This window comes from Microtus pennsylvanicus, chromosome 13 (genome assembly GCF_037038515.1).
Source record: "Microtus pennsylvanicus isolate mMicPen1 chromosome 13, mMicPen1.hap1, whole genome shotgun sequence".
Taxonomy (NCBI): Eukaryota; Metazoa; Chordata; class Mammalia; order Rodentia; family Cricetidae; genus Microtus; species Microtus pennsylvanicus.
Window position 1 is genome coordinate 7,717,212 of NC_134591.1, and position 72,089 is coordinate 7,789,300.

Below are 72,089 nucleotides of genomic sequence, written 5' to 3' on the forward strand. Positions count from 1 at the left end.
AGGTAAAGCCAAGCTTTCATAATTAATAAGAATTCTCTGTGTTTTATCTGAGTGATGGTGGTCCAAGCAAAACTTTGGCATTGATCATTGGGGATGTTTATCCAAATACAGGGATTAAGAAAATTTAGAAAAGTTGTGTACCCAGAATTGGACATGACTTCTTAGTAACCCCTGTCTTTCAAGCAGGCCTGGTGCTTGCTGGGTACAGAGGCACGACTCTTTTAAGAAGCCCTCTGTGCAGTTGAGCACTTAAATAGCTGGCATATTACTCAGTAGTAGGTAGAAATGCCTGCTGCAGCACAGGTCCACCAGCTTCCCAGAAATGAGGTAGATGGGCATGGCTCCTTGCTGATGGCCACAGACATGAGGCGAGGCTATCATAGAGAGGCAAACCACAGCTGCAGCTGTGATTCAGTGAGATAGCCCGCTGGACTGACCAGAGTGGGATAAAGCCAGCCAAAATAACATATGCTGAGTAGAGCAGTGTGATTTGTGGTCTGGCCATTTCCAGCTTAGCTCACAAGGCCAGAAAGCCAGGCAGAAAGCCAGGTCCAGACGGGGAAAACCTCTGAACAGGTTCAGTATACCTGAGACTATGCTTAGGTGTAGAAGAAAGAAATGGAAGTGGGTAGAGACAGTCATAGAAAAATATAGTTTAAAAATAACAAAGTAGTCTCTGAAGAGAAAGTAATATAAAAACAAAAAGCAACATAAGGATGAGAAAAGTTGTTTGGAACCTATGTAGTGCTTTACTAATTTTAAATGCTAATGATCAAAAAAATAACAACTTTGGAGAAACATTGCAAGATAACAGAAAAATTGCTAAATTAAACCAACCTATATATTTTAAGTATATATAACTTCACATTGGACGTCAGGAAATGTGCTGTGTTGGAGGAAAGGTTAAGTCTTTGCTTTTACAGAAAACAAAAATCTATGGATTTCTTCGAAATTAAGAATGACCATATTTGACTGTGGGGACATCCTGAAAATCTTGGCTGCAAATATGAAGAAAAATGTAAAAAAAAAAAGAAACTTCAAGAAAAATGACATAAAAACTGATCTCTCTACTTGGGAACAGCTCTGAGAGTGGTTGAGACATAGGAAATCATATTGACTATAAATACTTCATGACTTATTATTACATACCATTTTTTCATATGGTGTGGATTGAGATTTTTATTAGTTTGGTTATACAATCCATATGGCCTTACAAGTTTGACAGCTGTCTTTTACCTGATCAACCATAGAGCTCAGCATCTTCTTTAGCTGATTTGTATACACCACAAATCACATACTTGTGTTAATGCAGTTATTTTTACCTTTAAAAATTTGTGCATTTTCAGGACAAAAGGGCAAGACACCAATGAAATAGACAAGTAGCTCTCAGAATAAGTCTGTTTCTGATTCCTCAAAAATCTACATCCATAAGTACTTTGAAGCAACTAGCTGTGATTCTTCAGCCTCACGGATTACACTAGCCGGGACTTCAAACATGCTCTGTATTTTCTCACCGTACAAAGACTGAACAGTAAGTGGTAAAACTACCTCTCCTAAGTCTTGACCATTATCCCAATTATTTTAGGGTTCCCTAAGGATGTGACCCATAGATAGCAGAAAATAAATTAAAGAAAATTATGCCTACAATTCCAAGAGGTGGGGTTGGTTGTTTTTAATTGTTAGGTGGGTTATGGATGTTTGTAATTGTTTTGGTCACAGTCAGAGAGTAAGCTAAACAAAGGAGGTTTGATTAGGAAGTTTCTTTTTTTCTTTTTCCTCTATCCTTCTTTTTCTCCTATCTGGTGAAGAAAGGGGGTATATAGTAATGATAGGACGAAAAGGTAACTAATAGTCTCAAATATTTTATGTTGGTATGGATTTTTGTGTATTTTACAAATTTTTAATGTATTTTTGTTATGACATACTGTATATATGTTTGTAATCTTATTTAAAGTATTCTACCTATGCAGCTTATTCAAAGATGTAATGTAAAGTTTTAGTTATTGAACACTATTATTAAAAACTGTTTAAGATAATTAAAAATGAAGATTAATAGCTAGTAATCTATAACAATCAAATTTGTAGTCATGTTAAGTATCTTTTCAAGGTTAAACAGAGGTATATCTTAGATAGGTGGCCTTGAAACACTTCAGAGATATACAGGACATATAACTTTAAATGTTTTAATAATGTAAGGTTTTTCATGGCAGTGAAATATGTCCGCTTTGGGCAGCACTAATTTAATTCAGAGAAGATGATGGGCAACAAATAAACTCCATATGGAGTTTGCTTTCAATGTGACAAAGCTTGCTGCTGGGTAATAAAATTCCCTTGCCTTGACTACTAACAATATGCTGCCATATTGCACAAGCAGGACACACAGGATGTCTCATGTTGAACTTTGTCAAGACAAGATAGTCACTCCTCCAAAATTCTGCTTCACAAAAAATTCTGACAGATATTCTTGGCCTGTAGGCCAAAGATGGTTATCCCAATGTTGCAGAAGAACCTCAAATAATGACTCAGCCAGCCAGGTGTCTCTTTTATTTCTATAGTTTTGGAAGTTGCTTGTTCTGTACCTCCTGTTAATTCTGGTAGTATTTTATCCTTTTCAGTTCTCTCATGGGGTGAATTCTGATATCTGCTGGTTGCAATGGTTTTACTAGAAGCCACTGAGAATGTACAATGGATGGCAGCTAATATTATATAAGTCAAACTACTAGACAAAATCTCACTGCTGGGGAATCCCACTTGGGAAATACTATGAGATCACTGAAAGTAAAAAAAAACAAAAACAAAACTGGTTGTCTATATCCAAAATTTTTTTTAAGTACATAATTTCCTTCCCAAAGAACAGCTATGGGTATTTTGCCAATGTTTATGTGTTTATCTCATGAAATTATTGCACCTACTGGGCACACATAATTCTGTGGATGGTCATAAAGATGATTTCTCCTTAATATGAATAAATCTGATAAATAGAAATAATACTTAAATATTTTTCATTTCTCTGGCTGACATAGGAAAGTAATAGTATTCTCAGTCACAAAAACAGCTAATGTTAGACTTCATGACAAATTCAAACCAAACTGTTTGCCCTTGGAGATGAATACACAAGGACAAATTCTCAATTGTTTATTGCCAATTCAAAGTTAGGCATGAAGCAACTTTGGTAGATACAACCCCCTTCAGTTACAGACTTTCTGCACATACCCTTAACCTCAAGGTTCAGTCAACTAGATGTTTATTGCTTAAGTACTGAATGTCAATGTCACTTTCTGTCTGGGAATTCTGACCACTCAGAGCTATGTGCTTACTTTATTCAGGAAGACTGAACTTCCTAGCCTGAGAGAAACTGCAATCTCTATGGCTCTTTTTCTAATTGTTTACTCAAGAAGTGCTCTGTGACCCTGAAAATGTGTTTTATATTTCCCCAGAGGCTTTGCTGTAGAAGATGAGATATGTGAGATGAGTGTGTGTGTGTGTGTGTGCTGAAAGAGGTATGTAGCTGAGTGTGCAATCGAGAAGGATGAGAGATGGAGAGAGAAGTGTTGTGCAGCTGTATGTAAAGAGATGTAGCTGTGTATAGATGGAGAGATTTTCAGAAGGAAATGCTTTTAAGATGAAGTACAAGAAAAGGTTACCATCAGGAAAGTGTATGCTTGTTCCTTTTTGTGTTACTTTCAGAAAGTATGTGTTCTAGTGCCATTTTCACTTGTACTTTAATAAAGATTTCCTGAAGATCTGAGAGTAAAATAGTCCCGCTGATCAGCCTTACAGACCAGCTTATGGTAATGCACACCTTTAATCCCAGTAACCACAATGACACACACCTTTAATCGCAGTATCCACACTAGTTGCCAAAGAAATCAAGTGGTACATACCTTTAATCCCAATCATGCATGCCATTAATCCCAGCCCTAGAGAGGAATATAAAACATAGAGAGACAGCTCTCAGACACAATCTCATTCGGAGATTCCTGGAGACAAGATCCCCATTTTCGGACCGTGGTCGAATTAAGAGCCAGTGACTGGCTGTTTTGCTTTTTGGAACTTCAGGTTGTACCCCAGTTTCTGACCCTGAGCTTTTATTAATTATGCTTCAGTGTCTGTTTCCTTATTTACCCTCAGAGAGAAAACGCTAGCAATCAGATAAAGAACTGTTGTTGTTTTTTTTTTTTTTTTTAACGCTCAGCTACAGTCAAGTCTCTTGCCAGTCCTAAAATGGCTCCCTTAATGTAGATATCTTCTTCCCTGCTCCTATAGCTGCCCTTCCTCCATCTTCACCCTCCCACTCCCCCAAGCTCTCCCTAGTCTTTCCCTTCCCCCTTTTCTCTGCCCCTCTCCCCTTCCCCCAACTCCACCCCCACCCCTATGCTCCCAACTTTTGCCCTGCAATCTTGTTTCCTTCCAATTTCCAGGAGGATCTATATATGTTTTTCTTTGGGTTCATCTTGTTATTTGGCTTCTCTGGGCTTGTGAACTATAGGCTTGATGTCCGTTGTTTATGGCTAGAGTCCACTTATGAGTGAGTACATACCATATTCATCTTTTGGAGTCTGGGTTATCTCACTCAGGATAGTGTTTTCTATTTCCATACATTTGTATGCAAAATTCAAAATGTCTTTGTTTGTTACCTCTGAGTAGTACTCTAATGTGTATATATTCCACACTTTCTTTATTCGTTCTTCCATTGAGGAACATCTAGGTTGTCTCCAGGTTCTGACTATTAAAAATAATGCTGCTATGAACATAGTTGAACAAATGCTTTTGTAGTGTAATTTGGTCTGATAATAAAAGTGATTTAAGTACAAAACTTTGAACTCACAGAGTTAGAATATTTGATAGACTACTTTCTCCAAAGTTGACAAGTGCAAATGGACTGAATATTGTAAATGTAATTTTTACAGGATAATTGTTCTTATTTCGTATAGCTATACTTTTTAGAGATAAATCCTTTCCTTTTGATTTAGAAAAATTGAAAGAAATGTTGTGGGATAATCTTTTTGTACATTGTGAAGATGTGTCTTTGCCAAAGCACCTCCTGATTGGTTTAATAAAGAGATAAATAGATAAAGAGCCAATAGCTATTCAGAAGAGGATAGGTGGAACTTCCATGGAGACACAGGAACTTAGGAAAAGAATCTGAGAGATAGGAGATCCACCAGCCACACACAGAGGGAGTAGGGTATACTGTACTGAGGAGAAGTAATGAGCCATGTAGCAGCACATAGGCTAATATAATTTAAGTTATAAGAGCTAATTGGGAACAAGCCTAAAGTAAGGCCAAGCATTCATAATTAAGAAGTCTCCATGTCATTATTTGGAAGCTGGCAGTCAAAAGAAAGCATAACCAAACACATCAATCTTAGTATTTCACTTTACCTTGAATTTCCAGATTACATACATTATATTAATTGATCTGCATTAATATCTATTTCAGAAACCTATGGGTCATAGATATAATCAACATCTCCAGATCACACATGATTAAGAAGAGACAGAAATAAGAGTTTTCCTTGACCTCAGAAGTGCTAAACTTGAATCTAGTACCATCATAAGGAAGAATTTTCCTATTTATAAGTAACCCGGGAATGTGTCCATAAAGTGTGTTACTAATTTTTCTCTACCTACTGTGGAGAAGGAGGCACTTTTAGTGAAAAATTTCTATACCCCAACGTTAACTCTTTCTGTTGATATAATAAATTAGATCAGACCAAATTAAAATTCAATGCTTTATGAGCAAAGCAACTCCCTGGTAGTCTTGGACGAGGGAAGGAGAAACCACATGGCAAGTCTAGTGATTAGTTAGGCGTGGTTTTGAGCATCTCTAGGACAGGGGCCACCATTTAGGAGGATTTCTGAGACTGAGTAGGATTTGGAGTTGAGGAAACAAGGCTGAGTTCCACAAGAACACCCCAGACTCCTTGAGTATATGGGCAGTTCTTCAAGTCTGGCTAATATCTGTGGGCAAGGGACTATAAGTGTTTAGGGTGTTTGGTGAGTTCATGCTCAGGGGGAGCTATAGTTGATGAAGCATTCAGTTAGCTGCCATCCTGGAGGCCTCAGGTATCTGTTCCTTGAGGGAACAAAGGTGGAAAGTTGTTCAGAAAAAAAACAGATTATTAACACTGGCCCTATGAACAGGGATAGCTGCAGAAAGAGTGTAGACTGTCAGAAAAATGTAATGGATATGTGACCTGAAGAATGCAACATGTAATGGATATGTGCCCTAATGAATGAGCCAAATGAAAGAGCAGATATGTCCTTGGATCTAGAAAGGTAGTACCAGCACTGATGTCGTAGAAGCTTGGAGGGAATGGCATGACAAATTGGGGTATGATGTGATGTGTTTTTCAGAAATATCCGAGCTACCATATCTGCTGTTTTTCTTTAGGGTGAAATGCCTCTATCAAGCCAAGCAACTTGCCTTCTCTGATCCTTCAAGGAATAATGCCTGAGGTCTCCATGATAGCAGCTAACTGAATGCTTCTTTACCCCTAACTCAGTGATCCCCACCCTCATGTTGTCCCATGTCCACAAGAAGCAGCCAGACTTGAGCTGGCACCCATATACCCAAGAAGTCTAGGATGTTCAAGTGGAGCTCTGCCTTAGGGACCCCCAAATCCAAACCCTGCCCAGTCTCAGCATGCCTGAAAAATTGTGTCTCCTTCCCAAGAGATGCTCAAGAAAATACCTACAAAGTATTTAAGACCTGCCTCATAGTTTCTTCTTCTACCCGGACTACCTAGGAATTATTTTGCTCATTAAACCAGGACTTTTAATTCAGCCTGATCTGATTTATTGCATTGGCGGAAAGAATTAATAACAGGTATAAAAACCTTTCATTTAGTAGTTCTTCAAGTTTCTTCAGGGTTTCCAACAGTACATAGTTCACAATAAACTCTTCCATGACTGACTTATAAATGAAATATTGTTCAATATGGTTACATATTTTGGGATATTTAAGAATTTCAGGTCAATACACATCACAATTTCCAATTGTGTGGATCATTTCCACACAATTATTCTACAAGATATGGGCAAAATCAGTGACATTTTCAAAGGCAAAGGATTAACATATTAGATATTTTATCTCATGCACACAAGCAGATATGTACCAGAACTCTGATTTAAACAAGTCTATTGGCATAAGATCCTATTCTATTTCTTTACCTGCAAAATTGATAAATGGTATCTCAACTGATCTTAACTGGAGTATATATCATAAAATACTAGGGAGAAAATAATTAGTGTTATAACAGTTTATAGTTGAATGTTCTAATCTCTCTGTCTTTCTGTGTATATGTGTGTTCTTTTGACTCCAGCTTTTCATAGGCAAAATATAAATAACATCAATAACTATTCTTTCTTGAAAACAGCACAAACAGCTGATGAATGTTTTCAGAGGCTCCTGTTTTTTGACCTTAATACGCCCTAGCCAATGACAGAATCTCTTTAAGCTGAAATTAATTTATGCTCAACAGTGATTAAAAGAGAAAGTGAGAAGCGGATGGAAATTAACAAATCCATCTTTATTGCTGAGATCCCATTATGATTATAAGGAGATGTAAAAATCAACGTGGCTGGTGCCAGCTGCAATCTGGTAAGGGGTTTGAACAGCCTGCCCCATTTGGGAAATGTCCTTGAGTGAACAGATTTATCTGTCTCTGAAGTTTCCAGAAATGGGGGCTTATTTTTCAGGAGCTTGGATGTTGAGGTCTCCATATTGCTTTTGAAATAAGAGGCTGGTGACATTGAAAGAGAATGTTGCCAGAAAGAAAGTCAAGGAGACATCACATGATATAAAGTCTCTTGCAAATTGTTCTCTAGTTCTTCCAGGAACAGAGGTGAATGAATTTCTATACCCTGTGCATCTGATTTCTTTTTCATTGGCACATGCCTTGAATGGCAGATATATTTGTCATTGTAGTTCATCATGGGTTGCCTAAGACACTGGGCCCAACATCTTATTTAAGACCTCATTGGACTCACCATAGTCTTTGGACAGAACATTTTATACCTAGTAGGAAAAACCATCACAGAAGAATGCATGAAAGAGGGTTACAACTTTCCCACTTGTTCTTAAAGGTATCATGTACTCGGTACTTCTCATTCACTGCAATTAACAAAAAAAAAATGAGGATTATGATCTTAATCATACTACTTCTCCCTAAGTAGCTAGAGAGAATAAAACTCATTTTCTCTTAAAAATGTAAGTAAACGTTTTCAAAACACTGACAATCCTAGGCTAATTCCATTTCAAGAGAACGAATGTATGCTGAGAACTTCCAATGTGCCAACTTTTATATGCAATGTCTCATTAAATATAAGAAGTATCCTTTTGGAGGTATAACAGATAAGTGAATAGAACCTCAGAAGATGAAATTATTTTTCTCTAGGACGCAGGGGTGTCCAGCTGGGGACAGAAAAGCTGAACCCAGATCTATTATTTACAAAGTTGGTTCCTGTCCACTGTCCTTATCACATCAGACATGAGGTTTAGAAGAGGCTTTATTGTAGTTTTTGGTTCAACCTCTTTTTGGCTTTGTAATCTTGGGAAAATCATTATATTTCCAAATGATTGATTTTCTCATTGCAGTAAAAGGGATAAGATTACCCACTGTTCTGCCTGTTTCATCAGTGAACCTGAAAGTCTGAGGTCTAATATATGAAGCAGACTTTGCAAACATAAGCTATTGTCATTAAATAGTCCAGATTCTATCAATGTGTAAACCTTCTCCATAGTGAGGATTTATATTTCTCAGAATATAAATATGTGTGTGTGTGTGCTTAAAGAAATGAATATACTATTACCTTTCACAAAATTGTAACTCAGAGGTAAATGAGAATCCTCAAATTCTCTTTAGTTATTATTGAACATATGCCAAAAGGAAAAAATGCCTTAGTTGAATGCATGAAAACATATCATGAGGGAATACCTCAAACTATTAATAATAAATATGGCAATAAAATAATTTTCCATTTGATTTCTATTACAATCTCAGGGAACTCAGTATAGATCAAATTAGGAATTTTATTTTTGGTGTGAGTTCTTGGTGAGGGGAAGTATATCATTATGATCATATAATGCATTTTATGATCATATAATGCATGTTAGTTGTTGTATAGAAAGGAAAATATAAAAGACCAAGGTTGAGATTATGGATCAGCTATCTTAAAGACTTTGAGGAAGTTATTTGAGTAATTTGGCCTTTAAATGCCCCTTTGTAATAAAAAGGTCATAATCTAGATTGTAATTTTATTAAAATTTTTAAAATTTATTTCACTTTACATGTATAAGTGTATCACCCATGCATATGCATCTGTGCATGCCTGATACCTCCAGAGATAGATAATATCATATCCCAAAGAATAAGAATTATAGATGGTTTTGAACGACCCTGTGGGTTCTGGCAACTGAACCAAGTTCCTGTGCCAGAGTGACAAGTGTTCATAACCATTGAGCCAGCTCTTTTATCCCCCTGTTTTCCTTAAAGTTGCTTTGGTAGGAATGTACTTTTCTATATATTAAGCATACATTAAATGCTACTTAAAGGCTAAAAATTTACCTACCACTTTTAGGTCCCTCCAAAGTGGATATCTCAGGCATAATTTAAAAATAGCAATATGTTCAATTTAGCAGCATCCATCTTTAACCTTAAAACTCTGAAACTAGAGGCAGGGAAAATTCTCTGAGTTTAAGGCCATCCTGGACAACATATCGAGTTTCAAGCCAGTCAGGACTATATAGTGAGACTTTGTGTCTGACAAAACAAGTGAAAACTAGTGATGTTTTCTAGGTACTGGGAAAACCAAACCATTTACACATGAATAGAATCCTGCTGTACATAAAAAATAATAAAGGAAGGCAACCATTTTAAAAAACAGCAGGTTTTAAACTTATTATCCAAGGTAAAATGATGCTTGGATATGTGGCATAAAACTGAAGTCTGAGAAATATTCTATACTTCTCATGATAGCTTACATACAAGTAGAGAAAAAGACATGATCAAGAAAAGCAGGCTAAGGAGAAGAAGAAGGCAAATAGATAAAGAGGAGGCTTAGAAAAAAGAAGAGGGGAGGAGATGAGAGAGGAAGAGAAGGAAGTAGAGGAGCGTAGAGATCATTTGACATAGAGGACAAGATCCATGTACATATTTGTAAAGAAAGCAAAAACAGCATGGGAAAAGATTGATATGACAAAAGGTTTGATGATTGAATCTACTCAGGAAAGAAATAAGGGAGGATATAGTTATGATAAGAGAAAAAGGTAGATTATTGAATCTACTTTTTAAAAAGCAACTATTAGTTTTATATGATTTAATTGGATTGGATTTTTGTATATTGTATACAAATCCAGTGTATTAATACAAATTTGAGATTGATTTTGCTAGAATATACTATACATACATTTCCATTACATTTCCATCCCTTTCAAGGTATTGTACTTTTATAACTCATTAACAATATAATACAAATTTCTAGTCTTTGAAAATTATTACCAACTCTTTAGGATAATAAGAAAATGCAAGTTAGTAGTTATTCACTTATTATAATTGAACTTGTAGTCACATTAGGTATTTTTTAAGGTCATACAGAGATATGTTTTAAATAGACAAGTCATCTTCAAACACTTCAGAGATCTGTGGAATATGGCATTTAAGATGTCTTAATAGCATAGATTTTTTATTACATTTTTTATGACAATGAGACATATCTTCCCCTGACAACAACAAGCTACTTCAGGGAAGATGGTGGTCATTGAGGAAACTTCACATGGAGTTTGCTTACTTTGTGGCAAAAGGAAGCCACTGGGTAAAAAAAAAAAAAAAAAAAAAAAAAAAAAAAAAAAAAAAAAAGCCTTTCCTTTTACTGCTGACACTATGTTGTCATAATGGAACAAGCAGGGTACAAAAGATAGCGACTGTCAAACCTTGCCTAGACAAGGTTAGACAATCTTTCAAAATTCCTTCTTAATAGAAAAGTGTGTCAGATATTGTAGGTCTTCAGGCTAAGATGGATGCCCCAATGTCACAGAGGCGCTTTGGATGACTGTTCAGGCAGACAACTGTTTCTGTCATTTCTCACATTTTTTTTTTTTTTGGAAGTCGCTTACTTGCATTTCCTGCATACTCAGTTAATTTTCCTTTTGGGACTCTGAGGGAAATGAAGGCTAGCTAGTTATACTTACAGCTTTCCTCATCTACGAGACTCAGAAAAGAAATTCACTAAAGAAATGTAAAGTATATAAAGTTGAGAGATAGGAAAAGATAGTTTTGCATGGTAATGCAAGTTGTGATAGAAAGTATATAAGGTGAAAAACTTTGGCAGGCAAAAAGGGGATAGATAATGCATTGTTTTCTCTTAATTTGTCAAATGCAAATGAACATGACTTGATTATGTACTTACTGCCTATATATAGTATATGTGGTTATTGTACTTATTGTATATATTTTCTCTTATATTAGTTATAGCCTTCTTTTTCACTTTAGACAAAAGAGGGACATATAGTGATATTTTATTTATATTTTAATAAATAAAGCTTGTCTGAGAATCAGAGGACCAAACTAAGCCACAGAGACTAGGAAGTGAATGCACATACCTTTAATCCCAGGATGTGGGAGACAGAGGCCAATGGATCTCTGAGAGTTCAAAGATACACTTGGCTATAAAAGATCAATGAAGAAACAGATCCAGGTGGCGATGACTCACACATTTAATCTTAGAACTAGGGAGCCACATGTCTTTAATCCAGCACCAATGCAAATATAAACAAAGGAGACAGAAGCTCAGGGCTCAGTTGCCCAGCCTTTGTAGAAGTTAGACTTTTCTAGTGGCTTGGTTATTTTGCTTTTCTGATCGTCAGATTGAATCCCAGTATCTGTTTCTGGCTTTTTATTATTCATGCTACAAGAGACAGCTCACACGATTCTTGATTCCACAGTAAAAAATGTGCTTGAAAACCAAGCCAAAAGATTTGCTAGTATTCTTTATTCCATTATTTTTCAGAATCCTTAAAATGTCTGTTTGTATTGAGTCTTTAGTAGATGAAATGGTAGTATAACATGTATAGTATTCAGGTGTGTTTTATTAAAGCAAAGGGCATTTAATAATACCAATAAATATTGAAGCAAATATATATGGGAAAAATACACTTAAATGATAAAAATCCCAAAGATAAAACTCCTAAGAACACAGATATGTCTAGCTGTGCCTCTCAAATAAAATCTCTTTCTGCTTGATTCTTCCATGGAGCTGATTGTTCATCTGTGAAGACAGATATTTAAGCTCTAGTACCAATGGATTCCATTATCTCAAGTACATTCCCTTCTATCTACATGATATGGCAAGAAAGGCTGGGAATGAATGCAAAACAATAAAAATAACTCCACGAGGAGCTTAGAAAACGTTCTTGCATACTTTACTGGCCGGAGCTCAGTCACATTGTACTGGAAACAAAAGCAACTAGGAAATACAATTTTACTTCTTGTCTAGGAACAAAATTAAACTTTTTCCTCTATCTCTCATCCATAAAGACACTGTGAATCTTTCCACACTCTGTCCTAAAAATCCCTGACATGCTCAATCTGAAGAGTTTATGTTCCATCAAGCTCATTATAAATTTTACATCATTCTTTTCTGCTTTCTTTCTTGTTTGTTGTCTACCTCCCAATGTCTCAGACAAAACTTCTTCCATACTAAAATACTGTTTGAAAATGTGTCTCCTATTATGATGTTTTCTCTGCTCTCTTTGTTATATCTTTTCTATTAAGAAGTCTCTCCTTAGTGTAGTCAGCCCTTACTTATTCATCTATTACAAGATAGTCACTAGTTAGAATTTATTGAAGATTAAACTCCTGAAATATAGAAGTTTTGATGTCTGTGACTTTTGGCATGATGAACAATAGAGTTAGGAGAGGAAGGTGGATCTGAGTTTAAAACCTTACTTTCTCTCTTGATAAGTATGTTTCTTTGAATAGAATACGACCATCCTGAAGCACTTCTTCGATTAAAAATTGGGAAATTTAAAATATTCCTTGTAAAACAAGTATGGGAAATTTCAAATATTAAATACACAAAGGCTTTAGCAATATCTGTCTTCCACGTAGGAAGTCATCTGTGACTGTTTATTGTTACTACTGCTTTTATTGTTAGTGCTTGGATCCGGAAAGAGATGGCTTTTAGTCACTATTCTGCCTTTTTTTAGCACTCTGAGTTGGAGGAAAATTAGCCTTTCCTTCTAAGCCTAAGTCTCTTCATATTTAAAAATGTGTATAATTCTCTCTTTAATAAATAACAAATAAAACCCTACCTTAGTCAGTCATAGTGTCTGACACATGACATAAACACAGATACCACCCCTAGACTCTCTTATGAGGTTCAAGAAGGTCTAGTCACTTACTGATGCTATTTAGAAAGGGAAAAGGAGCAGTTTACTTCATACAGCTTTCTGTTGTGCCTGAGGACATAAGGCTCAGCCGTTATTCATTAATTCCCCTCTAAGTCTTCAAAGCTGTAATCTAAGCTGTGTTCTTTTATGATGTGAACTTAGTCACCTTCCATCTAGTGCTGCCCTCTTAGATACTTGAAGACTGTTAAGTTAGGCCCTCATCTTTCTTGTCTCCAGGCTGAAGTACTTTCATTCCTCATCTCAAGTTCCCTTCTCTGTGTTTCTAATTATTTCCTATTGCACTGCCCTTCCAATTCTGAACAGTACAGAGGCATAGAAAGACACTGAAAGCCCTGCAATAATTAGGAAAAATTGCTCAAACATGCATTAACAAACAGTCAGTAAGGGCCAGTATTCATGTATACAGACAGAAATAGACAATTCTGAGCAAATACATTCTCTACTATCAAGCTAATGTGCATTGTCATCTGCAGGGATGACATAAAGTGGCAGATTCAAGGTATTTCTTCATCTATGCATAACAAAAGTAATCGGTTATGTCCAGATATGTTATATATCAAGTCAAAATTAAGTACTTACAATATACTAACAGATAGACGATATTCCAAAAAAAAATCTCCTCTTCCTGTACAAAAAAAAAAATACCCAGAAAATGAGTCATGCACAATCATAAATGGAAACAGTAGGGTTATTAAAGAATACCATCATGCATGGGCAAAAACAAATAACCTTGGGTCTCATATAAGACCACATAACTCCACATTTCACTTGCAGCTGTAGATGTTACACGAATGATATTTTCTTTATTCTCTGTTTATATACAAACAACCCTTTAGGGGTTTCTGAGAAACTGCATAAACAAATATACATACAGAAAATCATCTAGTTTAGTCTGATACTTAGGGGGAAAACACATTGGTGTGTATCCTTTGCTTCCTATGAACTAAGAACACATATCAAGACATAGTCACAGAAATTATTTTTAAACACTATACTTAACTTTGATTTTGTTAATAAACTGTCATTTGTAGTATTTTTTATATTAGGAAATGAATTTGTGTTAGTTTGAGCAAAGCAGACAAGTCCACATACTTCAACCAGTCAAAATACCTTTGTTTTCCAATCTCTTCTGTCCTTGTTTCATGTAAACTTGTTCTTTCCTTTGTTCTCTGTGACCTATCTGACTCCCATATTTTTCCCTGTCCCCTCATATTTCCCTATTTTCTTCCTTGTCCTTGAAATCAGTTCTTATCGTTTCATCTCCAATTTAAAAGGAAAAAAAATGGACTTAGAAAGTCAATGAAAGCAGAGTATTCTGGTGAAGGACATGGTATTGTTTTAAATTTTAAATTATTTTTTAATTTCATTTTACATTATATCAACAGTTCTCCCGCCATTACCCTTCCTCCTGCCTGCCCTGCCTCCTTCTCAGTCCACACTCATCCATTCATTTCAGTGGGAAGTCAACAAAGTCTGTCACATTAATTAGTGCGTGGTCAAGCCACTCCCCACCCCTGCATAAGGTTGAGCATGACATCCCACCACAGGGAATGGGCTACAATAAACTAGCTCATGAACTACGGATAACTCCTACTTCTACTCAGGTGCCTCAGGTCCAAGCTTCACCACTGTCTCCCACATATGGAGGCTCCACAGCTGTCAGTCGAGAGCTCATGAGTTTCCACAAGCTTGGTTCAGCTGTTTCTGTACATTTTTCCATCCTGATCTTGACCTCCCTTGTTCATATATTCCCTCTTCCCTCTCTACAATTGAATTCCCAAAGCTCAGCCTGATGCTTGGTTGTGGACATCTGGTTCAGTCAGTTGTTAGATGAAAGCTCTATGATGATAGTTTGGGTATTTACCAGTCTGATTACAGGGGAAGGCCAGTTTGGGCCTCCACTATTGCTAGAAGTCTTATCTGAGGTCTTTTTAGTGGGTTCTTGGAGATTTCCCTAGCACCAGGTTTCTCCCCAACCCCATAGTGGCTTTCTTTATTAAGATGTCCCTTTCATTGCTTTCCCACTCCTTCCTTCTGCCCCTCCACCATCCTATTCTCTCATGTTTTCATCTCTCATCTAGTGCATTTGATTGTTAACTGAAAGGTTGGTGGTCGAGTCAACCCAGGGAAAAGAGCCCTTAGGGCATAATTTTCAAACTCAGTTCAGTTACTGGTCATGATCCCATTTGTGAATATTTTAATAATTATTAGCTTTAATAATTATTAATATTATTAATAATAAATATGTGTTAGTAGTTTTGATCAAGATAAAAATTTTAAGACTCTGTTTTAAGCTCTGGTGTCCTGATATAAAAGTGTCTATTTGGGACATCAAAAGGATCCCAAAAAAGGGACCACAAAATGAACACAATAATCTATCCTTCCTCTAAGGAATTTTAGTTAACACTTAATAAAATGATGCATGTAGATAATTTTACTGGCAATGTACTCTAAATGAACACTTTCTATTGTTGCTTAACTTATATATTTATTTAGACCAGAGAAATAGAATCTGTTGTTTCAAACATTGTGTCAAACCTGACAAGAAATGGTAATATCATGAAGGCATCTCTCTACTACACAAGGAGCTAATAAAAAGCCCACTAGTGAAGCCAACAGGCTGAGACATAAATACAATATAGAAAACCATGAAACAAGAATTTTTACATAGTAGTAGAGGAAAGATCACAGATGAGGTTTTGTTTCAAAACTACCTCTAATATTAATCTTGGCTGCCTAGATAGGCATATTAAGAAGAATTCCAAAGCAAGGAACAGAATGAGAAAGAAAAGAAAAGAAAAGAAAAAAATGTCATAACCTTAACAATGCCTGTCAAGTACTAAAAAAAGAGATTGTCCATTTTGAGTGCAGAGAAAAAATTACTTTAGGGAATGTGTTTCAAGAAAAAGTAGAATGTTTGTTAGAGTATTCCTTTGTGAGCACTATATATTTCTAGTCTTCCTTTCAAGACAGGTTAGGTATTGCTCTACCATTGCAACAGAATCTGACAGTTAGAAAGGTTAAGTATTCTTTCTGGGTCACACAAGCTAGAAAAGTAGCTTACGACAAATACAAAAGTAAGATTGATTTAAGCACTCATATTCACCATAGCTCTGGACTCTGCTGGAAAGAGGATGAAGTAATTCTGAGAAGAGTGATGTAGCAAAGATTGTATGGGTCTCAGTCTTTTTCATTTATTTTGTTTAGTGGTTATTTTATATTCAAAAATGTAGGATTTCCACTAGAAAGATCTTTGTCCAAATAATAGTTCCTGAGATACGTTAAGTGCTTAATGCTGATTCAAATGAGTTTTATATCTAGATAGAAACAACTTACTCACTCAACTGGTGATCTTACTAATTCCTTTCATATTTGCGAGTCCACAGAATGGCTATGTTTCCAGTTGTTATTGTAGCTATTTGGGGTCACATATATTGTTATAACTAACGGTTGATTTATCATATGTTACTCAGTTTTATATGATTTATACACACAATTTTATTAACTATGAATATGAATGTGATATAAGTTCCCATGACCTTCCCCGTGAATCTCATAAGATTCTTGGCTTGTGCATTATTTTGTCTTAGAGTAGACTCACTGAAAAGAAAATTTAGCCTAACCTTATCAGTCAAAACAGATAGATCCATGCTCTACCACTGAGATTTTTCTCCTGTTTTGAGCAAGCAGTCATGCTTCGCAGTGGTAGAGGCTCTGGAAGGTATTCAGTGCAGGGAGCTATCTGCAAAACATAGGGAGAAGACTTGCAGCTATGTCTTCTAAACACAGAACCCTCACAGAAAAGCCCATGTTCTGTAAAATATTGTGGAAAATTGGAATATTGGTTTCTAAATGGAGACAGTGGTTGAGTTCAGACTTCTAACTTCCCATTATTTTATTAAGTAGCCATTTATTACTGTTTAATATTATGCATAATGCATAACGGCATTATTACAAATCATTTGTATAAATCTTTGTGTCCAGGCATTTGGACAAGGCTAATTTGGTTTACTCTTTGTGAATTAGCAAAGTTTACTGTTTGTATTTAGGGACTGGTAGAGACAGAGTCTCAGCTGCAGGTCTTGATTGTCTACATGTGTTTTCTCAACACAAATCACTTAGTGCCCCAACAATATCCAATGTACCTACAGAAAGAAGAGGGAAAGGGTATTTTTATAGACATCTCCTGTTTCAAGTGCCCTATGTTAATGCTTTCTCATAGTGATTATATAGGTAGAGGTGTGTATTTAATTTCTTTCACATATAACTGAAGAAACAAGATTGACCACAGCACCAGCCTCCAAAACCAGTGTTCTTTTTGTCATCTGATACTTGCTATCAAGGGAGTAGCTTATATGTCACCATTTCAGAGTGCCATATCATGACAGAAGGGTGTGACTATCAACCTTAGTCCTTCTCCACTGACATACAGAAACTGTGTAAGAACTTCTAACATAAGAGTTCCCATTCAGTTAATGAGAACTCAGAGGGAGGCCCTGCTTCTGATTTTCCCACTGCAGCATTATGAAGAATTGTTAATAAAAAAATGGCAACCTCACAAACCTCCCTAAAAATAAAGATGCAAAGTGATAAGAAGATGAAAAATGAGGACACTGGTACTGCTTCACATGGTGCTTAAGAGTCAGTGATGAAAAACACTCTAAAAAAAGGCAGTTATCTCTACAGATTCAAGTCCCATATTTTCCTCTCCTGTTTCATCCTCTGTCTATGAAATTCTTGATTAAAGATTTCTTTTTTACAGTTTATTATATTTTATCTTATTATCTTTACTTTTGAGAAGCACTTCATTGTACCACTGGGGAAAACTTACCCTTTTGTTTCATCCAAAGAAAGAATGTGATGCAGACTTGCTTCAAGAAGATGATCAAAATTCAGTGGGGATCTGGTAATGAAGAAGCCCTACTTTGTTTTCAAGCAGGGATATGAAATTATGCCATAAATTGTACAAGGCAGGGGGTTGGTGAGAAATGAGAAATGAATAAAAGTCAAAAATATTGGTCCCCTGGTTGGTGTTTTAGCTACAACTAAGAGATTCATAGATGATTTTAGAGTAGAAGAAACTTTATAAAATCTCTAATCCAACTTTTTCTCTGCCAAGATGCCATGGCATCTTGCTATTATACCTTTAAACAATCCCAGAGATCTGAAGATGACCGACTCTTTCTTCTACTGTGATTCTCAGTTTGTTCTTCATAACTGCACAGATCCACATTCCTTCTATTTTTTTTAAGAAATTGAAGAATTCATGTTGTTTTAATATGTTAACACCCACAAACTTCTTTAATAGTTCCTCAAGTGAATTTTTTTTAAATCAAATTAATCCCATCTCCTGGGAGCATAGAAAAGCCCTGGAAAAGTAATTAGAAAAATTAGGGAGAAATATAGGTGGAGAGAAGTTTGCTTTTCTGACCAGAGCTGATCAACAACTCAGTAGGAAGGGAGTGCAAGGAGGCGGGAGTAGTTTCTAAGCAGCAGGCCAGACTTAGCCATGACACAGGAGGGAATGAAGAGGAGGGCAAGGAAGGGATGATGTAGGAAGGGCCTGAGATTGTTAGCAGATCCTGTAGGCTGAAGGTCGCTGTGCCAGCTACAGAAGGGGTGATTAAGACTGCTTTATAGAAGGCATAAGGAGGTGATTGCCTTAATTATGTGGGTGGAGACAGATTAGTGGAATAATGGAGAGGGAGGGAACAGGTTAGAACTGTAGCTTTTAAAGAAGTACAGGTAAAAGAGGGAGGGAGAGGAACCAGGACAAGGTTAAGGGAGAGCCTGGGAGAGGTAAGGGCAGATAGAGCTTTACATGAAACTTGAAAATTAAATTCATTATTCAAGAGGCATATGTGTACCTGTATTCTCTGAGAGTTTCCAGGGAAATCTTCCTCCCTTCCACAGTCTGCACATTCTTTATTGAGTGCAATTTAGCTAGGTTTATGTAGGCTATTTTTTTCTCTCTCTCTCATATACACATATAAAGAACAATTCTTGCTTCTTTTTGCAGCTACCTAATTTAGTGACTAGATCTCAAGTCTAGTGTGAAGTACTTTGGGGAAGAGACCTTTCAAGGGACTTAATGGCAAATGCTTAGCATCTCACTCTTTTGTCAGTCAGAGAAAAAGAGAAAAACACTGGCTCAAATTCTGGCCAGTGTCTGTGGCACAAATACTCAGGCAATGGTTGATCAAAATTGGTCAATAAAACACTGTGTCACATCCTGGTGTGTGGTTAAGTAGCACACAAACCACAAGAGAAAAACTAGAAATAAGCAATGTTAAGAACAGAGATGATGGCAAATGTATAAATAATAATTAATGAATGATGAGTATAAACATTTATTAAATTTGATACAATATCATTCTATTTTGTTTTAAGTTTACATAATTTAATTTTTAAGATGAGTCTATTTTAAGGAATATTTAAACTTCCTTAAAATTTGAGGATGTGCTATGACAGCTTCCAGCTATTCTCCATTTTTAGCAGTGGTGAGTATTTGTGTTTACTTATGAAGTTGAGGTAAAAGTGTGTGTCTTACTCAAGATTAGTATTGCAGTAGTTAGTCACCACAACCAAGAACTATTGGGAAAGATGTAGTTTATTTCCCTTACATTTCCACATCACCATTCATCATGTAAGAAAGTCAGTGCAGGCACCCAGATGGCAGGAATCTTGGGGCAGGAGATAATACTGAAGTCATGGGGAGTGCTGCTTACTCACTTTCCCCCCATGAACTGAACAGCCTGCTTTATTATTATTATTATTATTATTATTATTATTATTATTATTATTATTATTATTACAATGGCACATCAGGCCAGAGGTGGAACAACCAACAATGCATTGCCCCATTACACAAACAAATCCTTAATTATGAAAATTTCCTACAGACCTACTACCTGTTGTCTAATACTATAGAGGCAATTTTTCAATAGAAGTTTCCTCCTTCAGGGTGATGCTAACTTGAAGAAAGTGGGCGCGCGCACACACACACACACACACACCCCACACTACAGAGTCCTATGAATTTCTTGGGGTCAGAAAGTTTGAAACTACCTGATTTTTGTTTGTTTGTTTGTTTCAGATTTGAGAATATTTTCAATATGCATAATGAGATATCTTGGATATGGAACCTCATTTAAAACATGGAATTTATGTTTTACGTATATGTTATAAAAATATTTAATTCAATATTTTTATCATATTTTTGTGTTGTGTTTATAAGCTATCATACAATGCCAATTACAGAATTTTCTTCCTTTTTTTTCCCTTTTTCTTTCTTTCAAGAGGAATTATCTAGCTTTATTTGTTAGTTTGCATGTATGTCTATTGGTCTTCTACCTACATATATATCAGCACCATGTGCATTCAGTGACTATAGAGGGCAGAAAACATACTCAGAGCTCCTATAAATAGAATTATATACTGTTGGGAACTGCCTTGGGAGTGTTGAGAATCAAACCCCAGTTCAAAGCAACTAGTGCTCTGGAATACTGAGTGTGTATTTTTTTCCTGAAGTGTGGATTTTTTTTTTACTTGGTCATGGTAGCACTAAGAAATTTCAAATTATGGAGCACTTTGGTACTTTCAATTTGTACATGTATATTTAATATTTAATATTCATTGAAGTATATAAATTAGTAACAATAAACAAATTGCCAACATTTCATCATGTTTAAAATCTCTAGTATATTTCATTCTTTATATTGGTCTCTGTGCACATAGCTGTGTGCATTCATTTCAAATATAACTGTAGTCTATGCTTATGTAATTGAACATATGTTTAACTAACTAGGCTCATACAAACAGCAACATATACAAGTTCAACATTCCCTGCACAAAAGAAATTTGTTTTTAGAAAACAAATTTCCCATAGACTAGACAATACCCCAGAAAATTTAGGAAAATGAAGTAACTTTTAATCATACGCTTAATTCCTAAAAGTGTGGTGAAAACTGGACAATTTTATCTAGGAGAAACTTGCTTTTTTTGAGAAACTATGACTTAGGCAAGAAAATAAATCTAATGAGCAAAAGAAAATAATCAGTTATCATGTGATAAGGTCTAATAATGATTTCCATAAGAAGTTTCTCCATAAAAAGCTTTATTTTTATTTTGTAATGAAGTCACCAATTTGAGGAGAATTCCTTTGGTTTGCTTTGGAGACAAACAAATCATCAATGGCCCAAAGGGGTTTCCTTAGAGTAAAGAGCTTACCCTAGACCAGAGTCACTTTTTCCTTCTGTAAATTAGCCTTGATAATCAATACCATGACTATCTCTCATGCAACAAACACAGCCAGGATTCCATGAGTTTCAGGGAAGAAATATCTGGCAACTCTAAAGGTGATTTGGAGATAATGGTGGGGGGTTGAAACTGAGGAAACGTTTGATTCAGTAAAGTACTTCACGCGCATGAGGACCAGAGTGTTAACAATAGAACACAAGCTCCAAAGCAAAGCATGTGAGGGCACACAAGTCACTCCAAGCTAGAAAATGGAAACAAGCGGAACATTGTAACACTGTGCAGACAGATTAGCCTATTAAGTGAGCTCTAGGTCTCAGTGAAATAACGTGTCACAAACATAGAGTTGATAATCCTAGAAATGCCACTCTTTCTTGATCTATAGGATGCATATGTATGTTTACACACATGTGTATGCACACCCAAACATATATGCATCAAAACAAAATAATAAAAATAAACATGAATTCAATAAAAATACAAATTTCTTTTTGATAATTTTGTAATTGGGAATCTGTTGAATTCATACAGAAAAATTTAAGCCTGACTATAACTTTTGTCTGTGAGGAATCATTTGTGATCAGTTGGACACTTGAAGTTTTTCTATAAAATAAGAAGTTGGAAATTAAAGTTTCTTAATTAAATTAATTAGCTATACTAGTACTGATATGTGCTTATTTGGACTACCTAAAAGAACAGCAGTTTCAAGAATACTCAAGACATTTAGTTGAGTCCATTTTTAATGCTAACAATCTCTAGGCTAATTTCAAATTACTCTTATCTAATCAGTGCAAATTTAATGGCCTCTCCCACCAACCGGTGGTTATTCTGTATACAAATTGTATATAAATTTGAGAATAATTAATGTCTGGAGAAAAATCTTTTTAATGTTTACTAATTGATGTTTATAATGTCAGTATATATGTGTGTTTGTAAAGAAAAAGTATCTGTAAGAACACTTACATGCATGTATAAAGATTTACTCCTAAAATAAAAATCAATTTTTATGTTTGTAACAAAACTGAGATCACTCGCTCTTTCTTTATAGCATTTTCATAAGTTGGCCTTGATGTTGCTAACTAGTGGGTGATTTTTCATTAGCTATATATGATGATTATATACATGTACCTACATTCTAGATAGTCTTACATTTATAATAGCAGAAGTAGCATTCTGGGCTCTTGTAAGAACTCTTGCCAGCTAACACACATCTCTTGCATTACTCCACAAAAGCAGTAGTATTAATCTTCACCTTATCATGGACATTGTCTCAGATATTTGCCCCCTTCCTAAGGATACCTCTACCTGCCTACCCATCTGTTCTTCCCATATACAGTATTCAAACATTTCCATTTTCTACTCACAGGGAATCATTTTACATGAGTGTGACCAGATTTCCTACTCCATAATAATATTAGACTTTATTGACATTTTTACTTTCTTTCTTTCCCAGATGTGTCTTTCAGTGAGTATTGATTCTTGCCTAGGATCTTGGAAAAAAATATACAGTTTTCATGTTAATATGTACAAAGCCGATCTTCTCTTTTTTTTTCTGCTTTGGAAAATTGACATTATTGTTTACAATAGTCAAAGACAGAAATCACTATACAGAGAGATTCAATAATTTGTCCAAAGTCACACAGCTATGAATTCAGCTAGAGTTTGAGCAAATTTTTTTCCTTAAAACAAAGGGCCTTCTTTCTCCGCAACCTGGCCACTGGAGCGAGTAATAAGATCCAATATGTGGATAAACACTTAACTAAAGTAAAAGGATGATAGGCACATGTTCCTTGTTTAAGTGTTCAAGAAAGAGTGCCAGAGGATTACTGTCACCTCTGTTGGGTTTTCATGGTTGGCTATAAGCATGTGCTAGGAATATCTGAGTCTCAGGACTTTAAATTTTAAATTATTTCACAATTTTTATCAGAAATATTCATTTAAAAAATCATTAAAGTTATTGAGCTCATTTTCCTTCTTATCTAATATTTAAAACATGACTGCTATGAGAAACCATAAGTATGGAGTATAAGGTAAACCAACATCCTAAGGCCATTAGCTTTCACTGCAGAATTACAATAGAAAAGAAATGCAAATAAGATCTCATTTGAATTGTAGATGGACAAAAGGACAGACCAAGATAACAGTAGAGGATGTGGAAAATCATTATGATCAGACAGCGATAAAGAACTAGACCAAACAACTTGAAGACATGGTTGTACATTATTGAACAGGTCATAGGAATCTTCAGATGTCTTTCAGCTAGGGAAAAATATCATGCCATTTGTTTTAGCATCACTATGACTACCAGATGGTGCATGGTCTCAAAATCTTCTTTCTCATTCACAGTACATATTTGCACCCATGGGTTCCAGACATCACAAGCTGTGGAATGGCATTCAGGAGTCATGAGCTGTAGGAAAAGATAGAGAGCAAGCAGAAATGCTAGGAAGAGAAAGGCAGATCTCAGGTGAGGATGCTGAGACCTGTGCACATGGTTGTGCTAACATGAGGAAAACTAGATAAACAAGGAATGCAGCACAAAGAAGACATGTGTATGCATGCGTTAACATTTTCAGCATGCATCCAATCCACATAGTGCCCAGTGCATTTCATGTAAATCGTCCTTAAGTTGCCTGCAAGCTGTCATCATTCTCACATGTCCTCTGGGGGAATCTGCAGAGCAGTTCTAAATGTTACTTATAAATGCTTCCTTTCAAATATTTGCATTCAGTCTTAAACAAGTGGCCAGTTTTACATGATCACACTGTCATTTGAGCACTTTTCTTTTACACAAGAAATGGTTTTCCACTTTGAGAGATACCTAGGTAGGACTAAGTCAGGCCACATGGTAGAATCAGGAAGAGCTCAGATGCCAGTTTTTGAATTCATTAGTATGAGGCTGTTTCATCTAAGCAACCTTATGGCTCCTGTCTGAGGCAAGATATCAAGATCTGGAAGATTTGGACAATGACAAAAATAAAATAGCTTCTTTTGAATGTTGTTTGTTAAATAAGATGATCTGAAAACCTTAAGTTCAATAAGTCAATTGATTATTTTTAATTCTGTTTAAATTTGTCATTCTTATTACTCTCTAGAACTTAATAAGTTCACAGATATTACTAAATGTGTCTATGTTTCATTTCTGCTTCATTTCATTTCAATGAAACTTTATTTCACTAAGTTTCTAATATTTAACTTATCATGGTGCATCATTATCAGTAACAGTTAGTTATAGACAATTGTGTGTCCTCTGTCCTACAATACTTTTAATTACTGAAGCAGGTACTGCTGCTATTCTCAGTTAAAAGACTGAGTCTGGTAAAGACACAGTTAAATAATGACAAAACCATACCAGTGATAGACAGTGAAAATAACATCCAACTGCCAGCGTGAGTTAGATAAAAGTAAAAGTAGTGAGGTGTAAAGTTTGAGTGAGGTGAAAATCATATCACCTCAACTCTATCATTGAGTCCTGTCGCCTAACATAGTTTGTGATAAAGGAATATGAAGTAACAAATAACCACATTCCTTCCCTCAAAGAATGCTAAACCTATTAAGAAAATGCCATGCAATGAATTATCAATGACACAATACATATTTATACTTGAACCTTAAGGAATAGTAGGAGTTTAGGAGATGTGCTGTTTATTTCTACTTGGCAACAAATAGATGTTCATTACAAAACACTGCTAAGAGAAGGGATAATGTTAGCTTTTCTAGAATGAAAACAGCATATATTCTTTAATGTTACCACAGCTAGTCTACTCACCAAATGAAAGATGGATAAAATCTTCTGAAGAAAGAGAGACTTAGGCTACGGGTTTACCTTTAGACTTTGCATAGGTGAAAGAAAATCCCTGAAATTTATCCGAGGGATTATACAAAGAGCACATCTAAATACATATTAGTCTCCTGAATATATTTGCATACATAATGAAAAGTGAAATGGAAATGAGGATAACTGGTCAGCCAATCCAAGAGCTGTCTTTTAAGTCATTGTGTACATTAAAAAATAAGTCTGCCAAGTGGTAAAATGAACCGAAAATTGAATAAAAAGTCTGAGCTACTGAATGATAACAGGTTTTTATTTGTTTATTTGTTTTATCAGCAATGATAAGCAACGGTATGCTCACTTGTTATATATGAAGCCAACAGTAGTGCATACTGAAGAGAATCTTAATGTGTATGTTTCTGTCTCTTACTCAACATGCGTTGTATTCTAGTAACAGCTAAAAGCCTACACACAAGCAAGCCAGATCTGGGGTGGGGAGTGTTCTTATTAGAGTCTAGAAATCAGTTTCTGGTCAAATAACACCCTAATAGATGAAGGGGAAACACACTCAGCAGAACCATATTTAGGAAAAACACAGGGGACAGTGTTACTCATATTATGACTGATCCAAGCGGGAACCTCAACTGATGCGTTACCTCCATGAGACTGACCTGTAGGCATGACTAATGGGGACAGTTTCTTGATTTCTACTTGATTTGAGGGGGCAGCCTACAGTGGATGGAACCACTACTAGTCAAATAGACCCAGGCTTTTTCAAAAAGATAGATGAATATGATTCTGATATTGAGTCTGTAAGCTGTGTTCCTCTGTAGGTTTTGCCTCAAGCTCCTGCCTTGTTTCCCCTTGCTGATGCACTGTAATGTGTAAGATCAAGTAAACTCTTTTTTTCCCCAAGTAGTCTTAGATAAGAATCCTTTGTTACAACAAGATGAAAGGAAACTAGCACACTCATTCTTCTGATGTATAAATAGAAAACTTTATAATCTCACTTAATATAACTTCAAATGTCAAAGTAAGCATTTGCACATGGATGGAAGAACTGGAAGAACAGAAAATTCAGCAAATAGACCACAAGTTAATCCAAAAGAAAAGCAAAAAGCAAATAAACAGGAAAAGATCCCAACAAAGCAGTAGTATGTGCTTCTTTTCAAGTCATTCCTATATAAAATCCATAATGCAACTCTCTCCCACACTTCATCCTTTAACAAATATTTTCTCTCTACTGTGGGGGCCTGATAGGAAAAGAGTTGGACAACTGGGATGAAAATTAGGGCAAACAAACCTGCCTGCAATGGACAAAAGCAGAAACAAAGCAAAACATTCTAATGAAGTAGTTAAACATCAAAGAAAGAGGTCCTTTGGCTAGGGAGATGCCTTCATCAGTAGAGCGCTTGCTACAAGACATGAAGACCTGAGTTCAAATTCCAATATCCATATAAAATTCAGGTATGGTTGCATATACACAGTGTTATTTAAGGTCTTAAATTGGGAGCAAAAAAAGTGTCTCTTAAGGGCTTAGACTAGCTCATCACATAACCAATGGAAAGGGTAAGCCCAATGTTGATGGAAAGACCCTGTCTCCAAATGTATTGTGTTTATCAATAGAAAAAGATTCATAAAAATTAACCTCCCCCCCATACCTGTCTTCACAGGCAAGCACACCCTCCATACCCAAACACACAGGAACATACAGGCAAAAACACATACAACAGAAAGGAAGGAAGAGAAACAAGAAAAAGAGAAGAAAGAATATATCTATCTGGTGGCAGATCCCAAGGTCATTCCTTTAGTATTACAAAAGCAATTATCTACATACGGGGTGCATACCATGTACATACTGGGATAAACTATAATTATATACGAACTGCTCAATAAAGCAGTGATGATAACAGAGACTTGACCAAAACTCAGGTCTTTTTGATCATCATCTGCCCAGTAACTCTGTCATTGTTTTACTTAGTCATTTTGAGTTTATGTGTCTTAATATATAATTTTTCATTCTATAAATTTCTTTTGTTTTTATCTTTTTTCTCTTTCTTTTCTTTTTTTTAAAATAAGAAAACAAACTATCTTTTTTCATTTTACATACCAATCCCAGTTCCCTCATTCCATAATTTTCAAAGGCTCTGTGTATGTATGTATCTGTCTGACTATGTTTGTCTGTGGCTTTAAAGGGAGGATCTTGATATTTTGATCCTGAGCCTGCCATGTATTACTCAGCAAACTTGTGTTGAAATAATCTAACTGTTCAAGATATAATTTCCTTAGTTATAAAAAGGGTCAATATTATTGTGTTAAACTAAAGAATGCAATATAACAGAGAAAGCAGAGTGCAGTCCAGTGGTTCAGATAGTGGTCAGGAACAGAACACTATTGTCAGCTAGCTGAAAGTGATGCCATTCCGAAGATGTGTGACCTCTGCAAGCAATTTACCTTGCTTCTGGCTCATTGTTCTCATTTGTGACCAAGAATAACAATGGACACAAAGTAAACCCATGGATTTACTTTGATGATTCAGTTGAACAATAGTTGTGTGACCTGGCTCCTCAAGTATTACCCTTCATTGGTTTTAAACTACCCATATATTAATTAATTATAAGAATGATATTGATAATGATAAATAATTTAATTTACCTGTATACCCTCTAAGGGGGAAGACAAGAATTGAATCAGTTATTTAAAAATTAACTAAATAAAATATAATTTTCACATCTGTGCAATGGATTAAAACAAATAAGATGAATTTTGTGGACGGGCTAGATATTTTTCTAGCATAAACTTTTTTTTAAGAAAAAAAAAAAGACTGCAGTGTAGGGATAAGTCCCGCCCCTTAGGGGGCGTGTTCGCCTCGGGCTAATGTCTGCCTATAAATTTGGCGAGCGTGCTCTGAGCTGTCTCTTCTACTCTCCTGGTCTCCACGGGAACGGTGGTTCTGTAAGTCTATTTCTACATTAAAACTATATATATTTTTACAAACTGCCTGCATTCGTTTACGCCGCTACATTTTGGCGTCCAACGTCGGGCTATTTTGCCCCCGACTCAAGCGGGTAGCCCGCTAGCTAACACAGCACCCTCCTGGGTGCTGTTTTTCAGTTCGTGACTCCGGCCCCAGTGGCGAGTCCGAGACATACTCGGCCACACAGGCCCATTCTGCCTGCCTTGGCTAAGTTTTACAGCGGAACCCCACTGCCTGAATTAGCGGAAGCTTAAGTACCTGCGGTTTTGCAACAAAAGCTGCCACAGCGGCAGATTTGGTCTGACACAAAGTGACTTGGCAGGGCAGTGGTGGAGCACGCTTTTGATACCAGCACTTGGGAGGCAAGGGCAGGCAGATCTCTGTGAGTTTGAGGCCTGCCAGGCAGTGGTAGCACACGCCTTTAATCCCAGCACTTGGGAAGCAGAGGCAGACAGATCTCTGTGAGTTTGAGGCCTGCCAGGCAGTGGTGGCGCATGCCTTTAATCCCAGCACTTGGGAAGCAGAGGCAGACGGATCTCTGTGAGTTTGAGGCCTGCCGGGCCGTGGTAGTGCACGCCTTTAATCCCAGCACTCAGGAGGCAGAGACAGGTGGATCTCTGTGAGTTTGAGGCCTGCCGGGCCGTGGTAGTGCACGCCTTTAATCCCAGCACTTGGAAGGCAGAGACAGGCGGATCTCTGTGAGTTCGAGGCCAGCCTGGTCTACAAGAGCTAGTTCTAGGACAGGCTCCAAAAACACAGAGACCAACAACTGGCAGGAACCGATCATTGCAGGTAAAAATTTTTTTTTCTTTTATAAATAAAATGTCTGAACACATTACTGTTCAAGAATTTAACAGTTTTTTTAATTGTACCATGTGGGAGATTTTACAAGAGGTGTCTATCACGCCACCTCTATGGATCCTTCTGGGATTCGTAGTTTTCATTGGCACCAAATGGTTTGATAATAGAAATATGATAAAGTCTTTACGAGATGAATCCAGGATTCTTAAGGCAGAAATAGAACGCTTAAAAACAATTGAGAATGATAACAATCTTCTCAAGAATCAGTTTGAAGTTCTCCAGACTGATAACAATCTTCTCCAGAATCGGTTTGAAGTTCTCCAGACTGATAACAATCTTCTCAAGAATCAGTTTGAAGTTCTCCAGACTGATAACAATCTTCTCAAGAATCAGTTTGGAGTTCTCCAGACTGATAACAATCTTCTCGAGAATCGGTTTGAAGTTCTCCAGGCTGATAACAATCTTCTCAAGAATCAGTTTGAGGCTCTCCAGGCTGATGTTAAGGAGAAATTCATTACTATGGAAGAGGGAACAGCTGATCTGGATCGTAAGGTTCAGTCCCTCTCTGTAGGAACTGAAACATTAGTGGCTGATATTAAGGAGAAATTCATTACTATGGAAGAGGGAACAGCTGATTTGGACAATAAGATTCAGTCCCTTTCTGTAGGAAATGAAACATTAACTGAGAGAATCAAAACTGCTGAATGTGACAATTGGATTTTGTCTAAAGCTTATGACAAATTGATGGAAAGAGTGTCAATACAAGAAGGCACAGTTTATGCCATAAAAATTATGTCCAAAGATAAGATGTTATCTCTAACGGACAAACTTCATACTTTAGAATCCTCAATGAAGGCTTTGGAACATAATTCTGGACAGGAGATTCAGACATTGCAGAAGGCAATAGTGAATAGAATTGAAAAGATTGAGGAATTTCTGAATTCTGATGAAGAAGAGCAAAGGGTAGAAGGGCAAATTTTAACTACATCTGTGGGTAAATCTCTCCGGGACAATTTCCACAAAGCTCTACCGACAGCTCTACCTGCCTTTCCAGTAATAACAACAGAGAAGGTGGTTGGTTCCAGAAACCCTAGGGTCATCAAGGAGGATACATGGGAGCCTGTCCGTATGAATGACCTCAAGGAAATTAAACAGGCTGTCATGACTTTTGGGATGCAAGCCTCTTTTGTTAAAGAGATGCTAAGATCTTGGGCCACGACAAACAGAGCAACCCCCTTGGACTGGCTCCAGCTGAGTTCTGCAGTACTTGAGAGTGGACCGCAATTGAAATGGCAATGCTTATTCAGGCAAGAGGCTAGACTCTTAGAACAGCAGGAAAAAGCAAAGGGAATTGACATTTCCCTAGATAAATTTCTAGGTGAAGGGCTCTTTTCCGACCCTCAGGAACAAGCTAATTTGGATGAAAACACACTCTCCATGTGTACTACAGCAGCCTTAAGGGCTTGGGACAGGGTACAAGACCCAGGACAGAGAATAGAATCATTTGTCAGAGTTAAACAGGGTCAGAGAGAACCCTTTAGTGACTTTTTACAAAGATTAACTAAGGCTGTACAAATAGGGATATCTGACCCAGAAGCAAGACGTATAATGATTGAGTCTTTGGCTTATGAAAATGCAAATGTGGAATGCAAAAGGATTTTGGGGCCTTTAAAGCTCAGATCAGCGCCTTTGGAAGAATGGGTCTTGCATACACTCAATGTTGATACATTTGATTATGGCACTGAAGCATGGGTAGAAGAAGCAATTTCCAATGGTAAAAGGAGACACCAGAATACCAAATGTTTTAATTGTGGCAAAATGGGTCATATGAAAAGGAATTGTAGACAACGGATTTTCAGAAATAATAATAATAATAATGCATCTTTCAGAAATAATAATAATAATGCATCTTCTAGAAATAACAGAAATAGGAGGACTCAGCCTTCAGGTTTATGTAGAAGATGTGGAAAAGGCAGACATTGGACGAATGAATGCAGGTCTACAAGAGATAGACAAGGCAACCTGATACAGTCGGGAAACGTGAGAGGGGGGGCCTCACAGGCCCCCATGGCAAACATGGTTCAGTCATATCCAGTTTCTGCAGAGAACGTGCCTCATCAGGACAATTAGGAAGCCCCATGCCTACTGTTACAAGCAATAATGATCAGAAAGATAAGTTACGTGTGTTTTGGCAAACTTCTATAAATGATCAAAGACCTAAACTGAGAGTGTGTGTAAATGGCATTTTTATTACTGGCCTGCTGGACACAGGTGCTGATGTAAGTATCATTACCCCAGAATCTTGGCATCCGTATTGGCCTCTTCAGAATGTAAATGTTCAGCTCCTGGGAATTGGAACCCTATCTCGAGTAAGGCAGAGCACGAGATGGGTTGAATGTATAGGGCTAGAGGGACAAATAGGAAAATTAAAGCCATATGTAGCCAATATCGCAATGAATTTATGGGGTCGTGACCTATTACAACAATGGAATACCGAAATTAACATTCCTGCTACTTCTAGAGCCTATAGTTCTGAGAATAATATTAAAAGATATTACAAACGGAGAAAACCGGCCATTCGGGCTGTACAAGAACAAGCAATTGATGTCCCTTCAGAGATACCAACAGCCTTGCCTCTAAAATGGTTGACTGAGAAACCAATATGGACAAAGCAATGGCCTTTAGCTGAGGAAAAGTTACAGGCTTTAGAACAGCTGGTACAAGAACAATTAGATGCTGGACATATAGAAGAATCTACCAGCCCTTGGAATTCTCCTGTATTTGTGGTTAAGAAAAAATCAGGTAAATGGAGAATGGTGACAGATCTCAGGGCCATCAACAAGGTTATTCAACCTATGGGCCCTCTGCAATCTGGAATTCCTTTGCCCTCTTTATTACCAAAAGGATGGCCTCTCATAGTTATTGATTTAAAGGATTGTTTTTTCACTATACCTTTGCAAAAAGAAGATAGAGAAAAATTTGCCTTCACAGTGCCTACTTATAACAATTCTCAACCTTCGAGGAGGTACCACTGGACCGTTCTCCCCCAGGGTATGTTAAATAGCCCCTCCCTGTGCCAATATTTTGTGAACCAACCATTGCAAATAATACGCAAGAAATTTCCCAAATCTATAGTATACCATTACATGGACGACATCTTGTTATCCGATTCAAACATGGATACCTTGAACAGACTGTTTGAAGAAATAAAGATACTTTTACCTAAATGGGGATTGCAAATCGCTCCTGAAAAGATTCAGAAGGGAGATTCTGTTAATTATTTAGGTTATAAAATAGGTTTGCAAAAAATTAAGACACAAAAAGCACAAATTAGGAGAGATCGCCTACGGACTCTTAATGACTTTCAAAGACTGTTAGGAGACATTTCCAGTCTACGACTAGCTATTGGAATAACACCTGATCTAATAATTCATTTGAACAAAACCTTGGATGGTGATAAAGATCTAAACAGTCCCAGAGAATTAACAGCTGAAGGAGAAAAGGAACTGACAATGATTGAGGAAAAATTACAACAGGCACACGTGGACAGGGTGAATCCAGAGCTCGATTGTATTCTTGTCATACTACCATCAAAAATTTCTCCTACAGGAATTTTAATGCAGAGAGATGATATTATTTTGGAATGGATCTTTTTACCACATAAACCAAGTAAGAAACTGAAAACTTATGTGGAAAAAGTCTCTGAGTTAATTATAAAAGGCAAGCTGAGACTTCGTCAACTAGCAGGCATAGACCCAGCAGAAATTATAGTGCCCTTCACTGCTGATGAACTAAAGAAATTATGGGAAGATAATGAACCATGGCAAAGAGCTTGTGCTAATTTTTTGGGAGACATTAATAACAACTATCCAAAAAGCAAGCGGCTTAACTTCATAAAGAGAACTTCTTGGATTCTTCCTCGAATCGTCCGTGATGCTCCAATAACTGGAGCCCGTACATTCTATACTGATGCCAATAAATCAGGGAAGGCAGGTTACAAATCAGAAGACTTGGATAAGGTGGAACAAAGTCCGTATAATTCTGTCCAGAAGGCAGAATTATATGCCATTCTTATGGTGCTAAGGGATTTTAAAGAACCTATTAATATAGTTACAGATTCACAATATGCAGAAAGAGTTATTTTACATATTGAAACTGCTGAATTTATACCTGATGATACTGAACTAACCTCATTGTTTCTCCAGGTTCAAGATTTGATCAGGAACAGGCTTTGCCCTATGTACATAACACACATCCGATCCCATACGGGTCTGCCAGGTCCTCTAGCACAAGGTAATGCAGAAATTGATCAATTGCTGATTGGTAGTGTGCTACAAGCCTCTGAATTTCATAAAAAACATCATGTTAATAGCAAAGGTTTGAAGAAAGAGTTTTCAATTACATGGCAACAAGCTAAGGAGATTGTAAAGAAATGCCCTACTTGTTCTTTCTATAACCAAACGCCACTGCCTGCAGGGGCTAATCCAAAGGGCACCCAAAGGAATGAAATCTGGCAGATGGATGTGTTCCACTTTGCAGAATTTGGCAAATTAAAATATGTTCATCACACCATTGACACTTATTCAGGCTTTCAGTGGGCAACTGCTTTAAGTTCAGAAAAAGCTGATTCAGTAATCACTCATTTATTAGAAGTCATGGCTATCATGGGTATACCTACACAAATAAAAACGGACAATGGTCCTGCTTATGTTTCTAGGAAAATGAAACGGTTTTTTGATTATTACAATATCAAGCATGTTACAGGTATACCATACAATCCTACAGGTCAAGCAGTCATAGAAAGATCAAATCGAACTATAAAAGATATGTTGAACAAACAGAAAGGGGTTGAAAACACCCCCAGAAATAGGCTACATAATGCTTTGTTAACCTTGAATTTTCTCAACGCTAATGAGAAGGGAACAACGGCTGCAGAAAGACATTGGATAATGGAAAAGTCTACTGAACTAAATCAACCAGTTTATTTCAAGGATGTGCTGACCTCACAATGGAAGCCAGGATATGTGCTACGTTGGGGAAGGGGTTTTGCTCTTATCTCCACAGGTGAGGAAAAATTGTGGATACCATCAAAATTAATAAAGGTTCGGTTTGAAGAAGAGAAGCCACTTGGAAAAGATAAATAACAATTCTTTCATAAGGATGGCGAACATACTGATGGTAAGAAATACAGATAGGTTTGGAGGCGGGGTTCTTTTCTTATATCCACAGGAAAACACTCATCTTCAAAGAAATTAAGGAACCCTGAATATTTAATTACTGATGGATGGACACATTTTGTAAGTATTAATTTTTATTTATATATCTTATTAAACATTTCTTTATAAATATATAGAGCTGGTTTTGAAGTTGGACTCTGGCTCAGTCCTTCTCCAATTCCAAGCCTGTTAGTAAGAGAAAAACCCAGAGTTTCTGGAGTTTCTGTCTCATGTCAAGAGCCATGATATGGGACAGAAAGAAATATGAGTTTAGAAAACATCCTTGCTTTTCTTCATATCTATCATACTTTTCATTGAATATATATATCATGCCTTTTATTGAATATATATATGTATGTATATATATGTCTATATGATTAATGTTTAAGTTTTTCACAATGAACAATGAGTTTTTCCCGAAGTGACATTTGAAGTTTCCAGGAAGAAGATGGGGCCCCACAACAACAACTCTACCTGGTTGATATGACGTCATGATACTGATAGCGCTACTACAAGACCTGTTTTGGATACCAGCTGCACAAGACGATCCCAACTTGGTTAGCTGAAATGGTGCACATCTTGTACAACATTCTGGCCAGAACTCCACAAAATACTCAGAGACTATTGGCAATTTTAAAAGACATTGATCTTGAAATTTAACCATCATTTTACTTTCACAGGATCCCCCAGAAAGAACGTCGCCCCCATGACAGCTGGAAGTAATTCTAGAGGACGACGTCCCCTCTCCCAGTAAAGTTTACCCCTGGGTTTAGGGGCATCATTTAGGGGATGGGAGGTTGGGGGAGGAATTTTATAAGCTCAGGGATCATTTTGAAAAAAAAAAAAGAGGGAATGATGGGATAATAGATTTATAATTGTGAGTTACTGCTTTTAGACAAATATATTGGTATCAATTCTTGTATATTGAAACAAAGTTAAATTATATTGACTATTGTATGCATGCATGTTTCTATGTCTGTTTAAAACATTTTTATGTATTGACATATATTGTATTGATATATATATTGTATACATTTACCATATTGCAATGTACATTTCTACCTCTGATTAAGATACTTATATAATGTTTGTGCATTGATATATATTTACCATATTGCAACGTATATTTGTACAGTGTTTATATTTGGAGGTCATTATCCTCATTTGTTACACAGTTGTTTATTGTCTTTGTCTTTAAGTTAGATAGATATTGAGAATTATATAGATAAATAGTCATCTAAGTTTGTCATTTATAATCAGACTAATCAGGTTCTTTAGATATATAGAGATTATACTCAGTATAGATAGATAATCTTCAACCTCTTCAAAGAGCTGTAGAAAATGGCCTTTAATCTAACTCAGAGTTTCGTGATAGTGAGACACAATTGCTCCTGGCAACACCACTCCATTCCCTAGAGAATGTTGAGCACCAAAGACACTCCACCTGGAGCCTTTCTATTTTGGCAGAACTGGCCTTTGGGCAAAGAAATGCCTATACCTCAACCACTGACACAGATACAGAGCGTGCATCAAACGATAAAACAGGACTGTCATATCCTGCCAAGACAGGGTAAGATAGTTTTGAAAAGTTCCTTGCCTTTAATAATGGTATGTCAGTTATGTTAGGCCTTAGCCAAAATTGGTTGACTCAACATTGCAAACGAGACTTTGGGTGATTGCCCAGGTAGTCAGTTGTCTCTGTCAATTGTTGCACATTTTGGATATATCTCGTTTGTTGAGTAGTGTTTATTCCCTTCTCGGATCTTTGACTGAGTTGAAGATTATATAATTGTAGTTACTCTTTACATTATTTGGACTCCTTGAGATAGAATGTTTAGCAAAGCTTTTGTTCTCAATATTGTTTGTTATATTTATTATTTGTTGTTATTGTATGTAGTTGTATTTGGTTTAGTTCTGTCTTATTTAGACAAAAAGGGGAGATGTAGGGATAAGTCCCGCCCCTTAGGGGGCGTGTTCGCCTCGGGCTAATGTCTGCCTATAAATTTGGCGAGCGTGCTCTGAGCTGTCTCTTCTACTCTCCTGGTCTCCACGGGAACGGTGGTTCTGTAAGTCTATTTCTACATTAAAACTATATATATTTTTACAAACTGCCTGCATTCGTTTACGCCGCTACACTGCAGATATATGCTTCCTCCTAGTTTAAATTGATGCCTCTACCTTAGCCCAAAGCATCTTTTTTGGTTGTGTGACTCCAAAGAATTTAAAGAACTCAGGATCCTGGATCAAGTGGGCAGAGTAAGACAAAAGAGGAACTTCACAACCTAAGTAGCACTCCGTCTGTCTCTCAGGCTATAAGGAACCAACACAACAGTAAAATAGGCTCAGGTAATCAGCAAATGACAAAATTCTCAAAGACCAGGGTCAGAGAGCTTCCACTAGCTCGGCTCAGCTTTTTCCTTGGGTTTCCCTATCATGGTCTTGACCTTGTGCTCATATTCTCATTCCTCCCTCACTTTGTCTGGACTCCAGGAGCTCTGCATCTGCTTCCATCATTTGCTGGGTAAAGGTTCTAGGGGAAGCTGTATAGGACTTATTTAGGCCCTCTGAAGGTGGGTGATAGTTGTGTCGCTTGGATAGTTTGTAAGGTCACTGGCAGTAGGACCAGTATTTATCCCTAGTGCATGAACTGGCTTTCTGGAGCCATTGCCTAAGGACGGATAGTTAGTTCAGCCTAATCATATGGCCTTCATCCTGCCTCAATGTGATGTGACTGTTATGACCAAATCCGCAAAGTCCCCACTAAAGTCAACAGGAAGACAGAGTCCTATATGTAAAAGCAAAAAGCCTTTACTTTAAGCAAGTTTGTAAACTTGGTCTCTCCACATGTCCAATGTATTGGAATAAACGGATAGCCCAGAGCTCAGTTAGAATTGGGTTTTTACAGTAGTAAAAGTGGGGGTGAGGGATTTCTGAGGTTTAGGATGCCTGATTGGCTGACATTTGTCTAGGGGTGTGCAGGTGAGTGTATGCTGGCATGTGATCCTATCTACAGTGGTTGGAATGTTAGGCATTTATTTCCTTTGGATGGTCTGTTCTTGGGTGATGGTTGAGTAATCTCAGTTTGTGGTTCTTCCTGCTACCAGGTATTGCTTCAGGGTAAACTACTGAGACTCAGGTCTCCACTTAAATTTACTGATGGCCAGTCCTACTCTGGCAGGTGATAATGATTGGAAGTAAAGAACTTCCTTTGCGTCTTCTGCCCGTACTTAGCTTAACATGGTTGGCTCCCACAGTGACAGACTTTCTTGACTCCCCATGGGAGGAAGATGGTGTGGGGAGAAGGTCGAATCAGAAGGAGGAAGAGAGGTAACTGGGATTAGTATGCAAAATAAAAAAAAAGATTGTTTAAGAAAATAAAATAAAATAAATTCCCAAAGACAGAAGAAAAATAAAACAAAAACAAAATCCAATAACTAGAGTCTCTTGGGGAGGGAAACTATTTCACTAGGAGCCAAGGGAGATTTTATGGGTTTATGGTCTCTGAAAATCCCTGTCAGACTAGTCTGTATTCCTGAAGGGCATTTGGGAGTCAAGGCACAAGCCAACACTTGGATTTCATTTGATTCTGAAAGGGATCTCAAAAACTGAAAGGATTTGCCTTTGTAAAAGGACCTGTCACTGCTAGCCTCCAACGTGGAGGTTCAGGAATATCCATGAGGACCAAGAAAGATGTCTCTCTGGAAGACAGGCTCTTTGAAAAGGTCCTGCTCTGTTGCAGAGCAATTGTGCAGCCTTCATGCTAAATAAAAATGCCTGAAGCATCATGGACACAACAACTTTCCAGAGCTGGGGTGGTAAAGGAGCAAGCTTGAATCTAGGCTTTCAGGGAGCCCAGGGAGGCAGAGCCAGCAGTTGGTGTCACCAATTAAGATTTGTCTCATGATCAGAGAATGATGTAAACTGGTCCAAATAGGAAGGGAAATAAAATCCTTAACCAGATACCCAGTAAAAACTGGCTATAGACAGTCATAAAAATAGTTTAAAATTATAGTCTTTAAAGAGAGAGTAAAGTAATATAAAAAATATGTCACTTAAGATGGGAAATACACAGGGTGTCTAGATTCAGTGTGGTACTATGTTGACTTTGAAATTTTTAAATGCTATTGTACAACATACAATAGAGGCTGACAGATATTGGATTATGTAACCTGATAAATTATACCAACCTATATATTTTAAAAATGTCTTAATTTCAAAATAAAAGCATGGAAATGATGTTATTTTAGGGGGAAAGTTTTGCCATTGTTTCTAAAGGAAACAAAACAAATTGCAGGAGACCTGAGAATCTTGGCTATCGACATTAAATCAAAAACAAGAAATACTACATGACAGGTAACATATATGCTGATCTCTCTAAATGGGATCAACTCTGAGACTAGATGAGACATGATAAATCTTGATGGCTGCAGACTCCCATGACTTATTATTATATGCCATCCTTTCGTAAGTCATGGACATAGATTTGTTCATCCAATCCAAACAGACTTATAAAGCCAATAGATGCTTTTTACCTATTTAAACATAAAACAAAAGAATCATCTTTAACTGACTTATAACCACTACACATTTGATATTTGTGTTAATATAAATATATATGTTACTTTTTAAAAGTCTATGTGCTTTTAGAATAAAGAACCAGATACCCACAAAGACAAGTATCCTAGGTGGTCCAGCTTCTCAGAATGCCTCTGTTGAAGTTTCCTCAGAATTCTCCCTCCTGAACAGCTTCAAAGCTGCTAGCTGAGATGTGAGTACCCTTACAGACTACTTAAACCAAGACTTCAGATAAGCCCTTCATTTTTCCATTACACAGAAACTGGGCAAAAAAAATAATACAGCTAACTCTCCTAGTACTTAATCATTATTTCAATTTTCTCAGGATCCCCTAAAGATGTTGTCACTCCCAGACAGTAGGAAGCCATGTAGAGAACAGGACACCCATATTCCCAAGAGTTGGAGTGGATGGCTTTTGTTCATTCTCTGTGTTATCTATATCCATGTTTGTCATCATTTATGGGGGTTGGTTAAAAGTTGTTATTGATCATGGTCAGGAAAAAGCTGCACAAAAGATATTAGATTCAGGAGTCTCTTTCTGAAGGGATAAAGAGTGGATAGGATAAAACAGATGGATTGCTGAGTCTACTTTTAAACAATCACTAGTCTAAAATATTTTACATTGGTAGGAATTTTTAAATATTAATTCAATTTAAGGTTTTTTATTATTTTATATATAAGGAATATAAGTTCATATTACACATACAGACACATACACACATATATATGTGCATATATATATATAAACATATATATGTGGATTATAATTTTATATTCCTGATTAAGGTATTGTACCTATGCAGCTCATCTAAAAATATAAGTTTTACTTCTTGAAAGCTATTGAGGAAAATAAAGAAGACAGGAAAATAGTCATCTATAACAAACAAACTTTATTCATGTTACATATGTTTTTAAGGTCAAACAGATATATATTTTAAACAGAAAGATAGTTTTCAAACACTTCAAAGATCTATAGAATATGGCATTTAAAATATTTTAATAACATAAGCATTTTCATGACAGATAGACATGTCTATTCCTGCCAACACCAGTCTACTTCAGAGAAGATGATGGGCATTGAAGTACCTCCATATGAAGTTTTCGTTCTTTGTGGCAAAAGTTAACCACTAGATAAGAAACTTCACTTGCCTTTACTACTGACAGCATGTTATCCAAACTGGACAAGCAGCACATAAAAGGAAATGATTACCAAACTTCGCCAAGGCAAGGTCAAAGAGTCCTTCAAAATTCCTGCTACACAGAAAAGTCAGTCATATATTCCAGGACAGTAGGCCAAAGATAGATATACCAATATTGCAGAGGATCTGTAGATGACTGTCCAGGCAACCAAATGTCTTTGAAATTTCAATAATTTTGGGATTTGCTTACACTGCATTTCCTGTTTACTCAGGTGATATGATATACTTCTTAGGTCTCTGATAGGACTGAAGATGAAAGAGTTATCATTGCAGATTTCCTTCTTATAAAACTTAGGGTAAAAAACCTTATATAAAAGATGCAAATAGGTAAAGTTTGAGAGACATAAAAACTTGTTTATCTAAGAAAATATTTTAAGGTCTAAAAAATAAAAGTATGTTTGGGGGTAGTAATACAAGCTATGATAAAAATGGTTTAGTTATAAAACAACGGATTTATCAAGAGAGAAGAGAAAAATAATTTCTCCAAATTTGCCAAATACAAATGTACTGGACACTGTGAGTATAATCCTTACTTGATAATTGTTATTTTTGTATATAATTTTATTATGTTAGATTTAATACCTTTCCTTTTATTTATACATAAAGGGAGAAGTGTTGAGGAATATTTGTACAGTGTGTAAAGATGTGTTGCTGAGATTTTTATCATAAAAAGCTAAACTGCCGAGGGCTAGGCAAGACTTCGGGTCAGAGAGATAAAGATGTGATAATCCAGGCATTCAAGAGATCCCTGTCGAAGTCAGACATATAGTATAGACCAGAGGAAACCAAGCCACGATGCAGAACATAGATTTAAAAATTATGGGTTAATTAAATTATGATGGTTTGGAAAAAGACTAAGCTAAGGCCAAGCTTTCATAATTATAATTAATGATAAATCTCTGTGTCATTATTTGTGAGCTGGTGTCTCCTCCCAAAAATCCATATACATGCTGCAAATGCAATGAACTCTTAGGGTTCTAGGCATTATTAATATTCAGCAAGGAACATTGTGCAGATATAAAGTATATAGATAGGCAGATGGTAGATAGATGACAGATAGATATTGCTCTTTGAATGAACTGTGACTGTATATTTATTTAATCTTTTCAAGCAATCATGCATCCTCTCTAAAAACAGCAAACATTATTATAAAGTCTGGTTTTTTCCTTGTCTCTTTTTCATTTGCTTTTGTTTGGTTTTGGACACAGGACACCACTATGTTGCTTAGACTAACTACAGTTTTATGGGTATAAGAGTTCCTTCTGCTTCAGCCTCTTTGGAGACTGAAGCTACAATAGCATCACACCGACTCTGGCTCCTTGACTTTTATGCATATAATTAATTCATTACAAAATTCTACTTCGCTTCATTTTAAATTCTCCTTTATAGATGAGGAAACCTCAAAGTGAAGACCTCAAAAAATGTCTAAACCCTCAAATCTATAAAAGAGTACACACAAGACTAAGATTCAAGCTGTCATATTTAAGCATTTCCCTTCTAAAATTGGTATTTATTAACTCCAAATGTTATCTTTTAATTACTTTTAAATTTAATTATAAAAGTATTATATATTCATTTCACGGACTTGGAATATTTCAGAATACTGAGTCATTCACATGTAATTATAAAATAATATGCACAATGCTGCAAACCTGGGCAATAATTTATGGCAGGTAGTGCCATAGACTCTACAAAGAATTCATTAAAGATATTAAGCTATATAACTAAGAAGCCAAATTGTGTTAAACATTTTACATTTATAACTTTAGTCTAGTGATTTTACCTGTCTTGTCCACAGACAATTAGTTTGACCATATGTAAAAGCTAACACAGAGAGTCTTAACTGATCAAAATACAGGAAAACTAGTGACTGCTGAGTGTTTTATCCCTAAAGGAGATATCCATATCACATCATCTAAATCCAGAAAATATCAAAGACAAAGGGCCATTAAGATTATAAGAGCTAGAAGATGAGAATGAGTCATTTTATTATAATATTGAAAATATAAGCTCACAAACAGGAGGTATGGTTACCCACACAAAATCTGCCCAAGAACATTAAGACACAGTCAAAATTTATACATAGGTTGTGGAAGGGCTCATTAGTTTTTACCTCCAGCTGAGAGACTATTGGCAATTTTGGTTTTCTTCAGGGTTGTAGCACCTGATAAGTTGCCCTTCTATTAATTATCCTAGATTCATATATTTAGAGTCAGCATTAATTGCATTCCATGTATTAATAAAAAATAAAGGAAAAGAAAAGAAGGTGTAAAGCTGGGTGTGGGCTATGGAGGGTAAGTAGAAGATGGATGAGCTTGTGTAGATATGATAAAAATAATTATATATATATATGCATAGATTTCTCAAAGTATAAATAAGAATATATGACAAAATAAGTGTGAAAGTAAGAGAGGGATCAGCAGGACAAGAGAGTACCCAATTAATATGTCCACAATTCATTACTTATGTGTAAAATTGTCAAAAAATAAGTAGTAACAAATGAGAATTTACTTTTATTAAGAACTGTAACGTAGATTATTAGGGTTTTATCATCCCTTCTTTGCTATTTCCTGCACTAAGCAAGTGTTTCTTGCCTGGCCTCAGGATGCTTGCTGTCCAGCATCAACATCCTTGGTTTTGCAATCCACATTTCTATGAACATTTCTGCTCTAGATTTTCTAACAGCACATCCCCTAATTTTCTTCACCTTTATGCTTAATAACTGCTTCATCAGTGGCCATCCCAAACTGCAATATAAACTCTGTGATGTCCGAGGCTTCGTTTGATTTCTATCAGAATTCTAGATCTTTATGTAGTGTCTATAACATGGTAGGTATTCAGCAATATTTGCTGAACTCAAGCAATTTGGTGTTAAGAAATTGTGCTTCCCATTAGAACACAAGCGAGGCAAAATGAGTGATTCGAGACTAGCTGGAAAATAACAGAGTAGGGCATGGTGCCAGTTCTTCTAATTTCGTAGCCACGTGCTTTCTCCCACTCGGCTCAGGTTTGCCTCTAATGTAATTGGTTCAGTCCTCAAGGCCAGCACAGCCCTGCATAGAGCTGTATCCATGTAACATGCCCAGCAAATGGATCTGAGTCCTGATTCTTAAGGGAAAAGTTGCAGCATAAGAACAATGGCCTCTCTCCCCCCTCCCTTCCTTGGTGGCAGAGCGCCTCCCTGCTCGGCCTGCTTGGGCGCTGGGTCCTAACCCAAAGCGTAGGGCAAAGGGGAGCTCGGGGGCTTCTTTGTCCCCATAGCCCGCCTGCAGCAAGCAGGGTGGGCCCTTTGTCTGCGAGCGAACCAAGCAGCAAGGAGTTTCGATCAGGGCACCTAGTGAGACATCATTGTGGTGAGTGAGTGCTGTGGCACGGGGAACAGCCCGCCTACACTTCCTGATCAACCTACAGGGCTACACTGCCCGGTACCTCCTCGCTATTCCTATCCCATCCAGCTTACATCCAGATCCCCCTACCCCTGTCTCCCTCCATCCCTCCCTTCTTGGGGCAGAGCGCCTCCGTGCTCAGCCTGCCTGGGCGCTGGGACTGAACCCGAAGGTGAGTGCAAAGGGGAAGGTGGTAGCTCCTTTGTCTCCATAACCTGCCTGCAGCAAGCAGGGTGGGCCCTTTGTTTGCGAGCTAACCAAGCAGCAAGGAGATCCGAACTGGACTCCAGGAGAAACATCACGGGGGAGTGACATCACTGGGAAGGTACATCAGTTGGCAAGAAGACCTGATCCTGTAAAAGAAGATCCATAGGAGAATATTGGGAGGAAGAGATGGGGAGACGCCAATGCAAGAATTCACCCAACAATCTGAAAAACAACACGAAACCACCAGAAGCCAGCGACCTCACAACAGGAGGACATGAACACCTTAATCAAGAAGAAGGAGAAAAAGCTGACTTCATGACAGGGATTGACACCCTTAAACAGCATATAAAAAACGCCCTTATAGAAATGGAGAAGTATAACAGAAAGTTCGAGGAATTGAGTAAATCAGTGAATGATACCCTAGGAAAGCAAGGAAAAACAATCAAGCAGATAATGGAAACAGTTCATGATTTGAAAAATGAAATGGAGGCAAAGAAGAAAACACAAACAGAGGGCCGGCTGGACATGGAAAATCTAGGTAAACGAATAGAGACTACAGAAACAAGCATAACCAGCAGAATACAAGAGATAGAAGAAAGAATCTCAGAGTCTGAGGATAACATAGAGAAAATAAACGCACTGATCAAAGAAAACAGCAAGTCCAACAAACTCTCATCACAAAACATTCAGGAAATATGGGACACAATAAAAAGACCAAACCTAAGAATAATTGGAGTAGAAGAAGGAGAAGAAGTGCAGCTCAACGGTCCAGAAAATATACTTAACAAAATTATAGAAGAAAACTTTCCCAACCTGAAGAAGGATGTACCTATGAAGGTTCAAGAGGCATACAGAACCCCAAATAGGCTGGATCAAAAAAAAAATCCCCTCACCATATAATAATCAAAACACAAAATATACAGAATAAAGAAAGAATATTAAGAGCCGCAAAGGAAAAAGGCCAACTTACTTATAAAGGTAAACCTATCAGACTTACACCTGACTTCTCTATGAAAACCATGAAAGCCAGAAGGTCCTGGATAGATGTACTGCAAAAACTAAGAGACCATGGATGCAAGCCCAGACTACTATATCCAGCCAAGCTTTCGTTCACCATAAATGGAGAAAACAAAATTTTCCAGGATAAAAACAAATTTAAGCAATATGCAGCCACAAATCCAGCCTTACAGAAAGTAATAGAAGGAAAATCACTAACCAAGGAATCCAATAATGACCACAATAACTCAGACATCTAGAGACCCTTCATCAACACAAACCAAAGAAGGGATACACACAAACTCTACGACTAAAAAAAAATGACCGGAGTTAACAACCACTGGTCATTAATATCACTTAATGTCAATGGTCTCAACTCACCTATAAAAAGACACAGGCTAAGAGATTGGATAAGAAAACAGGATCCAACATTCTGCTGTTTACAAGAAACACACCTCAACCACAAAGACAGGCACCTACTCAGAGTAAAGGGTTGGGAAAAGGCCTATCAAGCAAATGGACCTAAGAAACAAGCAGGTGTGGCCATACTAATCTCTAACAAAGTTGACTTCAAACTTAAATCAATCAGAAGAGATGGAGAGGGGCATTTTATATTCATAAGAGGAACAGTTCATCAGGATGAAGTCTCAATCCTGAACATCTATGCCCCTAATATAAAAGCACCCACGTACGTAAAAGAAACATTGCTAAAATTCAAGGCAGCCATCAAACCGCACACACTAATAGTAGGAGATTTCAACACTCCTCTCTCACCAATGGACAGGTCAATCAGACAGAAACCTAACAGAGAAATTAGAGAATTGATGGAGGTAATGAAGCAAATGGACTTAACAGACATCTATAGAATATTCCACCCAAAGAGGAAAGAATATACCTTTTTCTCTGCAGCTCATGGAACCTTCTCGAAAATTGACCACATACTAGGTAACAAAGCTAACTTACACAGCTACAAAAAAATATTACTAACCACCTGTGTCTTATCAGACCACCATGGATTAAAGTTAGAATTCAACAACAATGCTACCCCCAGAAAGCCTACAAACTCATGGAAACTGAACAGTCAACTACTGAACCATACCTGGATTAAGGAAGAAATAAAGAAAGAAATTAAAGTCTTCCTTGAATTCAATGAAAATAAGGAAACAACATACTCGAACTTATGGGACACTATGAAATCAGTCCTAAGAGGAAAGTTAATAGCACTAAGTGCCCACTTAAAGAAAACAGAGAAAGCACATATTGGAGACTTAACAGCCCACCTGAAAGCTCTAGAAAAAAAAGAAGCAGACTCACCTAGGAGGAGTAGAAGATTGGAAATAATCAAACTGAGGGCTGAAATCAACAAAATAGAAACACAGAAAACAGTCCAAAGAATCAATGAAACAAAAAGCTGGTTCCTGGAGAAAATCAACAAGATTGACAAACCCCTATCCAAACTAGTCAAACGGCAGAGAGAAAATCTGCAAATTAATAAGATCAGAAATGAAAAGGGGGACATAACCACAAACACAGAGGAAATTCAGAGAGTCATTAGATCTTACTACAAAAGCTTGTATGCCACTAAACTGGAAAATGTAAAAGAAATGGACGCTTTTTTAGATAAGTACGATTTACCAAAATTAAATCAGGACCAGGTGAACAATCTAAACAGACCTGTCAGTCGCGAAGAACTAGAAGTTGTTATCAAAAACCTCCCTACCAAAAAAAGCCCAGGGCCAGATGGTTTCAATGTGGAATTCTACCAGAACTTCCAAGAAGACCTAATACCTATACTCCTCAATGTATTCCACAATATAGAAACAGAAGGGTCATTACCAAATTCCTTTTATGAAGCTACAGTTACTTTGATACCAAAACCACACAAAGACTCAACCAGGAAAGAGAATTACAGGCCGATCTCACTCATGAATATCGACGCAAAAATCCTCAACAAAATACTGGCAAACCGAATCCAAGAACACATCCGAAAAATTATCCATTATGATCAAGTAGGCTTCATTCCTGAGATGCAGGGCTGGTTCAACATACGAAAATCTATCAATGTAATCCATCATATAAATAAACTGAAAGAAAAAAACCATATGATCATTTCATTAGATGCTGAAAAAGCATTTGACAAAATTCAACATCCATTCATGTTAAAAGTCTTGGAGAGATTAGGGATACAAGGGTCATACCTAAATATAATAAAAGCTATATACAGCAAGCCGACAGCTAACATCAAATTAAACGGAGAGAAACTCAAAGCCATCCCGCTTAACTCAGGAACACGACAAGGCTGCCCACTTTCGCCATACCTCTTCAATATAGTGCTGGAAGTTCTAGCAATAGCAATAAGACAGCATAATGGGATCAAGGGGATTCGAATTGGAAAGGAAGAAGTTAAACTTTCGTTATTCGCAGATGATATGATAGTGTACATAAGCGACCCCCAAAATTCCACCAAAGAACTTTTACAGCTGATAAACAGCTTTAGCAATGTGGCAGGATACAAGATCAACTCAAAAAAATCAGTCTCCCTCCTATACTCAAAGGATATGGAAGCAGAGAGGGAAATCAAAGAAGCTTCTCCATTCACGATAGCCACAAACAGCATAAAATATCTTGGGGTAAATCTAACCAAGGAAGTGAAAGATCTATTTGACAAGAACTTTAAGGCATTGAAGAAAAAAATTGAAGAGGATACCAAAAAATGGATGGACATCCCTTGCTCTTGGATTGGGAGGATCAACATAGTAAAAATGGCAATTCTACCAAAGGCAATTTATAGATTCAATGCAATCCCCATCAAGATCCCATCAAAATTCTTCACAGATCTGGAGAGGACAATAATCAACTTTATATGGAAAAACAAAAAACCCAGGATAGCCAAAACAATCCTATACAATAAAGGATTTTCTGGAGGCATTACCATCCCTGACTTCAAACTCTATTACAGAGCTACAGTAATGAAAACAGGGTGGTACTGGCATAAAAACAGAGAAGTCGACCAATGGAATCGTATAGAAGACCCGGACTTTATCCCACAAACCTATGAACACCTCATTTTCGATAAAGGAGCTAAAAGTATACATTGGAAGAAAGAAAGCATCTTCAACAAATGGTGCTGGCATAACTGGACGTCAACCCGTAGAAGAATGAAAATAGACCCATATCTATCACCGTGCACAAAACTCAAGTCTAAATGGATTAAAGACCTCAATATCAGCCCGAAAACACTGAATCTGATAGAAGAGAAAGTGGGCAATACCCTACAACAGATGGGCACAGGCGATCGCTTCTTAGGTATAACCCCAGAAGCACAGACATTAAGGGCAACATTGAATAAATGGGACCTACTAAAACTGAGAAGCTTCTGTAAAGCAAAGGACACTGTCACTAAGACACAAAGGCAACCTACTGACTGGGAGAAGATCTTCACCAACCCCGCAACAGACAAAGGTCTGATCTCCAAAATATATAGAGAACTCAAGAAACTAGACTTTAAAATGCTAATTAACCCAATTAAAAAATGGGGCACTGATCTGAACAGAGAATTCTCAACAGAAGAAGTTCAAATGGCCAAAAGACACTTAAGGTCATGCTCAACCTCCTTAGCGATCAAGGAAATGCAAATCAAAACAACTTTGAGATATCATCTTACACCTGTAAGATTGGCTAAAGTCAAACACACCAAGGATAGCCTTTGCTGGAGAGGCTGTGGAGGAAGGGGTACCCTCATCCATTGCTGGTGGGAATGCAATCTTGTGCAACCACTGTGGAAGTCAGTGTTTCGGTTTCTCAGGAAATTCGGGATCAACCTACCCCTGGACCCAGCAATACCACTCTTGGGAATTTACCCAAGAGATGTTCTATCACATGTCAAAAGCATTTGTTCAACTATGTTCATAGCAGTATTATTTGTAATAGCCAGAACCTGGAAACAACCTAGATGCCCTTCAATGGAAGAATGGATGAAGAAAGTATGGAATATATACACACTAGAGTACTACGCTGCGGTAAAAAACAATGACTTCTCGAATTTTGCATGCAAATGGATGGAAATAGAAAACACTATCCTGAGTGAGGTATCCCAGACCCAAAAAGATGAACATGGGATGTACTCACTCATAATTGGTTTCTAGCCATAAATAGGGCTCACGGAGTCTACAATAGGCGAATCTAAAGAAGCTAAGTAAGAAGGTGAACCCAAGGAAAAACATATCGTTATCCTCTTGGATAAGGGAAGTAGACAAAATTGCCGGGGAGAAAAGTGGGATCTTGGGGGTGGGGTGGGATGAGGGTTAGGGGAGATGGGGAGAGAAAAGGTAGAAGGGAAGGAGGGGGGACTTGGGGAAACAGGAGGATCGGGATAAAGGAAGGTTGGATAGGGGAGCACGGAACCACAATTCTTAGTTAAGGGACCCACTTTAGGGTGGGCAGGAGACTTGACCCTAGGGGGGCTCCCAGGTGCCCAAGCTGAGGTCCCCAGTTAGTTCCCTGGGCAGCTGAGGATAGGGAACCTGAAATGACCCTACCCTAGAGCAATACTGACGAATATATTGCATATCATCCTAGAACTCGCATCTGGCGATGGATGGAGATAGAGACAGAGACCCACACTGGAGCACTGGACTGAGCTCCCAAGGTCCCAATGAGGAGCAGAAAGAGTGAGAACATGAGCAAAGATGTCGGGACCAGGAGGAGTGCACCCACCCACTGAGACAGTGGAGCTGATCTACTGGGAGCTCACCAAGGCCAGCTGGACTGTTACCAGAAAAAGCATGGGATAAAACTGGACTCTCGGAACATGGCGATCAATGAGGGCTGATGAGACGCCAAGGACATTGGCAAGCGGTTTTGATCCTACGCAATGTGCTGGCTTGGTGGGAGCCTCGCCAGTCTGGATGTTCACCTTCCTAGATATGATTGGAGGGGGGAGGACCTAGGACTTACCACAGGGCAGGGAACCCTGACAGCTCTTTGGACTGGAAAGGGAGGGGGAGAGGAGTGGGGGGAAGGGGCGAGGGGTGGGAGGAGGGGGAGAAGAGTGGGAGGAGGGGGAGGGAAATGGGAGGCTGGTGGGAGGAGGTGGAAATTTGTTTTTTTTTCTTTTCTTTTTCCTCCTTTTATCAATAAAAAAAAATTTTTTTTTAAAAAAAAAAGAACAATGGCCTCTTATTTTTCTTTTTGAGGGCTCGATTTTGGGAAGCACTAACAGGAAGAAAATAAATGACTCCAGTGCACACACAGGAATTGTAAACTTGTCCGCAACTCCAGAATGGTCTTTGTTCTATTTAACTTATAAAATTTCATGTTGAGATTGTAGCCACAGACCTGCACCGGGGTTTTAGAAAAGTATCATCTCCAGAACATGTTGCACATATCCTTGAGGCTTGGGTGAGATCTAGAATTTAGTAAGCCATGTTATGCTTTAATAGCTTAAGGGTCTAAGCAGTTTGATGCCCGTTGCTCTGGTGAAGGGGGATGTCCCTTCAGGTAGAGAAAGGACACATGGCTACCATAAGCATTAGATACAGAGTAAGTCCAGAAATGAAGCATGCATGATGGCTGGATAGAATATAAATTTTGCAGAGCTGAAGAAGAAGACATTTTAAATAATAAAATTTTGTTAACTATTACCCCATGAAGAAAATACTGAGCCTGGAGACAACATGAGCAAAACAAACAGTCGGCAAAGAGTTCCGTTGCTGCCACCAGCAGCCTCCTGCTCTCTTTCCCTCACTTTGCGCTGACTGTCAAATGGTCTATGGAGAGGTTAGTTTGTAATTAAACTCAGCTCTAATTGCTGGAACAAGTTCCTAATTGTGTTCCTAAATCCTTTTATTCTATACCCTAGAAACCAGTGCTTTCTAGCCTCTGAATGCTAGTGGTTTGAGTGAATCACATAAGTAAAGCTTTTAGCTGAAATTTTGTTCATCTGAAGCTTTTACCCAGAGCATCAATCAAGAAAACTTAAAAACATGAAACCAATCGGTGAAGGGAATAATCCTCCCACCACGACAATAACAAAAAATAAATCCGGAGAACTGTTTTGCTTTCTCTCTTTCTGAATTATACATAGGACCATGCTTAATTGTTGGTTAGTATACTAAGACCCACATTCAAGAATTTGTCCATTTTAAAGTGGTGTTTCCTATCTTTAAAGGTCAGTTGGGTGCTTTTGAGGTGCAGAGAATCTTTCAAAGTCATTCCAATCCATCTAATGAGTCACCAAATTTTGAAAAAGGAATGGAAATGATTCAAGTGTCAATTTAATTTGAAACTGCTTTATACAGAGTAAACAAAGCCATGAATCTGCAACTAGATAACTTAGAAGAAGGGTGGGGAAATACCCACAATATTTATCTTGTTTATGCAATGTCTGTAGAGGTCAGTAGATTAAATGTTTTATTTAATTTAATTTAAAATTTCATAGATACACACAATTTGATAATATCTACTTTCCTGGATTTGCAACTCCTCTTGGATCCTCTGATAAACCCTTACTTCCAACTTCATGGATACTTGTTTGATTTAACAATATTTTTATGTTTCATTCAAAATTTCATATATTTCTGCAATGTATCTATCTGCCATTAGTGCACCCACCTCCACTTAGTGCCCTGCTCTGTGTTTTTATCCAAATCCATGAACTCTCTTTTTTCTTACTAAAAATATCTTGAATTAAATTAGGGCTTTTAAAATTCATATTGGTGTGGGATTATGCAGTGAGACATAGCCAACCTATTTGTAGCCATGGCCTCAAAGGCTATCCCTCTTCAGCAACCGTCACCTGCCAATAGCATGCTGCCAAGGGTGAGGCCCCAAAGGACCTCAATGTTTTGCACATTCTTTACAGGTATTCACAACTAGTGTAATTGATCTTTGCAACCACATGCCATTTATAAAAGTCTGCATCCATAACTTTTCTCATTTGCTGGTTCTTAGGTTCTTTCTGTCCCTTTCCCTATGGTGTTCCCCTTAGGCTTGGATATTGGGGAGGTTGTGTAGCTGAGGACAACCAGCTACTCTCACCAGTTAGAAGTCTCTACATTATATCTATTGGGGAAAAAAATAAAAGCTTCTCTGACTAAGGTTGAAGGCAATGCAAATTATTTATTTTTTAACCCACTGAGTCCAATTGATGTTGCCTGTACTCAAAGGATATATGCTCATCCATTCTTCAGTTTTTGGTTCAGGAGATGCCAGTGACCTGCAGAACAGTATAAGTAGTACAGTTTTTATAACATCTTTGTAGCGGGTGATTTGAATGTCTCTTTAGCCTCAAACTCTCCATTTCTTCTGCCTAAGCAGTCTTTAAATTTTATAACAATGACCTTACTCCATCCCATGATTCATTTTGTTATCTTAAGCACACTTGCCTTTTGTTACTGGACACACACCTCTGACCACTGGCCTGGGGATGAATCCATGGACACTTAATCATAGCCAATGAAAAAGAGCACACTTGGTAACAGACTTTCATCTCTGTCAGGTAGGAAGCTTATCTTCTTTCCGCAGCTGAATTCCAGTGTGGACATAACAAGTCCCAGGGAGCAAATATCTGTTAATCTCCAATTGGGATCATAAATAATTTTTCTAAGTTAAGGATAGTTCTTTCATTGTTTTTCATTTTTATTGATAACTGAAATTCCTGATTGATGTGATCAAGGATGATGAATATCTTATTTCCACCAGTGAAGCCATTTCTAACCATGACACCACTGTCCATCTGAAATAGAGAGAAGAATAACAAAAGAGAGTGACAATATACATCCTGAATACAGTATCAAATTATTGCATCATAATTTTTCAAAATTACATCCCTATGTTTCTCTAAAGCTGTATGTGTCAAGAAATCCATTTTTCTTGTTTCTAAAACCATCTGCTGAGTATTTATTATGTAGCTGACAATAAGCCAGGACTAAATATATCATTAACATGCTAGATCCAGAATGGAGTCGAACCACTGACCTGCCAATTATCCACCAACTTTACTATTTAACTTAGCCACAGACACAAGAAAAACATGTATAACATTGAATAAAAAGGTTCCCATGAGAAAACATCCTCTATGAGAAAACAGAAAGTAAAAGGTAGAGAGTAAACAATAACATAGGGCTACTTCTCCCTCCCAAGAGTCCCTGCACCACCCTGTCTTCTCATGTTTCACCTCAATTAAACTCTCCCTGTCCTACTATTCCCCTGTAACTCCTTATACTACTATGTTCTAGTTCTTTTTCCTTGAAAATTCATCCCCCAATGGTCCTGTACTAAATTTTTGACTTTTGTGGGTATTCCAAATAGAACACAATTATCTGAAGAGTCAAAGCTCACATTCAGAAATGAGAGAAAACATGTGGCCTTTATATCTTCTGTGGGGTTACCTCAGTCAGTATGATTATATCTAGTTTCATCAATTTAACCAAGATTTTCATTATTTGTTGCTTTTGTTAATAGTTGAATAATATCCCATTGTGTAATTGAGACATTTTCATTATCTGATCATCAGTTAGTATGCATCTAGGTTGTTTCTGTTTTCTGTCTACTGCAAGTAGAGCAGCAAAGAGCATGGATAATCATGTATTTCTGGAGTAGAAGGTATAGCCCTTTGGATACAAGCCAGAGAGTGGTAAAGTTGGAGGATACTGTAGATCTATTTTTAGATAAGAGGAATGAAACATTCTAAAGTCTGTGATAATCACATACTTCAATGGTTGTTTTTTCCTTTACTTAAAATTTTTTGTTTGTTTGTTTAAGACACAGAGTAGGTTAATAGTTCAGGATGTCCCAAAACTCCCTAGCAAGTTCAGGCTGGATTTAAACTCATGGAGGTTTAATGGATAAATGCTTGAGTAATAAAGCCAGGTTCTTAACTGGTGTCTTAAACAACAGAAATGTTTTTACCTTGCAGGTGCACATTACAGAAGATTAAGCACCAGGAATGACCAGAGTTGTTTACTACTGAGGACTGAGGAATGGCCCCTCTCTTTGGTAAAATTTTCTTTACTGTTTATGAATGCTTTGTGCAGGTATGTCTGCATAAAACTCGCATTATTTTGCCCTCAGAGACAGAGGAAGGAGTTGGATCTCCAGCAGCTGGACTGGCAAATGTTTATGACTTTCCATGTGGGTGCAGGGATTGAACACAGGTTCTATGGAAGAACAGTCACAGCTTTTAAGTCCAGAGCCATCACACCTTGAAGAAGAGTTTTAGGAGGAACTGAAAATATTTTTGATTATGTATATAATATATAATAAAATATAATAATATACATATATTAAAATATATATAAATACAAGTCATATTTAATATATGAGTGAGATATAAAGAAATATATAAAGCAGATTGGTAAAAATGCAACATGAAAGACAATAAATACAAATAACGTAAAAACTAGATAGATATATGGAAATAAAATAACAACTGCAACAAAAATCAGAATTTAAAATGCCTTTAACCTTTACTCATTTTCTTGAACTCAGTGTAATTTGACTGATTAAAAATTAGCAGTTTTCTGAAGAAGACACCAGAAAATGGAAAGATCTCCCATGCTCTTGGGTAGGTAGAATTAATATAGTAAGCATGGCAATCTTACCAAAAGCAATCTATAAAGTCAAGGCAATGCTCATCAAAGTCCCAGAAAAATTCTTCACAAACCTTGAAAGAAAAATACTCAAATTCATATTGAAAAATGAGAAACTCAGGATAGCCAAAATAATCCTGCACATAAAAGGAACTTCTGGAGGCATCACAATCCCTGACTTCAAGCTCTACTACAGAGCTACAGTACTGAAAACAGCCTGGTATTGGCATAAAAACAGAAAGGAGGAGCCATGGGATTGAATCGGAGACCAAAGACCCAGATATCAATCCACATACCTATGAACACCTGATTTTTGACAAGGAAGCAAAAAAATATACAAAATGGAAAAAAAGCATATTCAGTAAATGGTGCTGTCATAAGTGTATATCAACATGTAGAAGAATGAAAATAGATCTATATCTATCACTGTGCCCAAAACTCAAGTCCAAGTGGATCAAAGATCGCAATATAAAACCAACCACACTGAACCTCATAGTAAAGAAAGTGGGAAGTACACTTGAACGCATTGGCACAGGAGACCACTTCCTAAATATAACTCCAGTAGCACAGACACTGAAAGAAAAAAAATTGATTAATGGGACCTCCTGAAACTGAGAAGCTTCTGTAAAGCAAAGTACATGATCAACAAGACCAAATGGCAGCCTACAGAATGGGAAAACATCTTTACCCACCATCTTTACATCGAACAGAGGGCTCATCTCCAAAATATACAAGAAACTCAAGAAATTGGTCATCAAAAGAGCAAAAAATCCAGTAAAAAACATCGGGGTACCGACATAAACATAGAATTCTCAATAGAGGAATCTAAAATGGCTGACAGACATTTAAAGAGATGTTCAACACACTTAGCCATCAGAGAAATACAAATAAAAATAACTCCAATATCCCATACTACACCAGAAAAAATGGCCAAGATCAAAAACACTGATGACAACTATGTTAGAGAGGATGTGGTGTAGAGGGAATATACCTCCATTGCTGATGGTGTTACAAACTAGTACAGTCACTTGGGATTTCAGTACAGCGATTTATCAGAAAATTAGGAAACAGCCTACCTCAAGAGCCAGCAATACCACTTTTGGATATATATCCAAAGGATGCTCAATTGTACCACAAAGACATGTTTGTAGCAGCATAGCTTGTCATAGACAGAACCTGGAAACAACCTAAATGTCTCTTGACTAAAGAATGGATAAGGCAGATGTGGTGCATGTACAGAATAAAATACTACATGGAAGAAAAAAATTAATGACATCTTGAAATTTGCCAGCAAATGGATGTATCTAGAAAACATCATATTGAGTGAGGTAACCCAGACACAGAAGACAAATATCATATGTACTCACTCATAGTTGGCTTTTAGACATAAAGCAAAAAAGTCTAAAATTAACAATCCCATGGAACCTAGACAACAAAGAGGACCATAAGAGAGACACACAGGGATCTAATGTACATGGGAAGTAGAAAAAGACAAGATCTCCTGGGTAGATAGGGAGCGTGGGGACAATGTGAAACAATAGAAAGGGAGGGGAGAGAGTGTGAGGGGAGTATAGAAAAAAATATACAACTCAATCAAAACAATTTAAAAAAATTAATAGTTCCCAATAAAATAATTTTTTGATACATGGCCTTATGTAGTCCAAGTTGTCCTCAAACTCACTATGGGGCCAACATTATTCTTCATCTCTCTGTTTCTCAAATATTGAGATAGTAGGAGTATGCTGCTACATGTTATCATTAAAAAATAATTTTGTCATCTGTAATTCATTAGCTCATGATAATTATTTCCCTTAATTTAAAAGATTGAGATGTCTTATTGCTTTTTTTTCTTTTGCAGTCCCTTATTTGTCTTCCACATTAAATAATATTATTCTGGACAGTTCTGAAGTTAATTGTCTTCTTAGTACCATATGGTACTTTGGTATCATGATGCTTTGGTGAATGAATGAAAGAAGTTTGACTCTAGTTAAAAATGAATATCAAGCTGATAAGTGTGTTATAAGTGTCAATCCCCTCCAAACAGATTCCTGAATCATAGCACATGTCAATTGATTCTGGGTAAATATTCCCAAGATGGAATACATGAGGCTACCAAATGATATCCCTGACTAAGGGTAAGGAGTCAGACTGTTAAAGAAGCCTAAATCCTTTCATGCCTCTGACAGGATATCTGTCTCTGCACCCCAAAACAGTTCATACTTTGGGAGGAGGTTAATCTTGATTGTGCATTTATTGTTAACACCTACAGCTGTGCTATCTTTAGAATTGTATTTATCTCAATGAGTGTCAGTGTCATCATCTATAAAATTGGAGATAAAGTTGATGCAAAGGACTCATACAAAAATTAAAATGAATTATCACTTATAAAACAACCCCGACAAAATAATATATACAAAACAAGTAACATATGTGAGTATTTTATTTTCTGCATATTGATAAAAAAGTTCCTCATCTTGAATTCTCTAAGAAAAATGAAAATGATTATAAATTTTGTAATACTGCAGGGAATATTATCTGACTGGAAACTAATTCTTCCTACAGATTCTGCATATGGAAGAATTACAACATGACAGGGCATGAATAAATGTCAAAAAATAGACATTTGTATTGTGCTCATGATGATTAATCTATGACTGATTCTCGGACATTCGAAAGAAATGATACTGGCATTTTTATAATGAAATCAGAGAATCTAAAGAGATGGTTCAAATGATTAAGATATTAGAGAAAAATTTGGCATGTATAATGTATGCATACATATATAATATATGTGTTGTGTGTGTGCATGCACACCACTGTTTATTTGTGTGTGTGCAAATGCAGTTACTTGCATGTTGAGGTGTTCATATGGAGGTCAGAAGATAACCGTGGGTGTCTTTCCTTGCCTTGCAGTTTGTTTGAGACAGGAACTCAATGTTACTCTTCTGCTGTGTATGCCAAGCCTGATGGCCAGCAAATTTCCGGGATTTTCCTGTCTTTACCTCAGATGTGTCTTTAGAAGCACTGAGGTTAAAAATGCTCTGATACATGTCCAGCATATGCTGGGATTCTATTCTGTAGTTTCAAAGTTAGACCATCACAACTATTTGGTTCCTAAGTTGATTTTCCTATTGCTGTGATAAATTACACAAAATATAGAAACTTCTGGGAGACGGGGTTCATTTTTTGGCTCACATATACAAAATGCATTCTATCATAGCACAGATATCAAAACAGAAGCAACAAAAGGAGTTATACGGTTACGTTGCATGTACAGACAAGAAGTAAAGAGTGTTAAAGGTTTTTGCTCACCTCACTTTTCTTTTTATGTAGTACAGGATCCAACAAGGGAATAGTGTCAAACATAGTAGGTGGATCAAGAAAGTATGGGGGAAATGGAAGGAAGAGAAATTGAGTTTAAGGAACCTTAGAAGGGCTTTCAACTAAGCTAATTATTAATTCAGAACCAAATAAAACCTGTGGAATAGATCTGCCCCATGAATCTCAACTTGACTTATTGTTTTATGTTGATAAGTATTTCAAACTTGCTCCAGTATAAAATCTGTACACTACACTAGTTTTAATAGATATAAAAGAAATCCATTTAACGTGATTATTTTCAACTAGAATAGCTCATTGACGACTTATTTTAGACTCTCTTATCTATGAGTGAATATGTACTTATTTTAAATAGTTTAAATGGAATGAAAACGTGCATGGTATAAAGTGTCTTCAGCATAAACTCCCACTCTGAAAGAAATTGCACATATCAGCAAAAACTCTTCATTCTTGTGCACTATGTTCAGGCTACACATATTCCATTTAGTTGCATGGCAAGCGTGCTTACTAAACATGTTATGCCTGAGAATCCTGGACACAAGGTTAAATTTTATTCAAAACATGCCCAAAGTCTAATTCAGGTAACAAGGTTTTGAATCAAGTGAGCTTCTATCTTGAAATAAAATATTTCTGCTTTAGAGCTTTATTTCTGATAGGGTTTAAAGGGGCAAACGTTTCAGAAACTAGGAGGCCATTGCTTGAAATTTATCAAGCTTCACTTACCTGGCTTATTTTTTTTTTCTATTCCCGGCTGTGTTTTATCTCCTCTCCACTGGTCTTTTCCTGTAGATGACCTTTCATCTCATTTCTCATCTGCTGGTCCCATCAACCCTAACTTTGTATCTGCTAAAACTCAGGTAATTGCTTTTAGATGGGTATAATTAAGAAGCCATTAGTGTAAAGTTTCATTCCAGTTTACGCCTTGGTCTGCATTTGAGCAGAGAAATATGAAATTAAGGTATTAGCTCCTTTCAGGGGTATGAGTCACCAGCTAATAAGTTTCAAGAGCAGTTTCTCAACTGTAATGATTGTGCTTTTCTCTTTGAAAATCTCTGTGGAGTTATTACAGAGAGTATTTTTAAAGAAAGGGGAGTAAAAATAGACATAGAGTTAGGCTTCGAGCATGAATCCTGAAATAAGAACATCCACATTGCCCTGAGAGGGTCATATGAGATCTGTAGGAAGTCACTATTGAATTTAAGCCAGTTTTAGAAAGATACATATCATGTGCTTTTATAAAAAACCTTGGTCCTTGATTTTATAGTGATAAATAAAAGAATGTATGTATATATAATGTGAAAGTGGAATGACTTGTCTAGGGAAATAAAGACAAGTGTTAGGAGAAATGAATACTATTGCAATGGATCAGTGGAAATGCTCAGAATTCAGCATATGCTTGCATGAAACAGTCTTTTCTAATACATTATACTGTGCAGTGAATATATACAATAAATATTTATAGATGTCAAACTGATAAATAAAATTTTATGTTCATTTGAGGTTTTCATTAATGTATTCTGAACACCATGTGTATGGTCATCAGATACCCTGAAACTGGTGTTAAGTTCCTTTGTAAGCTGCCATGTAGATGCTTGGTACTGAACCAAGGACTTCTGGAAAAAGCAGTGCTCTTAACTTAAAAGCCATGTCTCCAATCAAAATATTAAATGTATAAATAAATAAGTGAATAGATGATAGATAGATAGATAGATAGATAGATAGATAGATAGATGATAGATAGATAGACAGACAGACAGACAGATAGATAGATAGAGTGGTAGAGATAGATAGATAGATAGATAGATAGATAGATAGATAGATAGATAGATGATAGATAGATAGATAGATAGATAGATAGATGATAGATAGATGATAGATAGATAGATAGATAGATAGATAGATAGATAGATAGATAGATAGATAGATAATAAAGGTCATTATTAAATTCATTCCCTCTGAGGGCAGTGATGAGAGATAATTTAGAAAATTCACACAGTGATGATGGAGAAATCAAGAAGATATACTCTGATATGAGTCAGTTCCACCTCAGCAATAGTGAGAGAACTTGTGTGCATGTTCATATTCCTTCATGACATCTACTTGTGACTGCCACAGAAGATAAGTCTTATTCTTCTTCATTTCTGCTAACCATGATGCCCTTGTCTAAAGCTTGCATGGAGAGTTTGTCTGTGCTTCTTCTGGGATTCCAGTATCTCCATCAACTATTTCCTGCACCTTATTTGTAACTACATCTCCCAAATATCTACCTACTCTAGTGTGAACTTTTTGGCTATTTCTTCATTTCTGTACAACTCATCTTCTTAGAAAGAAATTAGTCATTGTGTTTAATGCCCAACTCAACCTACTCTTAATTAATTTATTTATTTATTTTGTCTTTTTATTTTTTATTTATTTATTATTTATTTATTTATTAAAGATTTCTGTCTCTTCCCTGCCACCGCCTCCCATATCCCTTGCCCTCCCCCAATCAACCCCCCGCCTCTCATCAGCCCTAAGAGAACACCAGGTTCTTTGCCCTGTGGGGAGTCCAAAGACCTCCCACCTCTTCCAGGTCTAGTAAGGTGAACATCTAGGCTCCCACAAAGCCAGTATGTGCAGTAGGATCAAAACCCAGTGCCATTGTTCTTGACTTCTCAGCAGTTCTCATTGTCCACTATGTTCAGTGAGTCCGGTTTAATCCCATGCTTTTTCAGACCCAGTCTAGCTGGCCTTGGTGAGTTCCCAAAAGAACATCCCCATTGTTTCAGTGTGTGGGTGCACCCCTCATGGCCCTGAGTTCCTTGCTCGTGCTCTCTCTCCTTATAACATTCATAGGACAAAGTATTTAGATCATAATTTTTTATCTGTAAAGATTTTTTCAGATAAGTTCACATGTCAGGATCCAGGAGAATACACATTTCCTTTATGTGTCAAGATCTCACTGCATTGCTAAGGCTAGCATGAAACTATAGCCTTTTTACTTCGACTTTCATAAGGAACGGATTATAAACAAGTATCATCATGCATTGACCTGTTTAAATCTATGTTCTTCAATTCTTTTTTTATTTTTCTATCGCCAATCAATCTCTATCTGTCTGTCTGTCTATCATCTATGTACATATCATCTACCTGTCTTAGTGCTGGAGGTTAGACCAAGAGCTTTGTACATAGGTTTTAACTATTCTACCACGGAGCTACATTCACCATCCCATTTGGATTACTATAACTGAGATAATTTCTAAAATTTCTCTTAAACATGTTGATCTCAGTATATTAAACTTAAAAAATAAGAAGTACATCCTGCGATAATCTGGAGAGTTTTCAAAGACGCTCAAGCTTGTCTCTCACCTTAGAAAGACTGATCAACAAAAGTAGGTAGTCTACAACTACAACGTTCAGTTGACAGCAAAAATAAATTAGATAATGTGATGTGCCTTGTAGAAGCCTGGATTATAATATAGTCCTGGGAATATTTTCTTTATGATACTTTTTACTTGATTTAGAAATTTGGTACATATTACTATCCACATAAAGGAGTGGTGGTTGTATATATATATTTGCTATATTATTATCATTATTATCTTCTATCTTCTTCTCTTTATTATTCTTTTATTGGAGTAAACAATTTTCTTTCTTGCTTTGTTTAGCAAAAACATTTCTCCAAGCTGGTGGTTGCCTCAGCATACTTACTATGTATTCTGAGCTTTTGATATACAAATAGTTAACTTTTGTTATTTGATCCTAATAACCACCATAATCCCATAATTCATCTTTCTTTTCAATAAAGATCAGATTGTTGGCTCTAATATTCTCCAATCTGACAGAGTGTCTAACCTTCCTAATTTTTCAAATAAGCACTGTTGTCCCTGTAAGCTTGTATTTCCCATGGACAACAAAATACAGCTATTGTTACTCCAAGAATGTTCAATGTATTAAAACTCAATATTATTTATGAGGGAATAAATATTTTAAATATAGAAACATATCTATCTTTGTATAAGAACTGGAAAAGCAAAATAATAAATAATTATAATGACAACAATGATTGATTATGTACATCATTACAGTTCCTATTCTAAGAGTTTTGAAGAAATTATCCATTTAATCCTTACACTAACAGTACAGAGTGAGTAACACTGTTTTCTCATTTTTTAGAAAAATAACTTGAAGTTTAAGCAAGTTATGTGAGTTCTATAAGGTTTCCCAGTGCCTCAATTCAATAAGGTTGCTGTACCAAACTATCTTAAACGGGTAACTTTTAAACAATAGAAGTATATTGCTCACAACTCTGAAGGTTTGGAAGTGTGGACGCAAGGTGTTAACAAATTCAGGGTTTGTTGAGGACTTTCTGATTTTCTAATGATGAAACCTAGATGGATGTATTATCATACAATACAGGGGGAAAAGGATCCCTTGGGTTTCTTTATCTCAGCATTATTCTTTTAATCCATTAATGTTGAACATTCAGGAACTCATCTCTCCCAAAGGTGCTCTGTCTTAATAAGCCAGCATTGGAGAATAAGTTTCCATCAAACAATTTTGGAAGCACACAAATATTCAGAATGCAACACAAAGCTAAAATGTAACTTTTTACTCTAATGTATATCAATGCAATCTGTTTTCAACACTGTCAGTATTAATTTTTAAGTTTTCTATGAACAATGCAAAAACATATACTAGATAAGAACAGAGGGCTCTGTTGGATGCAACAGGAAAAGCAATCACGAAGAAAAAGAATGGAGTTGAATCAGGTATAACTATAATTTATCATGACTTCCCCTAAAGAATTAATTAAAAATAAAGCACACAATAGGTATGAAGGACCTACATAAATGCTGAATTAATAGTCATTATCAGAAATTCTAAGGGAATTGTTGTGCCCTTGACCCTTATAAATATGATATTGTGGTACCCATATAACAGATCTATAATTCTTCGCCTCATAGAAAAGTATTAAGGAGCAATAGTATCCATTACCATGAGCAAGCATTTCACAAATAATTTGTAATAGATCCACACTTGAATCTATATCTCTATGTGTGTATCTATATATTTAAATGTGTATGTAGTTAATATTAATTAAGTCAGTATTCACAACCACAATGCGACTTCAGCTTCCATAGTTAGGAAAACAGCAGAATATTTTGGCAACATTTAGATAAAACATACAGATATTGTATATAAGGATGCTTTATATAAAATATAGATAATTTACTTTTTTGAGCAAAAGCCAAGACACAGATGGATAAAGGACTGTCAAGAGACCTTTCCAACAAAAAAAGGGCAGGTAGCATAGGCCTTGCTTTATCGCTGGATAAAAGTAAGTCTTTATTTCTGTGAAGTAAGTAACTAAAGCAGTAGAAATAACTTAATGATATAATTGGAAGCACAGCTGATCAGGACTTAATTGAAGAGTTCAATATCAGAGCAAAGAGTGGGATGTATTATAGAAGAGAGGGGGAAAAAGAAAAGCACATAAAGCTCACATATTTAAGAGAATGAAATGTGTCTTCTCATCTATAATGCAGCCCCATAATGATCCTGCAAGAACTGCAAATGCCAAGCAATCAAAGGCCATATGTCTTCAGCTCACATCCACAGAGTGTCCATGTATTTTTAATCAAGACTGCATCTCCAAAGCATGTTTATGTTTCCTTGGCATAATGATGCTCCCACAAATTAGTTTTGTGCTGGGCTCCAGGCTGTTGTTACCATTGGCTATGCCCCTCAAAAGGAAGTTGGCAGATCCCTTATAATGCCTGATTATAAATTCTATTTGAAGGAGAAAGAATATCCATTAGGGCTGAGGATATGTAGCCTTACTTCCTCAAAGAGATCTCTTCTCTTGTTATCTCTGAATGCACTCAATTCAATCTCCAGAGTAATCTGTTAAAACATTATAAATTCAGTATCTTTCATTCTCTCACTGCAAGCCCTCCATTGGAGGCTGAACACATGTACAGTGAGAGGCAGATTGCAACATGGTCTGCACAACTCATCATGGCCTATGTTCAATGCCCCTTTCCCGTTATCCCTTACTTCTGTGTTAGTTAGATTTCTTGTTGTTGTGATCAAACACCAGACAAGAACAGTTTATTGCTTTTATTTTGACTGACAGTTCAAAGATACACCCATCAACAGGGGGTAAGGGGTGGGGAGTGGGGGTGGGCAACAGCAAGGTGGCAGCAACTTGGAGCAGCTGGACATAATGCTTGTGCGGTCAGGAAGCAGAAAGTGAGAGAGGTTAGTACTCAACTAGATTTCCTTTTTATATATCATCAATAAGTTTGAGTAAGATTTCCTACCTTTATTAATCTAATCAAGAAGCCGTTTCACAAATACAGAAATAAATTTGTCTTCAGAATTATTCTAGAGTATGTAAAATTGATAAATGGTATAAATAATCTCATGTACCCATACTTATATTGTTTCTATCTCAATTGTTCTATTTCTGGCTGTATTCTGTTTCTAATTACTTATTATTCATTCTTCATGCATTGGTTCTATAACTGCGTCACACCAAGTTTCCTATTGACTCACCTATATCTAGTGGCAGACCACAAACTATCAAGGAAAGGAAAACGAAGTAAAGTAAATGTCAGAAGTTGACAATTGCTTTATGAAATAATAAAATCCTCCTACCACCAATGGCCGTAGGATTAAGGGGCAGAGGGTTCTATGTGTGAAATAATCAGGGTGATATCAAACTTAATGCATTTCTCCTTAATGTTCCCTCTGGTAAAACACCTTTCACACAGATATTTGTGTGAGGTTCTCAGAACTCAGGCCTCATCTCTTTGTCTGAATAGCAAACCTTATGGAATTTCCTAATGCGAACATTATCTACCTTATTTCCTTGTATGATGGTACTCAGCCCCATCTAAGAATTTATTTTTCATCTTTTAATTTATTCTCTGTTTTGTCTTTAATATCAGTGGACTATAGACCTAATGAGATCAATATCCCTAATACTTCATTGTTAGATCATCAAGATCTGGATATATACGTAGTACAGTTTGGGTACTCAAAATGGTATGTTTTTTTATAAAGAGATGGTAAAGTAACTAGTTTATTAAAACAAAGAAAATATATAATACTAGTTATTAAAGTATAAACAAATATTCTCCTTTTTATGGCTGGTTTCATGAAATAATTTTAAGCAGCAAAATTTTGTAAATTTAGAATCAACCTAGTAATCTATTCTCTTATTAAGAAGAATAAGTAAAATGACCAAAATTACATGTAGAATGTACTTTTTCCTTTATATACATTTTGTAAGTTGCATCTTTTTCCTATGTCTAATCCCTGTTCAAATACACTTAAAAAAAAGATTTATTATTTTAGTCCTTGCTTCCAGAGCTTTGAGTAGGTTCAGTGTCTCTGAGAGCATAGTGACGTATTCCATTATATGGACTATCAAGCCAAGTAAAACCACTCACTTCACAGCACTTATAAAGCAGATATAAAGAAAGAAGTGATTGGTAACACATAAATCTTTAAGGACTTGTGCCCAGCATCCTACTACTTTCAACTAGATTCCAGCACTAAAAATTCATTAATGTTGAGCAAATGAATGAGTTAACCCACTGATAAAATAAGTTCCCTCATGATCCAATCACATGTCCAATAATCCTATCATCAGGATATTAAGTCTTCAAAACATGGGACACGCTGAGGGAAACTGCAAGTCCAAACCATAACTTACCTCAAATCTGTCATCCCCCTGGCCCATGCATCAGCAATCCTTTTCTCACTACCTCTACTTTCATTGTCATCCAAAACATTTTCCAAAGTTTAACATAGCAATGTACTATGGTGTATACTGGTGTATGTTTTATATTATTGAAATCTTTCAATGATTGCTAATTGCTCAGAAGGTAGCGGCCAATATCTTAAAGTGGTTCCCAGAGATTTTAATAGCCAGATGCTGAGCATTGCCTTTATTTTATCATTCAATGCTTCTCATCAGACCTATGACATATTCAGGCTAAATTTCTTATAATGTTCCGAACACTCAGTGCTGCTATCTTCCCCGTAAATTACTGAAACTTACTTCTGAGCGTGGATGTGTCTCTTTTCTATCACTAGCTGAGTCATAGTCTCAAACCATCTTGCACTGCCTTGTCACCTTCGCTTTCCTGGAAAATGGATTGCTATATTTGATTTCTTGTCTGTCATTCTTGCAAAAACCCAAGGAATAAAATGAAAGAGGCAATGCTTTTCTACTTTTTTCTTATAGTTCAGGAAAAGTATCTCTTTTAGCCTGAAAAAAATATGCTTGTTAAGACAAAGAAATATGCAAACGATTGAATTGTCTGACTTTATTTTCAGGCTAAATGTTAAGTATTATCCCCCATAACAAAATTTCTTTATGAAGCTTGCTGTTCTGTGGCAACATCGCTTAAAAAGACAGTAGTAAGTTGAGTAAACACAGCTCACATCTTAATAATGCCCTGGAGTATAAACAGGTCTTTTTGGCAAGATACTCAGAAACAAAACACTGATCAATCAAGATAAAAATTATGGTGAATATTGGCAATACTAACATAGGAACGTTAGAAATTAGAGGATTCTTGTGTCTTAACTGCTACAATGGCCTGAACTCTAAGATGAATGGCCTTGCTGGAATATCAATACAATTTATAGTGTCTGAACAAATGATGAATGTAAGAGCAGAATTAAAGAGAATTAGGCTTTGAAAAGCATATACCTAGGAACTGTGTTTCACTAAGGAACAAATGAGGACTTCAATGTGCACATAGAAAACCTTACTTTTGGCTTTTGGTTTAATATTTTTAGTTATTTTTTGTTTATTTCAATATAAAAACTTTCTATATAACTTATGGTGGCCTGAAATTTATTATGCATCCAAGGCTGGACTCAGATTTAAGAAGCTACCTGCTTTTAACTTGCACATGTCAGAGTTACAGACAGATACCACCATGCCTATTTTTGGACTGAATTTGTGACTTTTTCCTTTTCTCTTATTCAAAGAATACTCTTCCCTGAAATTGCTTTATTCTATGAATTTCAAATTCTCATTTCCTCTAATAGGCACCATAATTTTCAGTTGTGGACTACTTCCTTCTTCCAGTGGTAATTATTCAAAAATAATCACAGTTGTTCAGCTAAAGAAAGGGTCCGGTTAATTAGCAGAAACTCCCATGCTTAAAAACAATGTATCCTGTGCATATTGTGCATTTATGTCTGGCCAGCAAATCCCACAGTGTCAGATCATCATTAACCTATGTCTAAAGCATCCAAGTCAACATGACAAGATACTCCCCCGTAGATATTTACCTTATGTGGCTGCTGTTGGAGATAATGTGGAATAAGGAAGGAAAGCATCTTTCTGGCATGTAGCATATAATAGTTTCATAAAAACTCTCCATTTACTTGATTCTTTGTGGTAATCCATTATTCATACATTAGCATTTAGGGGGCCTTCCCCTTCTTTGTATGGACATATGAATATTTCTTATATGTGTGAATTTTCATGTATGTGGGGAATACATGCTTGTGTACCTACATAAGTATAGAGGTCAGAGGTCTCCATCATGAGTTGTTCCTCAGAAGGAATCCATTTTGGTTTTGTGTTTTATTCTGAGACGTATTTTTCACCAGAGAAGTACCCACAGGTTAAGCCAGCCTGGCTGGCCTTTGTGCCATGTCCATTTCTTCAGTGCAAGGATCAAACTGTAAAATACCATTGTATACTTTTATATGAATGCTGGAGAGCCAACTTGAATATTTGCCCTTGTGTAGCAAACTTCTCCACAGCTCCCTTTCAATCACTTAAATGTTATTATTGTCTGTAAGTTAGGACAAAATAGTCCAGAAAAGAACAAAAATTCGTAAAGCTCATATTATGATCATTTGTCATGCATGACTGAGATGTGGCTATCCTGAACAAGATTTTCTGAAAGCTTACAAGCAATGAAAATTCTTTTTTAAAGGCCACTTTATGTTCTAAAGGTTTATTGTACCACTCTTTTGTTCATACACTGATTTGACATTACGTAGGCGATATCCGTGATGGGCTGAAGCTTTGTGTTTTTATTTTGATGTAAAACATTGTTCCTATCTAGAAATAGCATTGTTTGAAATTCCCTAGGCAGAGAATCTTATGTATTTAAAATCTAATTCATATTCTCTGCTGCTCTTTTGTGTTCTCCACAGTAGCTGTCTGAGCATGACAGAGCAGTGCCATCGACCAGACACTCGCTGCCCTCTGACTATGAGAGAGTGGTAACCTTTAAGCCTTCTGTTCCTGCAATCCCAGAGAGGCAGATTCTCCTGGACTTCTGTCCATGTAGGCAATGATAGAAACACTCATGTGAGTAAAAATATATATTCTTCTATAAGAGTAATGAAAAGGCATAAATTAAAAGAAATCTTCAGACTCCAGGCCTTAGTTTAGGATTATTAAATTATATTTTCACTGTTTAATATTATAAATTTGCATGAAGAGTATGTACTGTCTAAATAGTTGTAGAAATTATGGATATGAATAACACATGACTAACCCCTTATATCACTAACATTACTTCAGCTAATTTGCTCAAAAACTTTAGAAATTGACACAGTTGTTCTTATTACAAAAGGCAAAAATCAAGGCTCGAACTGATTGTGAAACTTAACAAGATTAACAAGATTAGCAAAGGAGTGCTTAAAGTATATTCCCAAAGCATACATGCTTAGAAAGGGCAGATACAGAACAGTAATAAATAATATATGTGTGTATAGATATATATGCATGGACCAATGTGCATTCATAGATTGATAGATAGTTACATACATACAAACAGAGATTCTATGTCCCTCTTTTAAAAAAAGTTATGAATTTTTCCTATTACATAAATGAGGCAATGAGATTCCCAGAAATTTGTTATTAATCCAGAGAATTCATACAAATATTTTAAGAAGATACATAAAATATTTATAGTTTGGTAGACTGTCAAGAGTTTTTTGTTTCGTGTAAGAAAACAGGAAGATGAGGTGAACTTCTGTGAAATCTGAGAAAGTGAGAAGGTGGAAAAGTTTAAGAGAGACAAAACAAAACAAAAAATAATTCACAAGGAATCTAATTCTTTCTTTTTAGCTGCAAATATTCATTTTCTGTTGAGTTATATAAGAGAAAATCTTGTGTTTGTGTTCAAAGGGCAAGCGGGAGGCAAAGCTTAGGACACTGCCTGAATTCTAAGCGGCCCCGTGATGGAGGGAATGGGCCTTGTTCCAAATTGATTAGTTCTGCTACCTTCTCATTATTGTTCTGCCTGAAGTTTGGCACGCAAGCAAGGTCATTCTATGCATGGGTCTGCATGACTTCACTGATTCAGCTAGAGACTTCCTTCCCACCCACACCCTACCCCCACCTCAGCATGCCACCTGCACTAGAGAAAATTAAAAACCAACCTATACATTTTACATGAGCTTACAGGACCAGTGAAAAATTAATACTATGTTGTCTTTTGATAAAGACACAGATGTTTTATAAGATGCTCATCCAATTCAGTAATAGGAAACCTTGTTTAAATTCCTCCATGGAACCTGAACTTCACGACAAGGAAAGAAAATGCAAACAGATACAGAAGAAAATTTTTGAGCAAGTTTTCAACTTTCAGTTCACCTTACCACAAGATTTCAGGGTTATGTATTGGATTGCCACTCTTCAGTGCCTTATTAGTTCTATGTTTCCATATTTCCTAAGGGGTTGTGCCTTAGCCTTGTCTCTTTTTATATCTCATGCTCATATACTTCTGATTGCTCAAGATTGACTTCAAATCCTCACTTTCCATGAACTCGCCAGATTTTCCCACAGTAAGATGTTCTTGGTTATTGGCTTTCCTGCTCAGGAGGTGAAAACAATTACAGCTGTATTTCACTATTGACTTAAAACACACAGATAATGAAGTTGAACGTGGTGGTGTATTCCTGCAAACCTAGAAGCTGAAGCAGAGCAGAGGGTCTGGTGTTTGAGGTTAGTCTGGGATACAAAGGTGAATTTAAGGCTATTCTATGAATATTGTTTATAAACATTTTTTATCGTAGTTACAATTAAGTGGACAGAAGACAGAAGAAGTGGAAGGTAGAGGAGGTTTACTTGGACAGGATGCATGGCAGAGTCCTTCATATTCAGGAAGCAAAGAGCGTGGAATGAGAGATAGATAAAGTCTTCCAGGCCCAAAAGTCACAAGTCCAAAAGGCCTTCAGACAGTGCTATGAGTCAGTAAGCAAGTGCTTAAACACATGAGTCTGTAGGGGACATATCTAAAGCTCTTCAACTAAATTCAAGTTGCAACTTCAGCTTCTAATCTTATGTCATGCCTCTTTCTCTGAGTTCTTCTATACTCATCTTTTCAAATCTCACTTATTAAAATAAAATCTCATTCTTCTATGAACATTACACAATTTACTAGTAAAGCCCCTGAGGATTGATAAACATCTGTCTTTGATTTTATCTACACTATCTGGTACCCAAGTTCTCTGGATTTCTAAACCACAAAGACATAGAAAGATAAGTCAAAAAATTAGATCTAATTTCCTATGACCACAAGCATTTAAACAGGACTTTCAATAACCATGAAGTAATTCTCAGGGTCTTGAATTTAGACAATCATGTTAGGATTCTAGCTGAGATGATGTAACCTTTAAAACAAGATCCTTCTGGTCCCTCAGCTGCAGTTGTGATATTTGTAAAATGATAGTAAGATTTTCTTAAAGTTACTGTTATTCTATCAGAATATGACATATGCTCTTGTTTGGATAAGAATTTCTTATAGGACCATGCCCTGGTCCCTGTGCTGTGCTCCTATTAAAACATGACAGAAATTTAAATGATACAGTCTATTGTTAGATCACTGGAGCCATACTCCAGAGAGCATTGTTGGGGCATAATTTCTTCCTATTTGATCTTCGTTTTTACTTCATTGACATGCAAAATCAAACTAGGATTCAAAATAAACCTTTGTTCCCTTATAAGTTAGTCTAAGAAATATAATATAGTGATAGAAAAGGAATACAATATATGCTCATCATAAAAATCAATGTTTCATCATTTTATATGTGTGTGTAATTTGATTCATCATACAAGGTTTAAGATGAATATGCAAGTATGTATACCAAGTATACGCTTTATGTAATGTAGTATATATTTCATACATTGTATATTATATATATATATGTATATATGCATTTGTAGAATATATAGGTACACATGACATATACAGGTCTATCTTAAGCCTGCTACGGGAGAATTAGAACAAAAATAGGATAGTTTGCAATGAAACATTACATTTATTATCTAGAAAAATTTTTTAAAGCATGATTTAGTTATATTAAGGCTAAGACTGCTTGTTAACTACATTTTGGATACTTCCTTACGTCTCTTATACCCAAGACAGCACTCAAAGGTTAAACAATGGTGTAACTCAGAACAGAATGTATTTCAAAGTACTAACTGGAGGATTGGAGCTAATCAATTACATATATGTACTGCCTTGTGATAAACCATCTTTAAACAATTAAAAAGTGAGAAACAGTGCCCGACACACAGCAGTAAAGGTCTTACTCTTTGAGTGAGAGCCACAGGATGAGAGTGTTCACAAGACAGGAAGGGTGTTTCCAGAGAAGGGAGTAGCACTTTGAAAATGGGGATTTGAAACATAGAGACTAAACTGTAATCTTAGCTATTTCTGATACATAAGATATGTATCACTGGTGTCCAATATCACTAGGTAATAATTACCATTGGTAAGTTTTATCTGATAAATATAACAGTATTTTAATGATACTAAGTAATTCCATGTGCTACAAACATATTCCTCTGTATAAAATCAAAGATGTTAATAGTTCAACAAGCACCACCTCATGAAAGTTTCTGCCTAACAAACTCTCTTCATTTAGGTAGAAAGCTGGATAGCATCTTTTTTTTTTCTTTTCTTTTTTCTTTTTGCTGATGTAGCTTTAATATATTTTAATTCAACAGAAGGCCCAGTTGTGCAGATGACTAAACAAAGTCCTAGGTCATGTGACACTCAATCTATTCAACTGAAATGTCAGTCTGGCTCTCTATCTGTGCTTATTGCTGTAAGTGGAATTGTGCCTTTCTGTCTCAGTGGAGCATAAATGTAAGTGATGTCAGGAAGGGAGCCAGATCGTGAAGGTTCAAGAGGTGAAGTGGCAGCTGGGAGATTATTGAGGCTGTGCTGTGAGAAAGATACACACAAAAATGACTCAGATCATTTCTTCAAAGATAAAGGCATCTGCCATCCATATTGAGAACTGTCACAGTGAGTTTTTGCTTCACACAAGGTGGATTCAGCAGACTATTTTGATGACATGCTGAGATTGTGAGAACAT